This window comes from Hippopotamus amphibius, chromosome 9, assembly GCF_030028045.1.
Source record: "Hippopotamus amphibius kiboko isolate mHipAmp2 chromosome 9, mHipAmp2.hap2, whole genome shotgun sequence".
Classification (NCBI taxonomy): Eukaryota; Metazoa; Chordata; class Mammalia; order Artiodactyla; family Hippopotamidae; genus Hippopotamus; species Hippopotamus amphibius.
Window position 1 is genome coordinate 118,949,828 of NC_080194.1, and position 72,089 is coordinate 119,021,916.

The 72,089-nt window shown below is 37.9% G+C and overlaps 1 protein-coding gene, 1 non-coding gene and 1 pseudogene across 3 annotated transcripts; 2 read left to right on the forward strand and 1 right to left on the reverse strand.

Annotated features, from left to right (window-relative positions):
* The first annotated feature begins 3,226 nt into the window (after nt 1-3,226).
* Nucleotides 3,227-35,662, forward strand: RBBP6 (RB binding protein 6, ubiquitin ligase). 2 transcript variants are annotated; one of them, XM_057748383.1, is made up of 18 exons: nt 3,227-4,552; nt 8,969-9,068; nt 11,523-11,559; nt 16,090-16,134; nt 18,237-18,325; nt 18,442-18,538; nt 18,916-19,055; nt 21,746-21,918; nt 23,444-23,547; nt 23,664-24,001; nt 25,938-26,034; nt 26,150-26,228; nt 26,339-26,393; nt 28,610-28,678; nt 29,994-30,356; nt 30,645-30,746; nt 31,594-33,351; nt 33,662-35,662. In XM_057748383.1, the coding sequence occupies exons 1-18, from the start codon at nt 4,387-4,389 to the stop codon at nt 35,241-35,243; spliced, it is 5,394 nt and encodes a 1,797-aa protein (XP_057604366.1). In that variant the 5' UTR covers nt 3,227-4,386; the 3' UTR covers nt 35,244-35,662. The 2 variants fall into 2 exon arrangements, with proteins under 2 accessions (XP_057604366.1, XP_057604367.1); XM_057748384.1 differs by lacking the exon at nt 30,645-30,746.
* Nucleotides 35,663-54,462: 18,800 nt separating this feature from the next.
* TRNAW-CCA (transfer RNA tryptophan (anticodon CCA)) lies at nt 54,463-54,535 on the forward strand. The gene has a single exon. It is a non-coding gene; the product is annotated as a tRNA-Trp (tRNA).
* Nucleotides 54,536-69,804: 15,269 nt separating this feature from the next.
* Nucleotides 69,805-72,089, reverse strand: part of LOC130861018 (5'-AMP-activated protein kinase subunit gamma-1-like) — a 4,275-nt pseudogene continuing 1,990 nt past the window's right edge.

Genomic DNA, 72,089 nt, shown 5'->3' on the forward strand with positions numbered 1-72,089 from the left:
TCAAGTAAAGGTAAAAACCACAAAGGAGGGAATTCTCTGGTGGTCCACTGGTTAGGCGGTCCTTTCACTGTCAAGGGCGTGGGTTCAATCCCTGGTCAGGGAACTAAGATCCCATAAGCCATGTGGTGCAGCCAAAAAAAAAAGGAAAGAAAGAAAGAAAAAAAAAAGTGAAAGGAAAAAGATTGATGGATTTTATTAAAAATGCAAAAAATTTTGTAGGCCCCAGTATTAAATAAATAAATATAAAGGTAATACAAGGGCAATCAATCAACCACCTGGGGAAGATACACTGGTGGTACAGGGACATTATGTACCTACCTTTGATGAATTTGGCCTGAGAGTGTGCAGCCCAGACTAAGAATCTGGTGATGTCACTGTTACTGGGGCACTTGGGGGATTGGATTATACATGTATATAAATACAGTCTCTGTGGGGGCAGGCCTCACTCTGACTTCCGGAGCCTGGGTAGTAGTCCAAGTTCCCTGCAGTAGACAGGCAGAGCTTCTTCAGTCTCCCAATTCAGAAATTTTAGCAAAAGGAAATAAGGTAGGGGGTCTACTAAATGTATGCGTTTGGTGGAGGTATGAGGGTACAGTGGGTTTGAGAAGGACAACGGTATAAAATCCTAGATGTGAGAGCCCCAAAATTGCCACAGAGGAGGAGCTCGGAAAGGGATGCTTCATTCATCATAGGTATAGTACAAAAGGCTTACCAAAATATTGGGGAGGTGGGTACAGCAATGGTAGGCAATGTAGTTCCATATAACCAAAAGAAATTTACAGAGCTTCCCTGATAGCGCAGTGGTTAAGAATCCGCCTGCCAGTCAGGGGACACAGGTCCAATCCCTGGTCCGGGAAGATCTCACATGCCAAGGAGCGTGTGAGCCACAACTAATGAGCCCACATGCTGAAACTACTGCAGCCCACACACCTAGAGCCCATGCTCCACAACAAGAGAAGCCTGCTCACCACACTGAAGAGTAGTCCCCACTCACTGCAACTAGAGAAACCCCGTGTGCAGCAACAAAGACCCAACACAGCCAATAAATAAAAATAAAATAAATTTATTTTAAAAAAAGAGAAATTTACAAAATTGACATTAGTAAAGGAATATAACGAAATGGACCAAATGTAACATTTTGTCAATTAGTTGAGCAATTCGAATCTCATCCAAAGTATATTTATCGTGGGTTGTGGCTACATTTTGGCCCGTTTGATGTTACATGGTGTGAGGTCACTGTAAAAGAGTGCCCAGGGTGCACAAAACTTTGTAAAGTGCTCTTGGATGAGGAGAATGGTTGAACCAAGTCATACCACTGACTGTGTATTCTTACAAAGTACACTTACTCCTCTTCTAACAGGGTCAGAACCCTGATCCACTCTACCCTAAGGGTGTGGCCTCCTTTGAATCCCATCAGGCTGATTAATTAAATTGGGTGTGGAGGGATTAGCCAAAGACTAGTGAAAGGATACAGATTCACCACTTTGGAGGCAGGGATACCAAGATGACTTATTTTCTTGTTCAGTTTTTCTTTCATTAGATATGATTTTCCCCCTTTAATTCACACAGATTTTTTCGAGAAAAGCAGCCATTCTACAGTGGACCCAAGAGCAAAAAAATTTTAGTGAGTTACCAAAGAAGACAAAGGTGAGAGAAATTTGTTACATGTGAAAAGCACTGATGATGATGTGGTTGAATTAAATTGTATTTGTGTCTCTGGGACTGCCCTTGATTTGCCAAAATCTTATCGCCATGGTGTTCCTATAGATCACATAATAATATATTTAGTTATTCAACAGATATTTATTGAGTGCCTACTGTGTCCAAGCAGTGTTCTAAGAGCTGGGGATATACTATAAGCAAAAGAGACCAAAATCCCTTTTCTCAGCTGAAGGGAGACAGAGGATTTAAAGTAAACATAAACCCTGTAAGTAATGATAAGTGCTTGGAAGAAAATTAAGAGTAAAGGAATGGAGAACGATGACAGTCCTATTTAGATAAGGTGGCCTCAGGAGACTTTAACAATAAGATAACTGATTTAAACCGAGTTCAGTAAGAATTTGGAGTGTGTGTTTAGGAAGTCCCTGGCAAACTTTGCCATGTCGTGGCTGTGTGATCTTGCTCTCAGCGCCTAACTTCTCTGAGCCCAGTCTGTAAACAGCAGAGAGGATGCGGGAAATGTGTTTCTAAATAACAGTGGTTATTGAAGTCTATGAATACAATTTTCTTACATTATGAATTTTATGGATGTGATAATAACTTCCCCATGCGCCAAGGATAAAACATTCCAGTCTACTGAGGGGGGTTCTTGATACAGTTCCCGGCATGTAAAACTAGCGATGGAATTTCGGACCCTGCCACTGAGCAGACATTCCCCTGATTCTGCGAATTCACAAAGTGCGTGATCACTAGCTTCCGTTCCCTCATCTATAAATTAGAGATAATTGTAGTGCTGACCACCTCGGTTTTCAACACAAAACCAAACAAAAACCCACCCACCCCAACTGCACCATGTGCTAAGCACGGTCCTGAACAATGTAATGAATCATTAATTTCATCTTTAACCACCCAGTAAACCAAGTATGATTTCTCAATGGCATTTTCTACCATAACCAAGGAAACTGAAGCACAGAGGAGTAAAATCTAGAGTCCCACGGGAGTAAAATCTGAGTTCTAACCCAGACATCTGGGCTCCAGAGCCTGGAAGGGTAAAGCTCTTAGCCCCATGCTTAGCACATAGTAAGAGCTCAGTGAATCTTTACAGTAGTGATAACCAGCTTTTGCCGGGGGCTGCTCCCGAAGTTCTCCTTAGGAAGAGCTTTCGGTAACCGGTTTGTTGGAAGAGGAAGCTGGTGGGGGGGGGGGTGCTTACATAGCGACCATAGTTTACTGCATAGCAACCATAATGCTTACTTAAACTGGGGGGAATCGGTAGGGATTGTGAGGAAGGGGGAGTTAGCCTGCCGCCCCTCCGCACGCCACTTCGCAGTGGAAACCAGCAAGGCAGCAGCGGAAATCTGAGCTCCCCTCCGGAACCATCCTGTGAGCCGGTCCTCTTTGTAACCCCCCCACCCTTTGAGGCAGATGGTTTCTTCCGTTCTCCCGGCTGGTTCAGGTTCCGCGCTCGCGAGTCACAAAGCGCGGGGTCACGTGGGCGAGCCGGTGCGCTTTGTGACGCTACAGGCCCCGCCCCTCGGCCCTCCTATCCGCGCACGCCAGCCCCGCCCCGCGCGCGCCGCCCGTGCAATCCCTGCTTAAGAGACCCCGGAGTGGGGCGCTCGCCCGAAGCCAGGCCGCGTCCGCCATAGTGGTGCCTGGCTTGGAGGTGTCGCCGGCGCCGGGTGAGGGCCCGAGAGCGGCAGGGGGGCGAAACCAAAAAAAAAAAAAAAAAAAAAAAGGGAGCCGACGGAGCCCTCGCCGTTGCCCGGCGGTTTCCGGGCCTAATCTCGCGGTACTGGGCCGAAAGGCGACGGGAGCGCCAGGCGAGAGAAGCGCGGAGCACTCGGCGAAGAGGAAGCGTCAGGGAGCCTCGGCGGCGTCGCCAGGGTCCGCCGAAGCCCCCCCGGCCGCTGGCTGGGGCCCGGGGTGGTGAGGAGGCGCTGCGAGGCCTAGCCGAGGCCTAGTACCGGCTTTGTGTCTGAGGCGGCGTTGGCGGCGGCGGCGGCGGCGGCGGGGGGGAGGCGGAGCCGGAGCCGGGGGCGGCCTGCGGGAAGGCCTCTCCTCCGCCGACCGCGCGTTTCGGCCTAGGCCGCGGGGCCGCCCGTGGCCTCCGGGGAGCAGGCGCAAGGGGGTCTGTGCGTGGTGGGGGGCCTGGGCCTGGGGCAGCCGACGCCGGTCGTCCGGAAGCCAGGAGGAGGCGAGAGGCCGCTTGTGGACTCCGGGCCTAGGCCGTCTCCCCTCAACCTTCTCCCGGGGCCTGGGTCACCCCCATCCACGGAGAGAGAGAGAGAGAGAGACCAGCCGGGAGGTGCGGCCGCGCTATGGACCCCTGACCCCGCGGGGTCACTCGGACTCTAACGTGTGGACTGATCGCTACTGACTGCACCGCCTGCCCCCGTCTCCTGCCGGCCCTTAGCATGAGCGAGGGGGACCCAGCCGGGTGACATTGTGCCCGTTGGCGGATTCTCGCTTGCCCCCTGCCCGGTCCTCGTCCGCCTCCTCCCACATGAAGCGGTTCTGAATATCCGGGGGGGGCGGGGGGTTCTGGATTATTGTTTTTACGAACCCCTGCTTGTGGTTGGGGAGGGTATTTAAACTGAGGCCTTAGGGTCCTTCGGTGTCTCTGAGTGTTTTGTGTGTGTACATATCTTGCTCTTAAGTTGATAAATATACACATATTGAGCGTGTCCACGTCTCCTCGCTGAACCTTAGGAATCCTTTGGCACCATGTCCTGTGTGCATTATAAATTTTCCTCTAAACTCAACTATGATACCGTCACTTTTGATGGGCTCCACATCTCCCTCTGCGACTTAAAGAAGCAGATTATGGGGAGAGAGAAGCTGAAAGCTGCCGACTGCGACCTGCAGATCACCAACGCGCAGACGAAAGAAGGTAAGAGCCGCCTGGGCTCCAGATCCTTGCTGGTGGAAGAGAGATGCTGGTGGCGAGGTGCCTGGCAGGAGACTAACCGCCATTATGTCTCTTGTGGGACTGTGCGTTCTAACACTTTGGGGACAACTTTCATTGATAGCCGAGGGTTGCAGCAGTCTGCCGTGGAGTTGAACTGACTTGTTTGATTTCTGCGTACTTGGGTCCTCTGGAACAGGCCGATCCCCAAGTCTGATGATTCCTCCCAAATGCTTTTTTAAAACGAGGATTTTGGTGGCACAGGGTGGGGGTGTCATCCCGGTTCTTTGAGTGCTGGCCCCCGGGGCGTTTTCTAACTTGTTTTTCATCAGAAGGAGAGGAGGAGAGCATAAGTAAGGTTTCTTATTTGTTAAAGCAGCACAGGAGAGATACTTCTCTAACTTTCTAACCTAACCACATTTGGAGGTTTAAAGGCAAATTTTATGTTCTCCTCTTCTCCCTCCCCTGACTTATTTGATTGATTGATTGATTTAGTTTTAATTTTGAAGTTGCCTGTTGTGAAGAAAGATCCTCACTTTTTGAGGATTTAATCCAGCCAGTCTTGAATGTTGGAATTGCTTTTGGAACTTTGTATGTTCTGGTGTGACCACTTTTGTCTTGTGTGTGAGTTCCAGAATTAGTAATGCAGTAATTAAGTAGTTGAACTTTTAGTTCATCACATTGCTCTTAATCTTTAGCAATTTTATAAAGATCGAAAGTACAGATTTTTCTTTTTTAGAATAGTAATTGCTAAACTTTACAGGATTATGTTGATACTAGGATACTGAAAAATAGTCAGCTGCTACCATATGAGTATAAATAAGCCACTAATTGGAATCTTTAAGTTGTTTCTCCCTTTTAAAAAGCATTTTATGTAATATTGAGAATTTAACATAGTTATGAGAATGTGAGACAATGGCCTTTTCAGATTATGGCTTTGAACTTGTTTTGGTTTCTTTTTCTCATTACTGTAATGCTGATGTGTAGTTTTTAATAGGTCAGTCTTTTGAGTTTTATTGATGGGATGAGAATAAGTAAAGTGAAGTTCTAGTTAGGATATTTGGCTTAGGGTGGAACATGGGTTCTTTCAGTTGAAGAAGGGGGGGGGTCCCCCACGTCTAGCACATAGTTGGGTAGGTAGGGTAACTCTTGTCATGTACAAGAGCTGTTTTCCATTTTTCAGTACATCCATACATAAGTATAATTGTGTTATGTTAACAAACAGCACTACTGGCATATCACAACTCAAAAATAATAAGGGAGAACTTCATATGCTCAATGACAGGTGAAAGAATAGTAACATGTGAAAGAATAGTCTCCACTTCCCCCCTTTTTTCAGAGAATGTATGAGACATAAGGGACACTTCGTGTGAGGCTTTGGTAGTTGTAATTATGTGAAAAAATTGTTGGTGATCATGAATAGCCAAAAAACAGCTTTTAAAAATATTAAAGAAAATACCTTAAAATATTCTTTAAGGCCACAAAAGCATCCTTTAAGCATTATAGTCATACTTAACGAAACAGATGGATTTACATCAATCTTAGGCCATCTTGATATGTTAGTGATACGTAATGAATGAGAGGAAAGAAAATAAAAATGAAATTAGAGAATTTAAGGCAATTTTAATCATATACTGTGCAGTTTCATATATGACTGGAGTATAACACAATTTAGTCATTTAAGTCTAGACTTTGTCCATCTTTTCCACCAAATGCGTTATTTTTACAAACGCTGAAAGCAGGGAAGTGCTTTGCCCAGCAGCATATTTTTTGTATATTTGTGAACTGTCATTATTGAAGAAAGCTTTGCTATTAGATTGGTTAAGAGAAGAGAAAATTTGCATCTTATGCGATCCTCATATTAGGAGAGAAAAAAATATCTAGGCACTTAATTAGTTTTATGGGAAATAGTATCCAGTGTCACAAGGCAATGGAGTAAGAATGCCACTTGGTTTTAGCAGCATCCAATGAATTAAAGAGGACAGAATAAATATTTGTAACTTCATAGTTACGAGATTGCCTAGGAAAGAATGCCAAACTGGATCACTTTAGTTTGTTTGAATTAATATTTCCATCATGTTTCTATAAAACATCCCTTACAGTTTTGGAAATCTGTCCATGTCTTACATCTTAATTAGATTAAAATGCTTGAATCAGAATTTCATGTTTTAGATTTAAAGATTCTGCTTCTTTATTTCTAGAATATGTTTCAAAGTGAATCTCAAATTATCGTTTTTCCTGTATAAACTTGTGTCCCTAATTTTCTGCTTATTTGCATTCCCCCCCCAAAAAAAACAAACAAAACAAAACACCACAACAAAACAACCTTTATTCTGAACTTAGTGTGAAAGATTTGGAAGCTGAGGATGAAGTATTTTCAAAAGACTATTTCTCCATTTCTTAAATTCATCTTGTTTTTCATTTCATCCATAGTCTTCGTGTTTTTGGATCCAGAATGACATGTTGCATACAGAGGGTCTTTTGAAGCTAGTAGACTATTTATTGAAGAGGTATTTTAAGGGTAGGAAATCATTAATGTAATTCAGGTACCTTAAAAGGTAAATTAGAAAGTATGTGGCATCAGGGCACCAGACTGTAAGCTTGACACGGCACTGTGTTGATCAGATGAATAAGTTGTCTTGGAAAGCTTATGAACACGTTTGCTATTTGTTCCCACAGTGAACTCTTTGAGAGTTGTTATGTAGTCAGAAGCTTAACTGTCCTGACACCAAGCTCTGTTTCTAGAATTTTTTAAAGATACCCCATCTTCCCTGCTCCCAATTTTTCTTACTCAGAGTTTGATTGGAATTGGGGACTATGCTGAACTATCCAAAAGATAATGATGGTAGTCTTACATTGGTATGCTAAATCTAGGAAATCGCATCACTGTAATTGGATACTTGTGAAAATATAGCTTCCTGCTTGAAATGTACTGAAGAGTCCTTTCCTGAACAATTTAGTTTATAACAGGAAATAGTAATAGTGTGATTAAACATAATAGAGCTGATACATATGTAAAAGCTTAAAGTGCTTACCTATGTGATAAACTTAAAATCGTTAGAACAGAGGTAGGCAGCCACTTGGTGCTGAGTAACATAAGTGAATCAGGTAAACTCAGTAATCTTGAAAGAGTGAACCCTAATAGCTGATTGTGTGATTAAGGGACATGGGTACATTTTTACATCTATCTCCCTGTAGTGGATTATTTTTCTTTTTGGTAATTTTACAAATTCCTTTCCTAGCAAATCTTTTTTTTTTTTTTTTTTTTTTACCATACTTGAATTCATTGGTCCAGTTTTTTTTTTTTTTTTTTTTAACTTCATTCTTAGAGAAGTATCGCAGGTAGTAGTCGAAAGGGGAGAAAAATTCTTCCTCCCTGTTTGTATTCTCAGAAAGTAACATCCCTGTTCATCCAGTTGCTTAAGCCAGAAACCCAGGAATTCATGCCTCATTCCTCTTTCTCCTTCATCTCTGCCCCCACATCCATCTGAAAGCCTTCTTCTACCTCAAAACATTCTGACTCTGATTTCTCTGTCACATTCCAGAACAGATCATTATTCTCTCTTACCTGAACTACTCAGCTATCTCCTTATTAGTCACCCTGTTTCTGTTCTTGTTCCTGTGCAGGTTCATCCTCCACTTAGATACCAGAATTATCTTTGTTTTTAATACAAATCAGATTGTCATCATTTTTATTTAAAATCCATCAATGACTTCCTGTTGTACTTTAAATTAATATATATAATCTGTACCTTTCTACCTGTATTTCAAGTCATTCTTTCATTTTCCTTAGCTCTTCTGTCCTGTATGTGTCATTTTTTTACATTTTTTGTTTTTGCACATCTTGCTGGCTTCTTTCTTAGTCTTTAAGTCTCACATGTCAGTTCCTCTGAGGTGCCTTCCTTGAATCAACATTCTATCCAAAGTTGCATCCACTTTTAGTTCTTTATTACAAAACCCTTTTTTCTGTATTTGAAATGTGTTTTAATTTTTCAGTCTGTCTTCCCCAGTAGTACTCATGTTTAGGGCCTAGGAGAGAGAGAATATTTTCATTCTAAATAACAGCTTTTTCTCATGTAGTTCAGATGTTCAGCATTACTGTCTAAATAGAGAATGACTTAGTCTTACTGAGATTTGGGGTTCCGTAAAAGTAGAGGTGCCAGAGCCAAGAACCTGCTGATGCTGTTTGGTGTCCTTTGAAGAGAAACCCCTTACAGCTTTGGATATTTGTTCTGACAGTTTCAGTAATCTAGGTGCAAGGAGCATGTAGTTATTAATGCTCCTTTATATATAAGATCTTTCCCTTGATATTTATATCTGGTTGAAGTTTTCTAATTCTTGAGGACTATGACTTACCCAAATCCCAAGTAGAAATTCAAATCTTTATCTTTTTATTTACAGAATATACTGATGATAATGCTCTAATTCCTAAGAATTCATCTGTAATTGTTAGAAGAATTCCTATTGGAGGTGTTAAATCTACGAGCAAGACATATGTTATGTAAGTATTAAATCCCATGTCTTTAAGTTCTCAAAATATACTTCTAATTTTGTGAGAAAGAACAGTATATTTTAGAACTGAACTCATTACTTTACCCTAATGAATATGTCTTCTTAATCCTTAAAATTATGAAGATGAGTTTGTTTTTTCCTGATTTCTTCCCCCAGTTAACTTAACCTGTAGTTAGGAGTAAGAGCTGTGAGAAAGACTTTTTGTTCTACAAAGGTAATATTTACAAAGACAAGAAAATGATGTTCAAACTAGTGAATAAATAATTCTTTCCCCTTCTTTGGTTTTTATTTGCTTGCACACTGTTTCCCCCTACCATTTTTTCACTACGAAAATGTATGTAAGTGTCTTAAGAGATCTGTCCTAAATATTTTGTCAGCATCAGGAGTATTCAGTAATGCTAACATTTGCTCGTCATCAGTACGGGGTTTTTGTTGGGAAGCTGTAGCACTTACAGGATTTATGACCACAGACGAATCAGGCTTAGGTTTGACTCCATTTGCTGCTTCCCACAAGTTGTATAAAGTTGTATTTGGGTAAGTTACCTAAAGTCTGTGCCTCACATTCCTCAAAATAAAATAGGGATATGAGTATTTAACTCCAGAGAGTTGTAGGAATTAAATAGTGCCTGGCATGTGGTAAATGCCTTTTATTAGAGTAAGAACATAGTAATATCTTAGGAGTGATCTAGAGCTTAAGAAATTTACTAAAGGGACAGGATTAAAACTTTAACTTTCTCTGCTTTCTTGCAGTTTTAATAGTGATAATTATAATATGTGGAAAGGGTGGCAACTTGAGCTATTTAAAGGGTAGTGATTTTTACTTAGAAGTGAGGTAGCCTTACTTGAAATTCTGGCAAATTCTGCCTTTGGTCAATGAAACATTCTGGAATTTGCCAGTCTTAGGAAATGGAATGCGTTCGTGGAATTGAAGTAAAATAAAGTCATTTCCTGGAGCTTTACCACATGTGGGCAAGTTTTCTTTCTAAGAATATTCTCATTAGTGTAAAGTTGTATTCCGTATCTTAACTTTTGGAGTTTCTTTTGTGTAATATTTTAGGTATAATAACAACCTAAAAAGCTGAATACTTATTTTTTTTCTGTAAATACCAAGTGAACTATGTGCCTTTAACTTTATAACATTTTGAGACATTATAAAGGAAGAATTAATTCCTAGAATCTAGTGTGAAGTTATTCCTTAATTTACCAAGTGCTTTTTAAAACAATAGCAAACATTCGATTTCAGTAAATATTTTGATATTCAGAGACTTTGGGGAGAGAATTGTTTAAAGTATCAATACTTGGAAAAATAGTTGCCTCTTAAAGAATTGCATATAAGTTCACTACGTATATGATTTCCTTAGTAATATACTTGCCTCATGAAGTGCCCTTGAATTTGTTGAGCAAATACTAGTAAATGACAACTTCATTTTTATCTCAGGACTTCCAAATCATACACAAATTTAGAAACTTTTCATATGCTAACATTTCTCTATAGTCAGGATAGCATAAACTTGAAACTAAAATTAAGCATTTAAAGGTTGTGTTTTAGCAACTCGACCCTTGTCCCCTTTCCTGTGTGGACTTTTAAAGGAATTTCTTCTTGAGCTTATTGTGTATGTACTTTTAAAAGTCAATTTGTTCAATTCTCCATAACCAACTTATTTAACTTTTAACCAAAATACTCCATCAGACTGTTGATTTTTTTTGAAAGTCAGAATTCTTATTTAATCTTTGGTCATTGTCTTGAGACTTTATTGAAAAATTACACTGCCAGCCTGTCTTTCTGGATTTGAAATTTAGTTTTTGGAGCACAGCAGTTTCTCAGGGATTCAAATTATAAAATGTTAACAACAGTGGTCTTGCTTTAAGGAAATCTGATGTATGAAAATTCACATCTGTACTTATTAAGAAACTGAGGAGCAATATATTTGTTTAATCTATTAAGAAACAACCACAGAGTTTCTTAAATAACAAAATTCTCATACTGCTCAGAAAACGTTTAAGTGGCAAGATGCACATCTATTCTAGAATTCCCTGGTATGGAATTTTTTTTTTAAACCAGAAATGTATCTTAAACCAGGAGTCCCCAACTCCCGGGCTGCAGACGGGTAGCTGTCTGTGGCCTGTTAGGAACCAGGCTGTTCACAGTACCACCTGACCCCCCGCCCCCCTCCAGCCCCGCTGCCTATTCCATGGAAAAGTTGTCTTCCATGAAACAGGTCCCTGGTGCCAAAAAGTTTGGGGATTGCTCTAAACTGTTCAAAGGTAGTAAAGATTAATCAAGGTAGTATATTTATTACTTCTGAAATTGGCTGTTTTTCAGTCTTTGTACCAAGGAAAAATTGTTTCTAAAAATGTGTGATGAGAGAGATGTTTTTAGCACAAAACTTCATTAATAGCTACTCACAGAGAGCTGATGCTGTTTTTCTTTTTGTCTTTTTAGAAGTCGAACTGAACCAGTGATGGGAACTTCAAAAGCAGTATGTAAAAACACAATCTCACACTTTTTCTACACATTGCTTTTACCTTTATAATGTAGCAGTGAAGTAAATCATTTTAGAACTTAATATCCAACTGATCATAGTACATATTGTAAATAAAATGTATTTGGATGACAGCTCAGTTGAATATGGATATATATGGCATAATTTGCACACTTTATTTTGTAGAAATGGGTAATTTGTGCCCAGAAACACTGTTTCATATTAAATATGATAGCGTTCTCCCTGTATGACGCTGTGTTGCACAGTTAATGTATGATCCTCTTTAGATCATGTAGGTTTTACACTAATGAACATGGTAACATGTTCTACATCTGTCTGTCTATAGTTAGTATTTTGTATGTACAGGCTGTTGTGTGCTTTTTGTTTCTTGCAATAAAAAAATGTTTGGAGTGTATATTTTGCCATTTTCACGTTGTATCACTTAGTTTTTTTTGGTTTTTGGTTTTGGTTTTTTTTCTTTTTCTTTTTCTTTTTCCTTTTTTTTTGGTTTCTGGTTTTTTTTCTGCCTGATGGATTGCTTTGAAAAATGCATTAGCAACATCCAAAGCATATGTTTAAGGTTTGATGCTTTCTCCAATTTCAGACACATCATAGAAAAGAGCTTTCCAGAGACCATTGATGCAGCTTTTATTATTTAGTTTTGCTTTATTTGGCAATTTTGAGCTCCTGTTCTTTGTTTATATCTGTACTGTAAATTGAAATCTGGAATTGGGCCCCCTACAAGTATATCAATGTCTTGTTGATGATTTTATACAATTGAGTACCTCGTTCTCAAGTTTTAATAGTGGTCTTCTAGTCTGTGCAGTTATCCAAATTAACGTATTTCCCTCTTAAAGATATTAAAATGCTGCATTAATCGTAAGCTAACTGAAAGCTGTAGTTTATCAAAGGTAACTGCTTAACCAGGATAACATCTTAGTAACCTTAAGTATGACACCATTTTGACTTTGAGCTTTTAAGTAAAAAGTAGCAGCATTCCTAAGTTGTGGGGTGAAACATTTGTTTCAGAACAGAGATCTGTAGTAATTGGGTTCTGTAAAACGTAATGGTTCTCTAAACATTTGACTGCTCAGGCTTGATTTGTACACAGTACAAGATGTCTGAAATCTTCAAGTAGAATTTAAGGGTATTGCTTGCTGTTTCAACTTTATACTTTTAAAATACTACTGATCTTTTAATTGTGTATCAGGCATTTCACTAACCTTGGATCATTGGATCTTGAACATGATAACATAGAATATCTGAACTTTGGACTTGTTCTCTATGGCCTTTAGTTCTCATGGAACTAAATATAGTGATTCAAAAATCAAAACTCTTAGTGTTTGGGGTTTTTTTTTTTCCTTCTTTGGGGTATATGGGGGTTTTTTGGTTTTGGGGGGGTGTTTTTTTTTTTTGGTTTTTTGGGGGTGTTTTTTTTTTGGTTTTGGGGGCTTTTTTTGGTTTTTAAGCATAATGCTGTAAAGACTGTCCACAAGTTTCTGTTTTGCTGGTGATTGGTTTAAAACTGATTTTTATGTATCCAAATGCTAGCACAAATTAGATTGACTATACTGGTGACTGTAGTAGTTAATGTAACACATTTTGTATAAAGTACATTTTATATAGTATTTAAACTAATTCAGATGAAGTTTTATTTCTTGAAAACAATTATTTCCTTTTTGTTTATTAGCATGTGTATAAACACAGATCACATGTTCATAAATAAAGTTAACATTCTTTTAGCCTTGTGTGTTCCCTGGCATGTCTGTATTATACTTATAAGAAGCAGTTTATTTTATGCTTATTTAGGTTTCTCTTTTCTTTCTTCTTTTTTAAAAAAATAACTATGAAAGTGGCTTTGTTTTTAGTTTTTTTGTTTTTAGGTAGAATAATATTAAGTGGAGACATTAGGTAACTTAATATCCCCACCATTTATTTGCTTGGGGTGCCTTTGCTGACTTTGAAGATTTGAGAGGATATATTCATAAAGCGTAATTAGTGCCCACCTTAGGAGACTTATGTGTATTGTGCACATTCACAAAAGCCAGTTAAGGCCGAGTCACTAAACTAGATTTTAAAATTCTGATTAGTAAAAGTAAATGTATGTACATTTTTGGCAACTTAAGCCGCCTGTAATCAAGGATGACTGTTTCTATGTCCCACAGCTTTGTTGTTCGTAGTCATCCTCCTGTGTTGGTGCTCCAGAGCTGTGGGTTCTCCCTGCTTACATTTTGTTAGATCCCTTAATTTCAAGCTAGTATAGTTGACATAAAAGAGCTCAGATTCTTGCTCCCAGAAGCAAGACCACAAATTAGATGTAGGGATGTGGGTTAATTTTAATGATGTCTGCAGTGTGCGTTAATCAGTATTTTTGGAGACTACTTTTTTTAAGTAGGGTTTTTTTAAAATCTGAAAGTTACTATATTTATTGATGTTTAGTACCTATAAATTTCTAGTTGTCTTTAAACCATTTCTTGTCAGCATTTTACACTTATTTCTTAGTACTTTTCTATAAGTAGAAAACAATTGGATGCCTTTCTAAATTTGTGGTAAACTTGACCTGTGTATTATAAGGTATTAAAAGTGTTATAGGGATTATTTAATGGGAAAAAGTGTTTTAGGTCCTGTTGAATATCTGAAACCACTTTTAACTAGATAAACATCCGCTACTAATAACAAGTCGGCAGAAGGCTAAAAGAAAGGATAGGAAAGCCTGGCATAATAACAAAAAGAGAATTATATTTTAGGAGTGGGAAGAACAAAAAATGTGAGTTTTTTTAGTTCCAGCAGTAGAAAAGGGTAATATAACTGATTGTTTTCTTTCTAAGGAAATGATCAGTATGCATGTTCTAGATAGTAATAAGCTATTTTTAAAGGCCGTTAATTTGTTTCATTGACTGACAGCAGTTCAGTTCTTGTTTCTTAAAATTCATTTAACTCCTGGTTGATATATCAATGAAATGTTACCCTCTCCAAAATAGATTGAATAGGTCAGAATTTATTCTGGATAAATATAGGCTATTTATGTGTTCTTCCAGTTCTCTTTTTAAAATTTACTTCTTGAGATACTCATTCTTTAAGGAAAGAACACTTCAAAGCTGCACAAGAGTGAGAACCCACTGGTGGATTGTATGGCTAGGGATGTATGTGGGATTAGTGCATTATGGACTCTACAGTCCCTCAATGTGGAGCTAAGAACCTTTTATTTAAATAAACATCCCAGTGATAATATCCATCAAACTAATTTTTAAAACTCTTAAGATATTTATAAGATGTATTTTAAATTTAGCCAACATCATTTTTTTTCCCGTTTGTTGAATCACTGCTGTGGTGGGCATTGGGCTAAGAACTTCATATTAAAACTGGTTACATTTCTATTTGGGGCTCTAAGATAATGCTGCTTTTGTTTGTTCTCTGCAATACTTGAAAAATACATGATGAAGACTCACTTTTTTTTCTTTGATCCAAACATCTTGTTACATTCTCTCCATTTTAAAGAAGAGTTCTGACCAATAATGCATGAGAAGTTTATAACATGTTGAATAAGCAACCCACTTACTGCATAGGAAGCTAATAATGTTTTCACTTTGGTACACTTGTAGGGAAATCATATCTTTAGAGTTACATGCGGAAGGTGTGTGTATGCACACATACATAAACACTTTCTAAAAACTGATATTAACATATTTCAGGGTTACCATAATGAGGTTTTAAATGTCATATTTGAAAATACATTTTTATAAAGCTCTCTTATTTCCATGTTTAATACTTGCTCCATTTGATTAAATTAACTTTCTTTTCTCTGCATATTAAAGACCATCCTTGTAACTGCTCTGTTTGCCCTGCCTGGGGGTACCTTTTGTTTCCTTTATTTGGCTTAACATCTTTGCCCTGATAAAGCTGTGAGTTCTTTGGCAAGATTAGCTATTGTTACTCTTTGTATGGGAGAATAAACCAACTTATTCAGAGCTGAGCAGTACATACTCAAAAAAAAAGAGGGAAAAAAGTAGCAATTATCTGGGTACTGTTTTATTAAAGCAATTCTATCCCCCCCCCCCTCCCCCCCCCCCCCCCCCCCCGCCCCCCAGCCTTTAAAGAGCTGTTTGTTTTTACAATGTTATATAAAGGTGTTACAGGAAAGTTAGAAAGATTTCTTATTCTCTCTTCTAGTGTACATTGTCTTGAGCATTATCAAATTTAGAGACCACTGATAGACGTGGGGCTCTTATTTAGTATTAAATCACCACTTTGAACAGCTCTCCTATGTGATATGCTTTTTTTAGCCTGTTTTCTCATTGCAATTGAGTCCCCCTCAACCATTAGCCTTTACTGTATGTGAGATGTGTGGAGAAGAATAAGTGGGGTGAGCTACATTTCAGCTTTAAAACAAGAGAACATTCTTTAGAAAAGGAAACTTCTAAGAAAAATGCCCAATATTTGAACATTAAGTGACACTAGGAGCTAAATGATCACTTTCAGATGTTTTCAGTGTGGAACTTGAATGTGTGTTTAATTTTTTGTGAACAGATTGATGACTCTTCTGCGTCTATTTCTCTGGCCCAGCTTACAAAGGTATATATATATATATATATATTCTTGAAAATATAAATCTTTTTCTAACATCGTATTTTTTTTTTTTTTTTTTTTTTTAATGTGGAACAATGTTTTAAGGGGTTGGGGGAGAGAGATTTTGCAGACACGTTGTACGGATTGTTACTATCCTGTAAAGAGTAGTTGCCGTTTTGAGAAGATAGGGGGAGTATTTTGTCAGCTTCACCGTAATGTTGGAGTATTGTTCATCTTCAAGACAGAAGAAACACATGAAGCTACACTTACTCGCTTTTTTCCCTCATACATTTTGTTTAATTATACATTGGAAACTTAACAAATTTCTGGAGGAATTCCCTGGTTTTGGCTGTAAATTATGTGGACTTTAAGCAGCCAAAATAGAAGCTTTCCTTTTACGCGGACGATTGCGTGGTTATTTCTTGAATATATTTGAATTGATCCCTTGAAGGTCAACATTTTAAATGTGATACAATTGTTTCTTTATGCTATAGACTTGTGGTCTGTCTGCATTAGAAAAAGTTTTAAACAACTTAATTTGTTTGAACACAGACTACATGAATTGTGTAAATGTATAAAGTTGTTTGCAGGAATATACCAATGTATATGTTTGGCAGAGGGGCAAATTGTTACCTCCTGAAATCATTGTATATGCCATGTTTTGCGATTAAGATTGCTTGCAATTTTCTGCTCAACAATGTGTACCTTTTGTTTGGGAAAGCACTAGTGATGGATTAAGTTTTAAAACAGTAGACTTAGTTTGCAAATTGTGCTTTTAGGGGAAAAAAGGCAAATATTATAGAATAGGCAGATTTTTGAGGGCCAAGAAGGAAGTTTTCCAGTTTTCCAAAAATCCTTTTCTCCCTGCTATCAGAAATGTAAAACCAAATTTAGCAACCAAGGTTAACAAGTTAGATGAGTTTTCCATTAGTGCTGTCCCTATCTTGTCCTTGGCTTTGTTATAGGTTTTGTCCTTATCCCGTAGAATGTATCCCCACAATGTCCTGGTAACAAATACAGCTTTTTAAACTCCTGTTGTGGGAAAAGTAAACATTAAAGTTGGTGATTCTAAAACATGAAGTGGGCTAAAACCAATCTATAATTTTCAATGCAAAGTGGTTTAGCATAGAGTTAACATCTTTAGCAACTTATAGTTCACTGCTTTAATTCATGTGTACTGTAAGGACCATATTTGAGTTTTGGTCTTTTCCTACCATTGTTTCTTTGTGGGAAGCAGTTGTGAAGCTTTGGAGGTTTGGGGGCTTTTTTTTTTTTTTTTAACTATTTGTAAGTTAATGTTTGGGTTCAAACAAATTAGTTGTTCGACATCTGTAATCCAGTTTTCTGTAAATGTTGCTGTTGTTCTAAGCTCTGTTAATGTTAAGCATTCTTTGTATATAAAATTACAATAAAGTGTTAAAACTGGTTGCTTGTTTTGTGGATGAATGTAAAGCTAAAATGTAATGAATGGCTGATATGAGTGCTAGATGCTTGAAGTTCAGGTTGTTAGGACTCATTCCCTTAGACCCTGCTTATATCTAGACTATTGTATGTAATACCTTAAAGATGAAGTTCATGAATCTTTGGAAAGTTGGATTTAAAATTTGAATGCTTAGTGCATGTGCTTTGCATTTAATTTGAAATTTGACACCACTACCTAGAGAGTCTTCTGACTTCTAGTATGGGCTGCATAATATGTTCAGTTGTCCTACCCCCAACGCTACCTTCAGATTGTATGCTTCACATTTGATGTTTAATGCTGTGACACTTGAATTATTTTTAAGATTTAAAAACATCAAGTGTTTCTCTCCTATTTTAATCTCAGTTTTTAACTCTTAGAAGTGTGGTATACAAATCTTAATGTAAGATACAGACAGGGTCTAAGGTTTGAGTGCTCCCAGAAAGACTTTCTTCAGCCCCGTAGACACCCAAACATCATGTAATGACCTAAGGAACTCCCAGTGCCTCTTCTAGGTTATACTTGTAAATAGATGTTTTTTTAATGCAAGATTAGATACTGTTCTTTACAGGATGAGTGGTGTTGTCTTTGGCTGTGTGGTCTTAAATGTGTTTCTAATGTGTGTGTCAAATAATTACCTGTTAAACAGACTGCCAATCTGGCTGAAGCCAATGCTTCTGAAGAAGATAAAATTAAAGCAATGATGTCGCAATCTGGCCATGAATACGACCCAATCAAGTAAGTTCATAAATACTTTATACTAATAGGTACTTTGGGGTGGATCCCCCCACCCCCATATCAAAATCATTTTTTTCAAGTCTTTGTGTACATGTAATTTTTTTTTCCCCTTTCAGTTACATGAAGAAACCTCTAGGTCCACCACCTCCATCATATACTTGTTTCCGTTGTGGTAAACCTGGCCATTATATTAAGAATTGCCCAACAAATGGGGTAAGTTCAAAGTACAAACTATGATACACCTTATTTCTCTTAAAATTTTTTCTTAGCTGTGTTATTTTTCTTGGTAAATACTGCCTTTTCCACTACAATGGCAAATGAACACTACTTTTAGAGCCAAACTGCCTGGCTTCAAATCTTGACACTGCCACTGAGTGAGCAAGTTACTTGATTTCTCTAAGCCTGTTATTTCTCCTCTGTGAAATGGAGATAATATAGTGCTTACCTCACATGGCTGTTGTGAGGATTAAATGAGATAATACATGTAAAGCACTACAAATAATATAAGCAGTTAGCAGTGCGTGTTAGCTCATATTAAATAAAGGTAACTGCTTTTTCTCTTCCTCTTTTCTCCTTTCCCATATGTATAGGATAAGAACTTTGAATCTGGTCCTAGGATTAAAAAGAGCACTGGAATTCCCAGGAGTTTTATGATGGAAGTGAAAGATCCTAACATGAAAGGTGCAATGCTTACCAACACTGGAAAATATGCAATACCAACTATAGATGCGTAAGTATTCAAATTAGGTATGATCTGTGGAGACTGCAGTCAGTCCAGGTGATAGTGTTTTATTTAATCTTGGGCTTATAAATTGGCTACTTGGATTCCTTATGAACATTGTATACTAAGACTTAGTTTCCACATGTTGCATTTCTGTATTAGGAATGAGAGGCTGCAGTCTGCTCCATTTAAAGCAAATTTAAAATGGATTTGGGGGTTTTTGTTGCCAGTGAGTGCCACTTCCCTTGTGGTCTTCTAATTTTTCTTTTTCTGTCATTCCCTGCTTTCTTCCTCATTCACATACATACTCCCACATAATCTTATATGCTATTTGCGAGTATCTTAAACTTTTTGGGAAACAGGAGGCTTATGAATAAAAGTTCTGCAAGATATCAAGGCAAATTTAAGTGGCAAGATGAAAGGGAATACTGCGGTATCTTGAATAAGTTTGGATATACTGTGTAAGTCTTAAGATTCTGAAGTATGGTTTATTTTATAAACCATTAGTTCAGATCACCTATAGCTCTATAAGCTATACCTTAATGTTTATTTTTAATGTGTTTTCAGGTTTTATTTTATGAACCAGTTTTTATTGACAGTAAACCTAGTGGCATAATTCAACTAGATAACTTCCGATTTTATATCTGCTTTTATTAATACATTTAATTACTTTTTTGATTACCCTCAACAGTTGCAAACTCACACAGTATAAAACACAATATTAAGTGTTCTTTGGACTATGGTTCTCTAGCTTTATCATGCATAGGAATCTCTTGCAGAAGTGTGTTGAACAATCTGGGTCCCTTGTCCCCCCTTCCTCCCCGGGATTATATGACGGGACTCTGATTCTTCATTTTTAACAAGTCCTCCAGGAGATTATTAGGTTAGGGGATCCTTAGGGCATACCTTGAGAAACATCAATTTAGAGAATAGATGTCCATGTTCTCAATGACAAAATATTTTAAACACAGTTTTCCTCAGCTTCATGCTATATTGTCAGATGTGGTGAGCAGATAAGAACAATGAAAATGGCTATGCTTATGGAGTGATACTGAAAAAAGATTGTGTTTTTGAGTAGGTAAATACATTGTTTCTGAGTAAATACATTTTTTCAGATCACAGATAAGAATTAATGTTTGCCTAAACTCCCAACCCTGCTCAGTTTGTCAACTTCACGCCCATCTATTTTTTATCAGTCTACCATCCTGTGTTTTTGTGGTTCATCTTAGAGCAGTTTGTTGTTATGCTGTTTCTAATTCAGACATTTCATACATGCTTCCAGACAGCTTTAGGTTGAAATTGATGACTTTTACAGACACAATTTAAGAGCAGACCGCTTCATCTTAATATAATAATATGTAGATGTAAAAGTATTTAAATAGAAATTTGTGTTGGGAAAATTAACATCACCTGTGAACCCCTACTAATAATTAACTTCATTGCTTTTTTGAATACTGAAATACAAAAGCCCATTTGTGCCAAACACACAGCAAATACTGGGGAAAATGGGAAACCAAGTATTTTAAATGAAACTTTCACCCTCCACTAACACCACTGATAAGCAACTCAGACTCTTCTTCTGTTTCTTTTTCTATCCTCTGTTCTCCTCTCTTTTTTTTTCCCCCCTTTTCTCTCTTTTGGGCAGTGGGAGACTCCTCTTTCACAAATTGGGAACAGTGGGGCATAAGCAAATTGACACTTATTTCTGGAATCGTGGTGATGTCTATGGAGCAACTGCAACACAAATAACACACCTAAGGTACCCTGCTCTGTCCAGATGAGATTCTTTCATTTTCAGCATTGAGATGAACACACTCTGTTCCTGAATGAAATAGAAAGGATTTCTCTAGGAATTCATATGTTTTACAAATGTGCCCAATTACAGAGAAGATGGGGGTGTTAGAAGCAGTGGTGATAAGTCTGAAAATAGCATATTTTGTTTTTTTATTTTTAATATATTTAATACCCAGCGTTTCTGCAAAATACATTTCTACGGGAAATGGACTCCCGAATATCTAATGAGGTGTTACTTTAAATTTTTTACATATATTCTAATTATTTGTCATAAATATTTCCTAATTGACTAAAATGGATTAATCTCTCTTAAAATATTAAGGATAAGTAGACCACTGTTTTGAAGTCTAATTCTGGCTATTATTTACTGGTGTGATTAGTGACATATTTGCCTTGAATTATCCGCCTTAATTGTGTAATGTCAGTACCAATTTTAGTTTCCCATATTGTGGTATTCACACTAGAACCTTCACAGGTTTGGGGGACTGTTAGACTATGGAGGAGAAAAAAAATTTTTTCCCCCCCAAGAAACGTGGTAAGCTAGAGAAAACAGTGATGAGGGCACTGACATAGCTTAAGCTTAGATCCCATCTCTTGCCATATAAATATAACTTTCTGGAACTGAATGTGTGCCTTTACTTCTCAGTTCCTTGAGTTGTAGATTCTAAGATCCTTTTAGATACTTTTATAGCATCTTTTTCTTTTTTTGTTATACTTGTTTGTTTTATATCTTTTTGCTTAGGGGAGGATGTTCATAATTGCTCCCTTATTTTGGAAGGTACTACACTTGTATAAACTAATTTGACATCATACTGAATTATAAGTTCCCGTTATAGTATAGTAGAATATATAAATATTTTGGAAATTCTTTGCCAGTATTAAAATACTAAAACCTTCTTTTACAGAGAAGCATATGCGATTGGGAAAAAAGAAAAACCACCCTTTTTACCAGAGGAACCATCATCATCTTCAGAAGAAGATGATCCTATCCCAGATGAATTGTTGTGTCTCATCTGCAAAGATATTATGACTGATGCTGTTGTCATTCCCTGCTGTGGAAACAGTTATTGTGATGAATGTAAGAAATGTTGAACCTTTGATTATATGTATTTTAGAGTATGTGTGTCTCCTTGGAGAGGCTCTTAGCATTATTGTATATTTTAATAATAAAATGAATTATTGATAAATTCATCAGTGGGCATTTAGTAACTTTTTGTTGCTACTTTTTTTTTTTTAAACAACAACCTCTTTGTCCTTTTAAATATTAGAATTGACCACCTTCTTTACCTTCATCAGGGTGACTTTACTGAGGTTTTATAAAATGTAGAATCTTTATTTCTTGTGTGTTTTAAATGATATACAGAAATTTAAAAGCCTTTTAGGCCTTAGATATTCCAGAAATATTTTTAAATGATACTTAAGTCCCTTTCTAGGAATGTGAAAAATACTTATTCTAAAATTCCTAAGTATGATTGAGAACTACTCTCTGTAAACATATTACTGAACATTTGCCAGGGGATTACTTGTGATTTTTTTCTCGAGTCATTTGTATTATATTAGCACTTGAATTTTTTCTGCCACTTATGTTAAGTTTGTCCCTTCTTACCCAGATGAAAATGATGTCATCTGAAAATATCATTGCTCAATCCTATTCTGGTCTTTTTCATTTCTAAAGATAGTTTTGGGGGACTTCCCTGGCAGTCCAGTGGTTAAGACTCGGTGCTTCCACTGCAGGGGATGCAGGTTGGATTCCCTGGTCAGGGAACTAAGATCCTGCATGCTGCACAGCCAAAAAAATAAAAAAAAACCAAAATGATAGTTTTGGAATACAGATCTTTGTTATGGGGTCTCTTCATTGAAGAAGAGGTCAAGAAGAGGTCACTTAAGACTTGTTTCAGAGTGTGTCTTGAATTTAACAAACTGCTTATAATTGGGTTTCTTACTACACTTGAAGCATAATCAGTGCATCTATAATTTAGTATTCATTCTTAACCTGCTATGCTATAGGTGTCTCTTATTTCCTTGCCTGAATAATGCTTCTGAAAAGGGCACTAGAAAATGCCCTTTTCTAGTGATGCCTTTTTTTTTTTTTTTTTTTTTTTTTAATAGCACCATGGGGCTTGTGGGATCTTAGTTTCCCGACCAGGGATTGAACCCAGGCCCTCGGCAGTGAAAGTGCAGAGTCCTAACCACTGTACCACCAGGGAATTCCCAAGTGATGCTTTTTTAAAGACCCTATATTAGCCATATGATGTTTGTCTCTTTCTAGACTATCTCTATTTCTGTTTTTTTTTCCTCTATAATATTCCATTTACTAGCCAAACAAAGAGAATGGTATTTGGGAAAGAATGTCCTTTCTCTTGATTTAAGTGTTTGTTTAGCTTATTCCATTACTTCTGTTTTTAAGGTAGAGAGAAGTTAGAGCAGGAGAGTGCTATCAGGCAAGAAATTTTACTTTTAAATTTCTTAATCTAAGAAATGATTAGTGATGTGTGCTTGGAAAATAGTAATGTAACTGAACACATGTAAACTGTTTTTAATTCATTCGTTAAAAATTGGGTTCCAAACTATGCTTTTGTTAATATTTGAAATCTTGTACACAGGTATAAGGACAGCACTCTTGGAATCAGATGAACATACATGTCCAACATGTCATCAAAATGATGTCTCTCCTGATGCTTTAATTGCCAATAAGTTCTTAAGACAGGTAGCCATATTTGTAACATTTTTATGAAACTTTTAAACAAATCTTTTAATTGATTTAACTGTACTTGAGTAAATACTACATTACATTTTTTGCATTTTTATATTTGGTGTCTGTAGGCTGTCAATAACTTCAAAAATGAAACTGGTTATACAAAAAGACTAAGAAAACAGTTACCCCCACCCCCACCCCCAATACCACCTCCAAGACCACTCATTCAGCGGAACCTGCAACCTCTGATGAGATCTCCAATATCAAGACAACAGGATCCTCTGATGATTCCGGTGACATCTTCATCAGGTCACCCGGCTCCATCTATGTCTTCATTGACCTCTAATCAGCCTTCCTTGGCCCCTCCTGTGCCTGGAAATGCATCTTCTGCCCCAGCCCCTGTACCTGATATAACTGCAACAGTCTCCATATCAGTCCACTCAGAAAAATCAGATGGACCTTTTCGGTGAGTCTGTGTATTTCTCACTTAGGAAAAAACTGAGGTCAGTGATGTAGTTTTTTTATTGTGTATTGCTTTAACAGTTGACTTAGTGACCTGCAGTCTGTTGCATCCCACTGTGCTCAGTGAGGTGGGTGACTTATAAGAAATGACTTAGTCTTTGGGAATTCCCTGGTGGTCCAGTAGTTATCCCTCAGCACTTGCACAGCTGGGGCCCGGGTTGGGTTCGATCCTTGGTCAGGGAACTAAGATCCCGCAAGCTGCACAGCATGGCCAAATTTAAAAAAAAAAAAGAAATGACTTAAGTCTTACAGGAGGAACAGACAGATGAAAGAGATTGATTTGCAGATGATTAAGCATCCCAAGGTCAGAAACTATACAGATTGCCAACAACTCATATTAAATGTTGAATAATATCCCATAACAACTCTGTAGTTTACAGGAGGGAGAGTTCACTTATGGTCGTAATGGTGGTATTAGAAAACAGTAGATCTGAGCAGAACTAAGAACAGTTTGGATAAATAGAGAAGAGGGGATGAAACACTGGTAGAGATAGGTCAGAAATAATTGTTTTGAAGCATAATTATGTAGGAGAGTAGTGAAAACTCACTTAAATCCTACCACTTCTGAAATGAAAGGGACCTTTGACCGTATAGTCCAGTGGTTCATAAAGTCTTAAAAAATCAACCAGCTTTTAAAAAGCAGGTGCCAGGAGTCTGTTCCCAGAAGCAAAATCTTTAGGAGTAGGACCTTTACAAGTATATGTAAGAAACCCCTGCAAACTATTATATATAGGATGGATAAATAACAAGGTCCTGCTGTGTAAGCACAGGGAACTATATTCAGTATTGTGGGATAAACCATAATGGAAAAGAATATGGAAAAGAATATATATATATGTATAACTGAATCACTTTGCTGTATAGCAGAAATTAACATATTGTAAATCAACTATACTTGAATAAAATAAAAAAATTTTTTAAACCCCACTGATCTAGCTCAGCCTTTTATTTGATTAATAGTGGGAATAGGGCTCAGAGAGTTCATTGACTTATCTAAGATTACCCTTTTGATTTAGTGGTAGAGGTGGAAGTAGAATTTACTCTTAATCCTTTATTCTCACAAGTTTTTTTTTAAGCTTTACTGGTCTTAAAACTGAACAAATTTCTATTATATCTATCATAGATTGTACTTCTTAAGGAGGTTCCTTCATTTTACATTTCACTTACATATGAAGAATTCTTCAAAAGTGCAATCCTCTCTCATTTTCCCTAGAAGTTTTCATCTTTAAGTCATTTTAGTGCAAGTGTGATGGATAAACAGTAACAAGATGTGATTTTTACTGTTTTTTTTCCTTTGGTAATTTTTTATTCATTATATGCAAAAGTAAACCTTATAATCCCGTTATAGATTATGTATTCCTGAAGTAAGACTATTTGTGTAATGCAGACACTTTCTTCAGATATATTATTTTTCAAACTTTTCAAGTATTATATATAGAGGCCTCTTGAATATGACTCAATGTTTGTAACATGGAATTTTTTTTTTTTTTTTCAAAATTATGGAAAATATTGTTTGCCTTTTTTTCCAGTTTTATTGAGAAACAATTGACATACATCACTGTATAAGTTTAAGGCATACAGCATGGTGATTTGACTTGTACATATTGTGAAATAATTACCAAAATAGGTTCAGCTAACATCCATCTTCTCACCTAAATATAATAAAAAGGAAAAAAAGTTTTTTTCCTTGTGATGAGAACTCTTAGCATCTATGCTCTCTTAACAACCTTTCTGTATAGCATACAGCTGTATTAGCTACAGTCTTCGTGTTGTACATTACATCCCGAGTACTTATTAATCTTATATAACTGGAACTTTGTACCTTTAATCCTCCATTTCTTGTGCCTTTTTAATATATTGTAAATTATATTATTTTCTAGGGATTCTGATAATAAAATACTGCCAGCTGCAGCACTTGCATCAGAACATTCAAAGGGAGCATCTTCAATTGCAATTACTGCTCTTATGGAAGAGAAAGTAAGTTTCACTGGCTTTTAAATTTGGAGATTTTTATTATTATTACTACTATTATTACAGTAGAATTTTTTCTTTTGTTTTTTTAAACTATTCCTTTTTGTGTTTTTACCTAAAGGGTTACCAGGTGCCTGTACTCGGAACCCCATCTTTGCTGGGACAGTCATTATTGCATGGACAATTGATCCCCACAACTGGTGAGTAAAATCATTTTGGTTTGAACTTTTTTCCTTAAAACATAATTTTAACTTTATTTAACATGTAATTTTATGTTTACTTATTGTTTTTGTTTATTTTTGTTTCCAAGGTCCAGTAAGAATAAACACTGCTCGTCCAGGTGGTGGTCGACCAGGCTGGGAGCAGTAAGTATACATTTCAAATAATCTTACAGTCTAAGCAGTGTGTTGCTGTGTGTCTTTTATTGTAAACTCCTCTTTTATATGCCATTAACATAGTTTTTATGTAGAATGCCACAAATTCAAGACTATATAAAGAATTTTCTAAAAGAATGAGTAATTCTTTTCTAAAATGATATGTGAACTCATATAAATTCTTTTTACTTTATGACTTAACATACGGTGATCTTGGCAGGATCTCAGTTAATGAACAGATACGAATTACTTGAAAGAATATTTTAAATACTGAGTCAGTTATTTTGCTAGTAGATTAAGCTGCTTCCTCTATTTAACTTGGATGTTCAGAATTTGACTTGAGTAAATAAATGCATATTAAGATTGAAGTCTATCAAACACAGAATTTCTCATTTTGAGTAGCTATATTAATGAAATTTTATTGCATATTAAAATCTGTAGGGTATGGGTTACACTACTTTGCAAATGATCCCTATTGTTCTCTTTACTTGCTGCAAGTAATAAATCCTTCGTTCTCCCAGAAGAAAAAAACAGAAAATTCTGTAGGGTATGATTTTCTGCCCTGAAGTACTAAGAACTTTGATCGTCTATAGGATGTTCTGTGACATTAAAAATTAGATTTATTTATTGTTTTTATATGAGGGTGAGTCAAAAATTATCCACACTCTGGCTGTATAATTTATTTTAATTAACTTTTAGAAAAGACAAATACATAATTTTTTGAGATAATCTCCTTGCTTTTCAATACGTTTTGTCCATCTGTCAACAAGCTTTCATATTCCCTCATTGAAAAATGTTTTAGGCTGAGCTTCGAGCCACAAATGCACCGTCTTCACTTTTTCATCAGAAGTGAATCTTCATTCCTGTAGGGCTGCTTTCAGGGGACCAGACAGGTGAAAGTCTGATTGAGCAAGATCCAGGACTATAGGGAGGATGCTTTTAACACCTCAGAATGAAGTTTTTGCAGAGTGTAGACAGTGTGGGCAGAAGTGTGAGGACGTGTATTGTCATGCAAGATCACAACGCCATTGGATAGCAGTCCTCTGCGTTTAATCCGAAGTTTAGGCTTCAGCATAAACTTTTTGAAACCTAAGTCTGTCATGAATTATTATGTCCTAGGCAGAGCCATGGCTGGTTTGCAGATGATTTGCCACATAATCCACTGTCACTCATCTATTCAACAGAATCATTTACACTCAATGTTATCAGCTGTGGATGTGGATGGGTGTCTGTCTTTTTTGATGGCTAACACTTGTGTGACTTTCCTTGAATTTCCCTATCCATTCACACACACTTCTTCATGACAAAACACTTTCTGCGTACTGCGCACAAAGTCTTTGATAAATAATGGTACCAGGTGCACCTTCAGACCACAAAAAACAAATCACTGTACACTGCTCTTCTTTCATGCAAATCACAAGTGAGGCATCCATGTTTGCTTGCACTGAAGTTACAAATGAACTGATGTAACACGTTCACACCTGCACAGCAGTGACTGGGGAGACAGTAGCCTTGAATGGAAAACACTGATAAGACAGTGGGGCCAACAGAAGTTTTAATATAACCGGAGTGTGGATAATTTTTGACTCACCGTTGTATAATTATTTCTGTTTATATAACCTGTATAAACAGGCTCATATATTTATATAAACTGACATATTCTAAAACTTTAATTTGTTTGTTTGAAAAATAAACCAAACTTATAGAAAAAGTATGTTAATTGAGAGACTAGCAAAATGTATCAATAGAAAGAACACAGGATTTGGAGACATACCTGGATTTGAATCCTAGCTCCTGCATTTAGTAGCTGTATGACAGTGGGTTTGTGATTTTACTTCTGAGCCTCCATTGCCTCATTAGTAGAAGTGGTGCTCATTTGTCAAATGCCTCTGCATAGTGCCCAGCAGATAAAAAGGGCTCTTTTCCTTTTCTATAACAATAAGTTCACAGAGTAACTTATAGAATGCTAATTAAAATATATTACATAAAGTACATATTGATGCTTAACTGTTTATAATATGTTAATTAGAAAGAATATTTAATTTTAAGTAAATGTAATGCTTACTCATATCTCCCCTATCTGAAACAAGTTTAAGAATAAGGATCAGGGAGTAAGGAAAAGTTCTCAGAATAGTTAAAATAGGTATCTTTCAAGTCTACACATGGAAAGGTCATGTATTATACTAATTTTCCTTCTTTCCACACAGTTCCAACAAGCTTGGATATCTGGTTTCTCCGCCACAGCAAATTAGAAGAGGGGAGAGAAGCTGCTACAGGTAGGCTTGCTAAAAACCTTGAAAAACAGAATTTGGTGACACACTGAAAAATGCAACACAAATTAAATCACAGCCGTGGCAGGGGGTGTGGGTTCATTTGCTTTACACTCACCTCATTTAAATCTTTAGTTGCCCTTAAGAGGCCTATAAAAGAATAGATTACATTTAGTATTTTAGATGTTGTTTTTTTTTATGGCTACATCTTTACTACTCCTTCCCAAGGACTACTTTCTCCCTGTTAGCACACAGCAGAATATTGGCTTACATTTACTCTGTTGAGTGTAGAGGTAGGTCAGTAAGGCCCAGACAGTATTTAAGATGTCAATTTAACTTAAGATGAATGTTAACCAGCTTAGCTCCCAAGTGTGAAGAAGACTTGCATTTATTTCTCCCCTAGACTCAGTTGTCCCAATCTTCTACCATCTTCTTTTCCAAAAGAAGAGACAGCATGATTATTAGGGCCCCTTGGCCTGGAGATGCACAAGCAGTGTTAATCTAAGAAGTAGCCATATAGTTCTTACTGCCTAGGTCATACTCAAGGGTATCTTCTTGTGCTTCAAAGAGAAGTGCTAAGCTTATGAAAGGTAACTACTGTTTGTTGCTAGATCACATATTTAATAAGAAGATAATTTTACTAAATCAGACTCTCTGAAAAGAGGCTTAAAATCTAAACCCCTGCTGCTGCTGTTGTATACCAGATACCTATAATTTTAAGATCCTTGTAGCTTACCAAAAATAAGCCCACTTTTTAAAGAAGCCACTATTTCTGTGATGAGGCAAAATTTAGAAACTTTGGTCAGCACTGTTATTTTAACCTAACTCTTTGAGAGAAAAAGTGAGATTTTCAGTTGTTAATTACAAATGTTAAAACTAGTATTTATTCTACTTTGAAGGGTCTTATTTCCTCAAAAAGATTATAGGAAACAGTTTTTCTTCATTTAAACTTTTGGTCTTGGAAGATATTGTGGGGAGAACTAGGTCACAGAGATGTTAACCTGTCAGTTCCTTTAAGTGACAGATTAGGAAGTAACAGGAGATCATTGTGGAGTGATAATTTGGACCTCACAAAAAAGAACTTTTAAATGTAGCATATCCATATAAAGAAGGCCTTGTAAACATCATCTCAGTCTCGAACTGGCCTTAATGGTTGTTTTTAACATATAAATGATATTACTTTTACATATAAACAATATCAGTGTCCCTGTGCAGATTGGAATAGTTGATTCTTTTCCATTGTGGATTGAAAAGATTATGAGTAGAAAAAAATAAACTACTTGGCTCAGATGCTTTAACATCTTGGAATTTATTTTTCCAGAAGTATAAACCGTGGACGACACCACAGCGAAAGATCACAAAGAACTCAAGGCCCATCACTACCAGCAACTCCAGTTTTTGTACCCGTCCCACCCCCTCCCTTGTATCCTCCTCCTCCCCATACACTTCCTCTCCCTCCAGGTGTTCCTCCTCCACAGTTTTCTCCTCAGTTTCCTCCTGGCCAGCCACCACCTGCTGGGTATAGTGTTCCCCCTCCAGGGTTTCCTCCAGCTCCTGCCAATTTATCAGCACCTTGGGTATCATCAGGAGTACAGACAGCTCATTCAAATACCATCCCAACAACACAAGCACCACCTTTGTCCAGGGAAGAATTCTATAGAGAGCAACGACGACTAAAAGAAGAGTAAGTGTTTTAATTTGAAATTACTTTACACTTTCATTTTCTGATGTAACATTAAATAGGTATCTTTGGAAGCATTTTCCAGTGTTTCCAGTTAGTATAAGAAAAATCACCTAAAAATTAAACCAAGCCATACAAGCAACTTCCTCAGGGATTCCTAGTTATTTATAGTTTTAAAGTGGAAAACTAATGGCAATTTCATTCATTTCATTCATGATCTGATTACATTTGTCTTGTTAGTTTTCTTAAATGGTTTTTGTTAACTTTCACTCTTTAACTTTATTTTACTAGGGAAAAGAAAAAGTCCAAGCTAGATGAGTTTACAAATGATTTTGCTAAGGAATTGATGGAATACAAAAAGATTCAAAAGGAGCGTAGGCGCTCATTTTCCAGGTTAGTGTTTTGCAAGCCTTCACAACAGAATTACAAATGGGACTTTGAATATCCAGGGATTAGCTATGGATATAAATAACATCGCAGTTATGGAATCTTTCTGATTCGGTCTAGGTTTATAGAAATGGAAATGTAGCTTATTTCCCAATATCTGTTTATTGAAACAATCTCACTGTAAATTCTTTTGTGTAGAACTAGCAGTTATGGGGATTAAATTGCCCTGTCCCTTGAACTTATTTATAGTGTGAAATAATTGGGAAATGTTTGTGGAAGGAAAAAAATAGGGGACTAGCCAGATTACATTTCTGAGGACCCTTTTACCTAAGGCTACAGCTTTCTGCTGGAACATTAACCTGTGTAATTAAGAAGTAACAGTAGAATACAAATTGCTTTATTGATAGAAAAACTGAATTATAAAAATTCCCTGGAAGTTTGTTTAAAAGACTTTTTTTAAGCTTATGCTTGAAATGTGGTTCCTTTTTAAAGCTAGACTGTTGGCCAACATAGAACAAAAAAAGTTACTCCTACTTAATCTGATAGGAAGCAAAATTTAAATTTAATTGGCATTTTGTTTAATGTTAATTAGCTCATATAACTCACGGTACATTAATGCACTTCACTCTAATTGTTAAGATTTCACTTTTGTTTTGTAACAAGTGATTACTCTTGATCTTTGTGTACTTTATTCCATTCCAGTAGAGGTCACTGTACCTCTTTAATCATCTAAGATGAAACTTGATATAAAGAAATATGGAACTGTGAGGAGAACATACTTGAATCTGAAAACCTGTATTTTATTTTGTATGTATTTCTCAACTATCAACTATTGTTTTATTTTTGCTTTTAGGTCCAAATCTCCCTATAGTGGTTCATCCTATTCAAGAAGTTCATATACTTATTCTAAATCAAGATCTGGTTCAACACGATCACGTTCTTATTCTCGATCGTTTAGCCGCTCACATTCTCGTTCCTATTCACGATCACCTCCATACCCCAGAAGAGGCAGAGGAAAGAGTCGAAATTACCGTTCACGGTCTAGATCTCACGGGTACCATCGATCTAGGTCAAGGTCACCCCCATATAGACGGTATCATTCACGATCAAGATCTCCTCAAGCTTTTAGGGGACAGTCTCCTAATAAACGTAATGTACCTCAAGGAGAAACAGAACGTGAATATTTTAACAGATACAGAGAAGTTTTACCACCTTACGACATGAAAGCCTATTACGGGAGGAGTGTTGACTTTAGAGACCCATTTGAAAAAGAACGTTACCGAGAATGGGAGAGAAAATATAGAGAATGGTATGAAAAATATTATAAAGGCTGTGCTGCTGGAGCACAGCCGAGACCATCAGCAAATAGAGAGAACTTTTCTCCAGAGAGATTTTTACCACTTAATATCAGGAATTCTCCCTTCACAAGAGGCCGCAGAGAGGATTACTCTGGTGGACAGAGTCACAGAAGTCGAAACGTAGGTGGCAACTATCCAGAAAAGCTTTCATCAAGAGATAATCACAATCAGAAGGATAATACAAAGTCAAAAGAGAAGGAGAGTGAAAATGCTCCAGGAGATGGTAAAGGAAACAAACATAAGAAACACAGAAAAAGAAGAAAGGGGGAAGAAAGTGAAGGCTTTCTAAACCCAGAATTATTAGAAACTTCTAGGAAATCAAGAGAGCCTACAAGTGGTGAAGAAAATAAAACAGACTCATTGTTTGTTATCCCAAGTAGAGATGATGCTACACCTGTTAGAGATGAACCGATGGATGCTGAATCCATTACTTTTAAATCATTGTCTGAAAAAGACAAGAGAGAAAAAGATAAACCTAAAGCAAAAGGTGACAAGACCAAACGGAAAAATGATGGATCTGCTGTGTCCAAAAAAGAAACTGTTGCAAAACCTGCTAAAGGACCTCAAGAAAAACTAGATGGAGAGCGTGAAAAATCTCCTCGATCTGAACCTCCACTTAAAAAAGCCAAAGAGGAGACTCCAAAGACTGAAAATGTGAAATCATCATCTTCCTCTCAAAAGGATGAAAAGATCATTGGTACCCCCAGAAAAGCTCACTCTAAGTCAGTAAAGGAACATCAAGAGACAAAACCGGTCAAAGAGGAAAAAGTGAAGAAGGACTACTCCAAAGATGTCAAGTCAGAGAAGCTCACTAGTAAGGAAGAAAAGGCAAGGAAGCCTAATGAGAAAAGTAAACCACTTGATAGCAAGGGAGAAAAAAGGAAAAGAAAAACTGAAGAAAAGGGTGTAGATAAAGATTTTGAGTCATCTTCAATGAAAGTCTCTAAATTAGAAGTAACTGAGATAGTGAAACCATCACCAAAGCGCAAAATGGAACTTGATATTGAAAAGATGGATAGGACGCCTGAAAAAGACAAAATTTCATCATCAACAGCTCCAGCCAAAAAAATCAAGCTTAACAGAGAAACTGGTAAAAAAATTGGAAGCACAGAAAATGTATCTAATACAAAAGAACCCTCTGAAAAATTGGAATCAACATCTGGCAAAGTTAAACAAGAAAAAATCAAAGGAAAGGTCAGGAGAAAAGTGACTGGGACTGAAGGATCCAGCTCAACGCTTGTGGATTATACCAGGTATCTGATAATGGGCGGAAGGGAGAAGTAGAATATGTTAACTAAGAACATATTGATGTTGGGGGTTAGCTGGTTAGTCTTGTCTTTGAAGAAAGGAATTGTTAAAAGCTAAGGTTGTAAGTAGATTTTGGGGGTGAGCCACATTTGTTTTTATATAATCATACACTTAAGTCATTTATATCTCAGAGCAGACTAAGCGGCTTTTCAAAGTTAAGGGCATTTATCATGCTTAAGTTAGTCTTTTTATGCTTATCAGTGTTTAATAATTGTAAGTTCTTCATTAATTAAAAAATATTTTAATTCTTTTTAGTACCAGTTCGACTGGAGGCAGTCCCGTGCGGAAATCTGAAGAAAAAACAGACACAAAGCGAACTGTCATTAAAACAATGGAAGAATATAATAACGATAACACAGCTCCTGCTGAAGACGTTATTATTATGATTCAGGTTCCTCAGTCCAAGTGGGATAAAGATGACTTTGAATCTGAAGAAGAAGATGTTAAATCCACCACACAGCCTGTGTCAAGTGTCGGGAAACCTGCTAGCGTCATAAAAACTGTTAACACTAAACCATCAAATGCAGTCAAATATACTGAGAAAGAAAGTGAGTCATCAGAGAAAATTCAGAAACTCACCAAGGAAGTGAGCCATGAAATTACACAGCATGAAGTCAAAAGTTCAAAAAACTCTGCATCTAGCGAAAAAGGGAAAACCAAAGATCGAGATCATTCAGTTTTGGAAAAGGAAAACCCAGAGAAAAGGAAGAACAGCACTCAGCCAGAGAAAGATAGCAGTCTGGAACGTCTGAATGAACAAGGAAATGTTAAAAGTCTGTCTCAGTCTTCCAAAGAAACCAGAGCTTCCGGCAAAGAAGACAAGCATGATTCCGTTCGAGGTTCCTCAAATAAAGACTTCACTCCCAGCAGAGACAAAAAAGCTGATCATGACAGCAGAGAGCATTCAAGTTCCAAACGTAGAGATGAAAGGAATGAATTAACAAGAAGAAAAGACTCTCCTTCTCGCAGTAAAGACTCTGCATCTGGACAAAAAACTAAGCCAAGGGAGGAGAGAGATTTGCCTAAAAAAGGAACGGGAGATTCCAAGAAAAGTAATTCTAGTCCCTCAAGAGACAAAAAACCTCATGATCATAAAGCCACTTACGATACTAAACGTTCAAGTGAAGAGACAAAACCTGTAGATAAAAATCCCTGTAAGGATCGTGAGAAACATGTGTTAGAGGCAAAGAACAATAAAGAGTCAAGTGGCAGTAAATCACTTTATATACTGAACCCACCAGACCCACAGATTGAGAAGGAGCAAGTTACTGGGCAAATTGATAAGAATACCATCAAGCCCAAACCCCAGTTAAGTCACTCCTCTCGAATGTCCTCTGACCTAACTAGAGAAACTGATGAAGCGGCTTTTGAACCAGACTATAATGAAAGTGACAGTGAAAGCAATGTGTCTGTAAAAGAGGAAGAAACGTCAGGAAAAATTTCTAAGGAACTGAAAGATAAAGTAATGGAGAAGGCAAAAGAGAGCCTGGACCCAGCGGCAGTCAGCCAGGCAGGTATAACCAGGAGCCAGAGTCAAAGCAGCCCTAGTGTCAGTCCAAGTAGAAGTCACAGCCCTTCTGGAAGCCAGACCCGAAGCCACAGTAGCAGTGCCAGCTCTGCAGAAAGTCAGGACAGCAAGAAGAAGAAGAAAAAGAAGGAAAAGAAAAAGCACAAGAAACATAAAAAACATAAGAAGCATAAGAAGCATGCAGGCACTGAAGTAGAATTGGAAAAAAGCCAAAAACACAAACATAAGAAAAAGAAGTCAAAGAAGAGCAAAGATAAGGAGAAGGAGAAGGAGAAGGATGACCAAAAAGTGAAATCTGTCACTGCGTGAAAGGGCAGATTTTAAAAATTGACTTAATTACTAAGTCATCTGTATTAAATTTTGTTATAATGTAAAGAGATTCAAGCCTTGTAAATAATGATATGGAAGACCCTGTGCTGCACTTAAAATATTGCTGCTTGATTATTTGATTTTTACATCAGAGCTTTATAACACGAACTTTTGTACAGAATTGTGAGTTGTGACCATGTAACATGAGAGGTTTTGCTAGGGCCTATTATTTTTAACCACCGTTAATTAGTTGGGGTGGAGTTTACTGTACTGTGAAATTTTCACATTTGGATTTTTTTAATTGCCTGGCAAAAGCTGATACCAGTTCTAAAATATCAGCAGAATGATTTGCTGAATTCATTACAACCCCGTTATGTCACTTTTTGATTACAATAAAAGTTTTCAGTAAACTTTTCAAATGTTGAGTATTTGCCTTAATTGAGGGAAGGTCTGTCTTGTCTCTTCCCCCTTCCATTTCCGTATTTAAAATATCCTTTATGACTTTAGTATAAGCTGAATTGTATATATAAAATTCTGAAGTAAACATGGAAAATGTGCTTCATTAGTGGGCTGGTGGGTAATAGGTGGCCAGAAATAAGAAATCATGGTTAATTGGAGATCTGGTTGGGTAAATCTAGAAGGGTCTTAAATATAGTAATTAGAAGTTTGGGCTTGAATTTTAGAGATGAGGAATTTTGATTTGTTTATGGTTATGCATTTGTCTTGAAGCCCTGATAAATGTGTATTAGGTTCCTTGATAAAGTTCTAAATAGCACACACCAGTCTGTGGCCTACCCAATCTGTCCAGTTGACTGAAGCACTAGGTAAGACTACGATGGATTTCCTTAACGGCTCTGGTTCTGGAAGTTTATTGTAGGCAATAAAAAGCTATTGAAAGGATGTTGGGAGCTAGGGTAAGAATGGTACTTTAGAAACATAGCTGTATAAATAGAGATTAAGAAGACTGGCTGAAAGCAAGAAAAGAGACCAGTTGTCTTCTGAGGTATGAAGTGGTGATCCTAAAGTGCTTTGGCAGGGGGCATTGGACTGTGGTAGTAGAAGAGGAAAGGGTTTACAGCAACCTTTATTAACTTCCTGTCGTCTTGCCTTGGTTATTTCCAGAGTGTACCATATTTACAGTACTGTATACCATTGTTGGTACTCGGTTTTAGATGGTATACAAATATACTTAAATATGTGTAATGCGACGTTTAATAATTAAGGAAAAACATTAAGTGATTTAAAGAAAAACTAAGGGTGATATGATAAGAATGCTATTAACATGAAAGCCATTCAGGACTGAGTTACATTTGGGAAATGCTGCCTTTGAATGAAACTGACATGCCTTTTTTTTTTTTTAATATTTATTTATTTATTGGCTGCATTGGGTCTTCGTTGCTGTGCATGGGCTTTCTTTGGTTGTGGTGAGCGGGGGCTACTCTTCATTATGGTGAGCAGGCTTCTCATTCTGGTGGCTTTGCTTGTTGCAGGGCATGGGCTGTAGGCACTCAGGCTTCAGTAGTTGTGGCTTGCAGGCTCTAGAGCACAGGCTCAGTAGTTGTGGCACACAGGCAGTTGCTCCATGGCATGTGGGATCTTCCCAGCCTAAGGGATTGAACCTGTGTCCCCTGCATCGGCAGGCAGATTCTTAACCACTGCGCCACCAGGGAAGCCCTGACTTGACTCTAAAGGGCTCTGATTTTGTTGTGATTCTTAAGTCACATTTTTTTTTTATTTTTTTGGGGGTACACCAGGTTCAATCATCTGTTTTTATACACATATCCCCGTATTCCCTCCCTTCCTTGACTCCCCCACCCTCGAGTCCCCCCCCCCTCCCCGCCCCAGTCCTCTAAGGCATCTTCCATCCTCGAGTTGGACTCCCTTTGTTATACAACAACTTCCCACTGACTATTTTACAGTTGGTAGTATATACATGTCTGTGCTACTCTCTCGCTTCGTCTCAGTTTCCCCTTCACCCCCCGACCCCTCCCATACCTCGAGTTCTCCAGTCCATTCTCTGTATCTGCATCCTTGTTCTTGTCACTGAGTTCATCAGTACCATTTTTAGATTCCGTATATGTGAGTTAGCATACAATATTTGTCCTCTTTCTGCTTAAGTCACATTTTTTTATTCCCAGATATCTCCATCACTGGGGATGGGATGCCTTTTCTACCCACTCCTAGCCTCACCACCTCATCTTACCCACGACACATACCACTTGTACTTTCAGATACTCCAGCAAGACTACACTCTTAGTTCTTACTAATCTCAACCCAAAATCTAGACTATATCTCCCACATTCACTGAGGATTTTGACATCCAACTCACTTTTTGTAAATTCTATCATGTGAGGTCATTACCTAGGTGCATTGTTACTTCATTTCAAGCTTGACTGACCTTCACTTAATTGCAGTCCACTCCTATGACAATTTTCCAGAGTTGTTAATCACCTGTCACCATTCCCATCTTAAACTCCAGTATATCATCTGCAATCTGCTTTTTCAGCTCCATTCTCTGTTGGCCTTATTCAGACCTGAGGCTTCAACTCATCCCTTAGTCTTTTATTGTCTTCTATAGTTGCCTACATCCCATCATTTCAACCACATGCTGACACCCCCAAAACCTACTCCCTCTTGTCCATCTTGCTGTGTCTAAACAGCTTAATCTCCAAATCTAGATACAGGTGCCGAATGCTGCTTAACGAAATTAAAAGGCTTGAAAGAAAATTTAAGAAATAACTGCCAGGAACTGTGCTAGGTACAGGACTTACTTGATCCTCAAAAATTCTGATGGCTCCTGTTGTCTAATGCTACTTTGAGCAGGCAACTCCACTGCCTGTGAAGGTTCAGTCCAACCTTGCGTATGCTAGGTAGTGCCTAACTAGTCCACCTCACCCCTGCCATTTGGAGCTGGACAACATGTAGAACCTCTCCCAAAAGGCCATGCTATTTCTTACTGAATTGGCTGTTTTTCCGGCTGGAATTTCTTTCCTCTTCTGCCTGTCTCACAAGTTCCTACCCATCTTTTGAGAGTTAACTTGATTGTTTTGAGTTCTCTCAGTGTGCTGCCTGCGTACCTCAATATACATACTTAAGATGCAGTAGCATCACTGAATATGCTGTAGTAACACTCCAAAGTGCCTACTATGGGCTCCGTTTGTCTCCCTCACTGGATCATGGCAACCAGCAATAAGTCAACTTTTTAAAGACAGGAATATAACTTTTGAGCTACTATAGATTTGGGAGATAGTATCCTTCCAATGACTGACTGCTTCAGTGTGCCAAGGATACTCCAAAGCCTTACAATTAGGAATCTAAAAATAACTCCTTTGCTAGTCTCAGCATGCCAAATGAAGAAAGCTAATCCCCTCCAAAATGTTTAAGACAGGGATTCAGAGAGGTAGAAAGCTGGTTAATGGTTTATTCATCCTGATTTGTACAAGTGTTCCCATCTATGTCTTGTCCACTTTTTCCTGCCTTTAATTCCTTTAATGAGCACTGTTCTTATTGTACAGAACTATATAGAAGAGAACCTCTGATTTCGAACTTTCTTCTTGGGTCCTTTTACGCCTGCTGCCAATTAAACTAGCTTCAGTGGGTCTTTTAACAACAACACAAGCCTCATTAATACATATACATGTACATAGTGTACCCTGCTTTCTCTTTTTATATATCATAATCACATCCTTTTGACATTAACATTTTTCATATTTTTTAAGAATTGAGAATGATCATGAAAGAAGAGAACTGAATAAGCCACTTAAATCCTTGATAAAGGGTAATGTAGTAGAGCTGCTATAAGTAACAGGCATACAATATGAAAGAAATGGGGTTAACAGGAACATTCAAAGGTTTCATGTGAATTTTTGCAGTAAGCTCAAGTATAAACGATTTGTATCATCTTTCTTTGTTGCCTTTGAGATTATTTTTAAGATCATGTTAAAAGGACTTTTTAAAAGTAGCTATTAATAATTTCATTATGTGCTTAAAGCTGGAGGATGAACAGTGATCTTTAAAGCCAAAACTAAAGTGAATCTTTTCCACTTTGTGGCTATTTCATAATTTGCTGTGAGGTTGGCTTGGCCAGTATGAATCTATCTCAATTTAGTTTTCCATTTTTAAAGTCTTTAGTGGTAAAAGACACTACTATAAGAGTGGACATGCATTTAGGATTTAAAGTATTCTTTTGTAGAGACAGTGGCACCTTAAAATTTTGATAATTGCTTATAAATATGTTTTTACCTAGGCTTAATATATGAATAAAGCTGGTAGACTGATTCTTTTTCATGTCCTAAAAATTAATAACAAATTTAATGAAGAATGAACATAAGACAAACTCTATCAGTGCTAGAAACCAGGTAAAGTATAGGAGGGGGCAGACATAGTTAGAAATGTGTCATTTCTGCCATAATACGACATTTTTAAGGTTTTTTGTTTTGGTTTGGTTTTTTGGTCACTCAGTGGTGGGTGGCCATCTGGTGATTATTACTGTTGGAAAAATACTAAGAATAAAAACAAAATAGCAGTTCATCAGTTAGTAACAATCTATTAAGAGAAGGTTGAAACTGACAGTTAATTCATGCAATTTTGAATCCCCTGAATGGAACTGATATTTTGGAAAGATTTCAATTTGACTTAAGTTAATTTGGATTCAAAAAGAATCCAATCCAAGAATCCAAAGAATCTTGGTTTTACTCAAAACCCATTTCAAGTCAGAATCTCAGGCTAGCTACAACTAGAGAAGCCCACTAGCCACAAATGATCCTGCCTGCTGCAACTAAGACCTGATGCAGCCAAATAAATAAATACTTAAAAAAAAACAAAAAAAAGAACCTCAGGCTACAGAACAGACTTCCAGTCATGTAATCAATCATTACCTTTTGTAATTACTCTGGGAAATATTATTTTCTTTAGTGTGTCTTTATTTCTTAGTTTAATAATATATATTTAAATAACAATTATCTTAAGTATTAATTAGCTTGGGAAATATAAATTTAATACATATCACATTGATGGTTATTTTGTAACTTTAAATGTTTCTAATATCAAAAAACCTAATTAGTACAACTCATTTTATATGTAAATGACATAACCTGTGTAAGTTTAAGTTGTATATAATCTGTTGCGATATGATTGCCAACGTTGTGTTAGCTAACATCTCTATCACGTGTAATTATTTTTTTAAATTAATTTACTGGCTGTGTTGGGTCTTCGTTGCTGCTCACGGGCTTGCTCTAGTTGTGATGAGTGGGGACTACTCTTCATTGCATGGGCTTCTCATTGCAGTGGCTTCTCTTGTTACGGTGCATGGGCTCTAGGCACATGGGCTTCAGTAGTTGTTGCACGTGGGCTCTAAATCCCATGCCCTGCTGGTCCCACTGAGCTCCCTGAGACCCCTTGGGCATGGGGTTGGGGGCCACATCGGCCCTAGGAGAGGTGGGTGGGGGATGCTGGGGGGTCCCTAGAGGTGGGAAAGTGGGGGGCTCTGGGTCTCCTGCTGTGTCCACCCCATGGGGGCAGCAGGGAGGCTGCAGGTCAGGCCAGAATGCTCCAGCTGATCCCTCTGCGCTGCTCCAAGGGGCTGTACCTTGGCTGAAGGTGGGGAAGAGGCTGTCTCCCAGGTCAGGCCCAGGAGGGGTGGGGATGGGAGAGCCCCAGAGAAGGGCTCAACCAAGGAGCAGAGAAAGAGCTTTCCCCCTCTCGAGAGTAGTCAGGGTCAGGTTACATGGGTCCCCAAGTGGATGTCAGGACAGAGAGAGATCAGAGCCATGCCAGCATGTAGACTGTGAAGTGCTACATCTGCATAAGGCCAGGTTTTATAAACTGTGAGTGCTGTGCCCATGTGAGGCCAGGCCTCATAAACCGAAGTACCAGGCCCACCTTGGTGTCAGCCCAGGCCTAAGAAGTAAGGACCAGAGCTTCACTTTTTTAGTGAAGCGACCAGGTTGCGGGTCAGAAGGGCTGCCTGCCACCCCCACAGCGTCGGTCCTGCCCTCTGCCCTCTTTGCCCACGAGTCCCTGCACTCATTAGCACTCAAATGCGTCATCAGCCTCTCCACGGTCTTCGACCTCTACCATGGCTGGGAGATCCAGGTTAGTGCTCATTGGGGTTGGAGCAGCTCCCCTCCCTGCACCCCAGAGCCCCCCACACCAGCCACCTGGGACCCCAGCCCTCTAAGATATAAAAGGATCAATAGCCTCTTTATAGAAAAAAAAACCTCTATAGAGACACACTGTTGAGGTCACTCTAAATTTCCTTGGAATGTATATCTGCATTTTAATTTTCATTGATTATTTGGTAAAGAAGACAAACGGAGCAGAAGATGGGCTGGGGTCCTGGTGCATGTGGGTTGTTTTTGTAGCCCTGGGGTCTTCTGAGATCTTGCAGCCATGCGGTCCAGTGTTTGCAGCACCAGGCTTCTTTTCCTAGCCCATCAAACCCCGTTTTGAAAGATTTATCATGTGCTAGGGAGTTTGTTCTCCTATTTCAGGGTTGATCAAAACCTGATCAGGCCCCTGGAGAGCCCAGCTCAGGGCTTGTCAGTCAGGCGTTAACACAGTGGGCTTGTGCACCAGGGCCTGGGGACACCAAAGGGTGTCAGATGTGGTTCCTGAACCTGGCCTTTGACCCCTGACCTCAAGGAGCCACAGTCTGGCAGGAGATGGGTGTAGGAAAATCCTACCTGGGTTGCACTTTATGCAGACCTGTCAGGGGACATCCAGTGTCTGGCACACAATAGGGGTCCTTGATCTGGCTGGGGGTCGGGAGAGGGGAACAGTGACCCCTGAACTAAAGGAAGCAGTTCTGAAGGTACAGACAGGGACCACAGTCTGGCAGTTCCTAGAACAGTTAAACATGGAGTTACCATATGACCCAGAAATTCTACTCCTAGTTACACACCCAAGAGAAACAACAGCCTACATCCACACAAAAACTTGTGCACATGTGTTCATAGCAGCATTATTCACAATCACCAAAAAGTGGAAACAACCCAAAAGTCCATTGACTGACGTATGGATAAACAAAATGTGGTCCATCCATAGAATGGAATACTGTTCAGCCAAATGAAAAAAGAACGAAGCACTGTATGTTTGTAACACCACAACTGAGTAGCTTAAACAACAGAAGTGTATTCTCTCACAGTTCTGGAGGCTGGAAGTCCAAGATCAGGTGCTGGCAAGATTGGTTTCTCCTCAGGCTCTCTCCATGGCTTGCAGACAGCCGCCTTCTCACTGTGTCCTCACGTGGTCTTTGCTCTGTGCACACACATCCCTGGTAGCTCTTCCTCTTCTTTTATGTATGTATGTATGTATGTATGTATGTATGTATGTATCTGTCTATTTTTTTGGCTGTGTTGGGTCTTCGTTGCTGCACGGTCTTTCTCTAGTTGCAGCAAGCAGGGGCTACTCTTCGTTGCGGTGCACGGGCTTCTCATTGTGGTGGCTTCTCCTGTTGTGGAGCACGGGCTCTAGGCCCGTGGGTGTCAGTAATTGCAGCACGAGGGCTCAGTTAGTTGTGGCCCGTGGGCTCTAGAGCGCAGGCTCGGTAGTTGTGGCTCATGGGCTTAGTTGCTTCACAGCATGTGGGATCTTTCTGGGCCAGGGATTGAACCTGTGTCCCCTGCATTGGCAGGCAGATTCTTAAACACTGCCCCACCAAGGAAGTCTCTTATTTATTTTTGGGGTGAGAACAATTAGAATGTAGTCTATTAGCAACTCTGAAGTTTATAATATAGTATTGTTGGCTATTAAAAAAAAAAAAAGAAGAAATACCTAATTCTCTTCTTTGAGAAAGCAGATGGCCTTCTGGGAAGTAAAAATAGATCATCACAGACATTATGAACACCTCGTAAGCTGTAGGGACAGGGTAGGTTGTGGAGCACATGAGGAATATTCCCTTTGAGTCCACTTTCAATATGATGGAAATTTTGCACTTCAGGTTTCCTTAACCTGAATCTTAGGCTAGAGTGTTGATTGGTAAAGGGGAAGATTCTATCCAGAAATAGATTGCTATGCCTGGTCTCATTGCTGGGAGGAAAGCTAGGCCACACAGGCCTCATTCCCCTGGCTGTTACAGGTAAGGGGAAAAAACACTTAAAGATATATAATTTTCAAATCATTATGGTATTGGTACTAGCAAGGGCAAACAATTAAGTGGAATTGAATAAAGTTACAGAAATTGATCCAAATTCAAGAGTAGTAACAACTTCAGCATAAATAACTGTGAAAAGGATAGATTTTTTTCAGCAAGTAGTCTGAGAGAACTTGATAGCCATTTAAAGTATTTTTTTCACATCTAAAAATTCTAAATGGATTAAATATTTTTTATCCAAAATTTTATTTTATTGCATAACTCAAGTGTTGATCAACTTTCCTCCAGCCTTCTAGAATCACCTTTTCTTTAATAGTTTAGGTCTTTATTTTTCAAATCAGCCAGTCAATTGGAAACCCAGATCGTTCCTCACTATTTCTGAAGGTACTTGTGAGATCTGGTTTATCTTGGTTTACTCCTTTTTGACTTCCTGATGTCTATTCCTGGTGCTGGTTTTTCTCTTCTAATCTCACTAGAGTCTCAGTCTTCAGAAATTTTATGATATTTCTCTGAGAACAAATTTTCCTCTCATTTTTCTATGTACAGCATCAACCATTGTTTCCATCCTATACTATAGGCTCTTCATCTTTTAATGGAAATTAGTCATTAAGGTATTTTTCTGAACCAAGAAACAATTCCCCTGTGATGAATTATGCCATTAGAAGGCAGAAGAAGCTACAGTTAGTTCTTTAAAATAGCAACTTCTTTTCCCTCTACAACTTTTAAAAATTACAAACTCAACTATTACTTAGTAATACAAATGGCCAATTAACATTTGAAAAAGATGTCGCTGGTAATAAAAATGCCAATAAAACAAAGTTCCATTGCCCTCAGGTGTTTAGAATTATCTACAAGTCCAAAGCCAACACGATTCTCCATCCTACCCTCACCTTGACTTTTCCACCAGGATTTGTCTATGGAGGTTAGTTTGTTTGTGAGTTTCACCCAGATCATGATACACATTCTCAACTTGCAGGCTTTTAAATTTTGTTTTTAACAAATTCATACATAGTTTTAAAAGTCACAAATTGCTTCCAGACTTACATTCAATTTCCTGCCCTAACCCATTGCACACTGACTCCAGTTCTTCAGAGGCAATTTCAGTGCTGCTGGTTCTTTCTTTAAAAGCAAAACCCGAAAACCTCGTTTATAATAAAAATAGAGCATACTCCTCTTATTTCTTGATTTTCCAGTTTCAAGTATTAACTATTACTCTAGCTCTTCCTTGTTCCCCCCTGCCCTGCCCCACCACATGTACATTCTCCCCCATCCTCCAAATAAAAGTTTGACTATTTGGGCTAAATCAAATGGCGTGTACATTATGATATATTCAGAATCAAATTATTTGGTATACTAAGATTTCTTTCTTCTAAAATTTTGTTTTTCCTGGAATTAATAACTGGCTTATTTTAAAGAAGTGTTTTATTTCCTACAGATTACCAAAAATGTAAACAACCATTTGGCATATTCAGATAAATCTTGTTCCTTCAGTTTTAACTTTTTTCTTGTGATAATTCTAGAACCTTCTTTATATCTATTCCCATTTTTAAAAAATGGGTTCTCGGGACTTCCTAGGTGGCACAGTGGTTAAGAATCCGCCTGCCAATGCAGGGGACACGGGTTCAATCCTTGCTCCAGGAAGATCCCACATGCTGCGGGGCAACTAAGCCCATGAGCCACAACTATTGAGCCAGTGTGCTGCAGCTACTGAAGCCCACGTGCCTAGAGCTTGTGCTCTGCAACAAGAGAAGCAACGGCAATGAGGAGCCCACTTGCCAAAAGGAGTAGCCCCCGCTCTCCGCAACTAGAGGAAGCCTGTGTGCAGCAACAAAGACCCAACATAGCCAATAAATAAATTTTTTTAAAAAACGGGTTATCTTCTAGGCCTGCCGCACAGCTGTGATCCCATGAGCGCACTTTACTATCCTGGGAAATTTCCTCACCCTCTCACCTGCACTGATCTTTGTGTTTTTCATTCTGTGTCTCTCTTCTAGGTTTGTTTCCTCATTTGGGGTGGAGGGCACATGCTCTAGTAAATTCCTGAGAAACACTGCATGAGAGGTAAATTTCTTGAGCTCCTATAATATTTAAAGTGTTCTTACTTCACCCCCACACTTGATTTATGGCTTGACAAGGCAAAGAATTCTAGTTTGGAAGTTACTTTCACTCATACTTGGAAGCCTTTCTCATGATACAGCTTGGTATTGCTGGTAAGGAGTTCAAATCCATTCTGACTTCTAACCCATCTATATGTGATTTTTTTTTTTTCTCTCTCGAAACTTTTTGGAACTTTCTCTTATCCTGGGTGCATTAAAAAGCCCAGTGATGTACACTGATGTGAGTCTTTTAAAATTTATTTTGCTGAGTGCTCTATGAGCCCTTTCAATCTGGAAACTCATATCTTTCAGTTCTAAAAAACATTATTTTATTACATGTGGGATAATATCCCCCGTTCCATTTTTCTCCTGGGACTTATTATTTAGATGTTAGATTTCCTAGACTGATCATCTAATTTTCTTACCCCCTTTCTCCTATTTTCCATCTATGTATTTTTATGGTGAAGATTCCTCAACATTTCCAATTTTTATTTCTGCTAGCATATGTGTAATTTCTCAGAATTCTTTTTTGTTTTATTATTCCCTTTTTATAACATTCTGTTCCTTTTTTCATTGGATATAATAGGACTTGTGGAGAGATGCTAGGTTTTGGAGTTTTTTGTTTTTTTCTTTTGGTTCTTGCCCTTTGCATTAAAAACTGTGTGTGACATTTGTCAAATGAGTTCTGTTGTTCTTGTTGGATCGTTTCATTAGGGGAGCCCCAGCTGCTAGTAACTCCCAGGAATTTTTCTTGGGCTAGTTTCCCCAAAGAGGAACTTTCCACTCTTCATAATGGGATAGAGGAGGTGCAATATAATTAAAAAGCTGGCTACCAGGAACTTTTTGGGAGCCAGGTAGGCTTCATTTCGTGTGTAGACTTATAGCCAAGCTTCCTATTCTCATTACGGCACCCCTGCTTGCAGCGATGCCTGATGTCCTCAAATCCAGAGGCTTTCTGTTCAATGGTTCTCACAGGGTTGCATGTAGAAATTTCCTGGGGCGGGTGGTGGGGGGGCTTTCAAAATACTGAAGACTGTGTAGTTGCTACCCTCCAGAGTTCCTGATTTAATACATCTCCCCAGGTGATTCCAGTGTGCAGCCAGGGGTTGGGAACCACTGCTCTAGTTGAGCTCGTCTCCATTCTTCTGCAGGATGAACTACTATGTATTCACCCTTCTGACCCTAACTGCATTCCCACTTTCAGTAGTATCTGTCACCTATGTTTTCTGATTCTTTCTGGGCTTCTATGTTATGAATAGCCTGACTTTGGGCTACTGATTTAGACCTCTGATTTTCTGGTCAGTTTCTACTTGTCCATATGAATTTCACCTTCTAAAAATATGTTGCTATTATTTCTTCTCCTATTCTTGTTCATTTGTGCCCCTTTTCTCCCTTTATTATCATTCTAGTGCATTTTTAGGAAGACTCAGAAGGAAATATATTTGATCCACTATGTTTAGCTAGAACCCCTCAATCCTACTCTCTATCATCAATAATATTGTTATTGGCAGCTGGGAGCTTGCCAAGTCCTCCAGATTAGCAAAACTTGGGCCTGTAAAATGTCAAAGTTTTCCCCCAAGATTCTATAAATTTCTGGACTGCTCATGTTTTCAAGGTAGTTCTAGATTTGTGACTAGAATACTTGGTCAACTATATCAACCTAAGTTCTTCTTTTAGATCAGGAACTTTTTCTTCCACTGCTTCCTTATTTCTTGTCCTCTTCCTCCACCTCTTTTATTCTTTTGGTAACTCTGATTCTTTGTAGGATATAGCTAAGGTATTTGTCTTCCATATACCTTTCCATGAGCTTGTTTTTTTAATTAAAAATTTTTATTGCGTTATAATAAAAATATACTGGTTTCAGGTGTATGACATAGTGATTCAATATTTTTATACATTATAAAATGACCACTGCACTAAGACCAGTTACCATCTGTCACCATACAAAGTTGTTACAATATTATTGAGTATATTCCCTATGTGTACATTACATCCCCATGACTTATAGCTGGAAGTTTGTACCTCTTAATCCCCTTCACCTATTTCGTCCATTCCACCCCCCCATCCGCTGCCTGGCAACCATCATTTTTTTCTCTGTATCTGAGTCTGTTTTTGTTTTTTGTTTGTTTGTTTCTGTTTTGGCTTTTAGATTCCACATGTAAGGAAAATCATAAGGCATTTTTTTTCTCTGTCTGACTTATTTCACTTAGCATAATAACCCTCCATGTGCCAATCCATGTTGTCACAAATGGCAAGACTTCATTCTTTTTTAAGACTGAGTAATATTCCGTTATATATATGTACCACATCTTCTTTATCCATTCTGTTGATGGACCCTTAGGTTGCTTCCATATCTTGGCTGTTGTAAATAATGCTGCAGTGAACATAGGGGTACATATATCTTCTTGAACTAGTGTTTTTGCCTTCTTTGGATAAATACCCAGAAGTGGAATTGCCAGATCATATGGTAGTTCTGTTTTTAATTTTTTGAGGAACCTCCATATTGTTTTCCATAGTGGCTGCACCAGTTTACATTCTCTCACCAACAGTACCTGAGTGTTCTCTTTTCTCCACATCCTCACCGATACTTGTTATTCTTGGCTTTTTTGATAATAGCTGTTCTGATAGATGTGAGGGAGTATCTCACTGTGGTTTTGATTTACACTTCCCTGATAATTAGTGATGTTGAACACCTTTTCATTTGCCTGTTGGCCATTGGTAGGTGTCTTTTTTGGAAAAATATCTATTGATGTCCTCTGCCCATTTTTTATCAGGTAGTTTTTTTGATATTGAGTTGTATGAACTCTTTGTCATTTTGGACATTAGCCCCTTTTTGGTCATGTTGGCAAATATTTTCTCCCAGTCTGTAGGTTTTCTTTTGATTTTGCTAATGGTTTCATTTGCTGTGCGAAAGCTTTTAAGTTTGATTAGGTCCCATTGGCTATACCACTTTTTGTTGATCCATCAATTGATGGGCTTTTGACTTATTGCCCTTTTTTGGCTAGTGTGAACAATGCAGCTATGAACACTCATGTACAAGGTTTTTGGTGGGTGTACATTTTCAGTTCTCAATCTTACAAGTGTGTTTGCTGGGTTACATGCCCAATTGTTTTCCAAAGCAGCTGTACCATTTTACACTCTCACTAACAGTGTGTGAGAGTTCCAATTTCTCTACATTCTCCCCAACACTTGTTATTGTCTGTCTTCTTGTTCATAGCCATCCTGGTGGATGTAAAATGATATTTCATTGTGGTTTGGATTTGCATTTCCCTAATTCCTAATGAAATAAGCATCTTTTCATGTGCTTATTAACAATTTGCATATCTTTTTTTGGGAGAAATGTCTATTCAAATTCTCTGCCCAACTTTTGCTCGGACTATTTGTCTTTCCCCTGTTGAGTTGTAAGAGTTCTTATATAGTCTTGGATCCAAGTCCCTTATCGGATATACAATTTGCAAATATTTTCTCCCAATCTTTGGGTTATCTTTTTACTTTTGCTGTGGTGTCTTTTGAAGCATAAAAGTTTTAATTTTGATGATGTCCAATATGTCTTATTTTTTCTTTTGTAATTTTTGTTTCATATCAAAAAAACTTGCCTAATCGGACGTCATGAAGATCTACTCCTACATTTTCTTCTAAGAATTTTATTATTTTAGCTCTTATATTTAGGTCTGTGATGCATTTTGAGTTAATTTTGGCATATGGAGGGAGGTAGGGGTCCAACTTCATCCTCTTGCATGCAGATATTCACTTGTCCTAGCACCATTTGTTGAAAGACTACTCTTTCCCCATTGAATCTTGACACATTCTCCAAAATCAATTACCTATAAATGTAAAGGTTTATATCTGAATTCTTAACTCTATTCTATTGTTAATATATGCTTATCCTTAAGCCAGTACCACACTATAGCAAGTTTTGAAATTGGGAAGTGTAAGTCCTTCAACTTAGTTGTTTTAAAATATATTTTTTCGGCTATTCTGAGTCCCTGACATTTCCATATGAATTTTAGGATTAGCCTGTCCATTTCTGCAAAAAAAGGCAGTTGGAATTTTCATAGGGATTACGTTGAATCTGTAGATGTATCTTGATAGTATTGCCATCTTGATAATATTGTCTTCCAGTCCATGAACAGAGGATCTCTTTCCATTTATTTATATCTTCTTTAATTTCTTTCAGCAGTGTTTTGTGGTTTTCAATGTACAAGTTTTGTGCATCCTTGGTTAAATTTATTCCTAATTATTTTTTGTATGTTATTGTAAATGGAATTGCTTTCTTAATTAGATTTTTGGTTGTTCATTATTAGTGTGTAGAATTACAATAGATTTTTATATATTGATCTCATATAGTGCAGTATTCTTGAGTTAGCTTTGATCATTTTTGTCTTTCCAGGAGTTTATCTAATTTATCTAAGCTGTAAAATTTATTAACATAAAGTTATCATAATATTCTCCATTATCCTTTTTAATCTCCATAAATCTGGAGTGTCATCTCTCTCATTCCTGATATTGCTAAATTGTATCTTCTTTTTTTTTTCCTGATCAGTATGGCTAGAAATTTATTAATTTTATTGATCTTGAAAAATCAGGATTTTTTTCATTGATTTGTCTGTATTTTCAGTTTTCTATTTCATCAATTTCTGTTCTAATCTTTATTATTTCCTTTCTTTTGTTTCTTGTGTATTTCATTTGCTCTTCTTTCTCTAGTTTCTTAAGGTAATAGCTAAAGTTATTGAGATCTTTCTTTTCTAAAATATGCACTTAGATTTACAAGTTTCCATTTAAATACTCCATTACTTGCATTCAACACATTTTTATATGTTGTTTTCACTTTCATTCAGTTCAGAATTCTTTCTAGTTTCCTTTTTGATTTCTCCTTTCACCCATGGGTTATTTAGAAGTGTGTTTTTTAGTTTCCAACTGTTGGGGGATTTTTCAAATTTATTTCTCTTATTGATTTCTAATTTAATTCCATTTTGGTCAGAGAAAGTACTTTGTATGATTTTACTCCATTTTCTTGAGATCTGTTTTATGACAGAGACTATGGTTTATCCTGGTAAATGTTCTATGTACACTGGAAAAGAATGTGTACTCTGCCGCTGTTATGAGGAATGTTCTATAAATGTCAATTAGGTCAAGTTGGTTAAAATATTGTGTCTTCTATACCCTAACTTATTTCCTGTCTAGTTGTTCTATTAATTATTAAAAGATAGATGTTGAAATATCTGCCTATAATTGTAGATTTATCAGTTTCTCCTTAGTGATTTATCTATATCTATATCCAGTTGTGCTTCATGTATTTTAAAGCTCTCTTATTTGGTGAATAAATATTTAGGACTGTTGTATCCACTTAACCATTGACTCTTTTGTCATTATGAAATTATTCTCTTTATCCATTGTAGTAGACATCCATGTCTGTTGTTAATAGAGTCACTACAGCTTTCTTTTGAGTAATGTTAGCATGGAATATCTTTTTCCATCCATTTATTTTGAACCTAATGTATTTAATGTTTAAAATGAGTTTCTTTTGGGACTTCCCTGGTTGTCCAGTGGTTAAGACTCTGCACTTCCACTGCAGGGGGCATGTGTTCAATTCCTGGTTGGGGAACTAAGATCCTGCATGTCATATGGCCAAAAAAAAGGGAGGGGGGGAGCTTTTAGCCTACAATTGGTTTTTGCTTTTTTATTCAATCTGATAATCTCTGGTTTTGAATGGGATATTTAGACCATTTACATTTAATGTGACTATTGACATGGATGGGTTAAAAACATCTGTTTATTTATGTATTTATTTATGGCTACATTGGGTCTTAGTTGCAGCACACGGGATCTTTCATTGTGGCGTGCGGGCTTCTCTCTAGTTATGGCATGCAGACTTCTCTATAGTTGTGGTGTGCAGGCTCCACAGCCACGGGCTAGTAGTTGGGGCTTAATTGCCCCACAGCATATGGGATCTTAGTTCCCCAACCAGGGATCGAACCCACGTCCTGTGCATTGGAAGGCAGATTCTTAACCACTGAACCACCAGGGAAGTCCCCAAAACATCTGTTCTTTGTCCTCCCCCTTTTTCTGCTTTCTTATTCCAGTTCATCTCCCCTATTAGCCTATTAGCTATGACTCTTAATTATGTTATTTTAGTGGTTGCTTTAGGATTTACAGTATGCATCTTTAACTTATCACAGTCTACTTTCAAGTGATAGTTCACTTCACATACAGTTAGTATAAGAATCTTGCAACAGTATGTTTCCATTTCTCCCCTCCTGATATTTATACTATTTTCACCACCCATTTTATTTCTATTTATTTTGTATACCCACAATACATCCTTATTATTTTTGCTTTAAACACTGTTTTCAAAGAGATTTAACCAATAAGACGCAAAGTCTTTATATTTACCTATACAGTTACCATATCTTGCACTCTTCATTCCTTTAGGTAGATCCAGATTTCCATCTGGAATCATTTCCCTCCATCAGAAGGATTTCCTTGAACATTTCCTATACTGTGGGTCTGCTGGTGATGAATTTTGTATGAATTAAAATGTTTTTAATATGCTTTCATTTTTGACAGATTTTTGCTGAGTATAGAATTCTATGTTGACTTTTTTCCTTTTAATACTTTAAAGATGTTGTTACAATGTCTTCTCACTTGCATTTTTCCAACAAAATTGTGCTTTCATTCTTATCTTTGTTTCTCCTGTATGTAAAATGTCTTTTCCTTCCTTTGATTACTTTTTAATTTTTGTCATAATTTTATCAAAATATTGTTGATATCCCATATAATTCACACATTTAAAGTATACAATTCAATGGTTTTTAGTATATTCTCAGAGTTGTGCAGCAATTACCACAATCAGTTTTAGAACATTTTCATCACTCCAAAAAGAAACCCTATACTCTTTATTTTTTTTTCTTTAAGAACTTTTATTGAGATACAATTGACATACAATAACCTATACCCTTTAGCTGTTACTTTCCAATATCCTCACATTCTTCAACCCTAATCTCCTTTCTGTGTCTATAGATCTGTCTATACTGGATATTTCATATAAAGAGAATCATACTATGTGGTTCTTTATGGTGACTGGATTCTTTCACTTAATATGATGTTTTTAAGGTTCATCCATGTTGTAGCATGTATCAGTATTTAATTTGTTATGGCTAAATGATATTCCATTGTGCTTACCCTTTCAGCAGTTGATAGATATTAGGGTTGTTTCCACATTTTTGCTACTGTGAACACACATATACCAGTTTTTATGTGAACATATGTTTTAATTTCTCTTGGTTATGTACTTAGGATCAGAATTGTTGGATCACATGGTATACTTAAATTTTTGAGGAAATACCAGACTGTTTTCCAAAGTGGCTGTACCATTTTACATTCTCAACAGTGCAGTGTGTGAGGTTCCAATTTTTCCACATCTTACCCTACACATGATATTATCTTTTTTTTTTAATTCTTGAAGTATAGTTGGTCTACAATGTTGTATTAGTTTCAGGTGTACAGAAAAATAATTCAGCTATACATAGATAGATAGATATTTATTCTTTTTTCAGATTCTTTTCCATTATAGCTTACTACGAGATATTGAATATAGTTCCTTGTGCTATACAGTAGGCCCTTGTTATCTGTTTTATATATAGTAGTGTGTATCTATTAATCCCAGACTCCTAATTTACCCCTCCCATGCCTTCCCACTTTGGTAACCATATGTTTTTTTTCTATGTCTGTGAGTCTATTTCTGTTTTGTAAGTAAGTTCATTTGCATCATTTTTTTAGATTCCATGTATGTGATATCATATGATATTTGCCTTTGACTTACTTCACTTAGTATAATAATCTCTAGGTCCATCCATGTTGCTACAAATGGCATTATTTTATTCTTTTTATGGCTGAATAATGTTCCATTGTATATATATACTACATCTTCTTTATCCACTCATCTCTTGATGGACATTTAGGTTGCATCTGTGTCTTGGCTATTGTAAACAGCGCTGCTATAAACATTGGGGTGGATGTATCCTTTTGAATTAGAGTTTTCTCTGGATATATGCCCAGAAATGGGATTGTTGGAACATGTGTTAGCTCTATTTTTAGTCTTATAAGGAACCTCTACACTGTTCTCCATAATGACTGCACGAATTTACATTCCCACCAACTGTGTACCAGGTTCCCTTTTCTCCACACCCTCTCCAGAATTTTTTATTTGTAGACTTTTTGATGATGGCCAATTCTAATCAGTGTGACGTGTTACCTCATTGTAGTTTTGATTTGCCTTTCTCTGATATTTAGCGATGCTGAGCATCTTTTCATTTGCCTGTTGGCCATATATATGTCTTCTCTGGAGAAATGTCTACTTAGGGATTCTGCCCTTTTATTTTCACCTTTTTTTTTTTTGCCATGCCACATGGCATGTGGGATCTTAGGAACTGAACCCGTGCCCCCTGCAGTGGAAGCATGGAGTCTTAACCACTGGACTTCCAGGGAAGTACCATCTGCCCATTTTTTAAAATAAATTTATTTATTTATTTACTTTTTTTTTTTTTAATTGGCTGCCTTGGGTCTTCATTGCTGCATGCAGGCTTTCTCTAGTTGTGCATCTGCCCATTTTTTGATTGAATTTTTAAAATATTAAGATGAATCAGCTCTTTGTATATTTGGAAATTAATCCCTTGTCAGTTGCATTGTTTGTAAACATCTTCTTCCATTCCATAGGTTATCTTTTTCATTTTGTTTATGGTTTCCTTTGCTGTGCAATAGCTTTTAAGTTTAAGCCCCATTTGTTTATTTTTGCTTTTATTTCCATTACTCTAGGAGATGAAAGCAAAAAAATATTGCTGCAATTTATGTCAAAGAGTATTTTGCCTATGCTTTCCTCTAGGAGTTCCATACTATCTGGTCTAAGATTTAGGTCTCTAATCCATTTTGAGTTTTATCTTTATATATGGTGTTAGAGAATGTTCTAATTTATTCTTTTACATTAAGCTGTCCAGTTTTCCCAGCACCACTTATTGAAGAGACTGTTGGGACTTCTCTGGTGGTCCAGTGGTTAAGACTCCATGCTCCCAATGCAGGGGGCCCAGGTTCAATCCCTGGTCAGGGAACTAGATCCCACATGCCACAACTAAGAGTTCACATGCTGCAACTAAAAGATCCCACATGCCACAACTAAATATCCTGCATGCTGCAACCAAGAAAGACCCAGCATAGCCAAATAAATAAATAAATATAAAAACAAAAACAAAGTACCCTGTGTTATAAGAAAAAAAAAGAGGCTGTCTTTTCTACATTTTATATTCTTGCCTCCTTTGTTGTAGATTAATTGACCATAAGTTCGTGGGTTTATTTCTGGGCTCTCTATCCTGTTCAGTCAATCTATGTATCTGATTTTGTGCCAGTGCCATACTGTTTTGATTACTGTAGCTTTGTAATATAGTCTGAAGTCAGGGAGTGTAATTCCTCCAGCTCTTCTTTGTCAAGACTGTTTTGGCTATTTAGGGTCTTTTGTGTTTCCATACAAATTTTTTAATTATTTGTTCTAGTTCTGTGAAAAATGTCATTGGTAATTTGATATGGATTGCACTGAATCTGTAGATTGCCTTGGATATTATAGTCACTTTAACAATATTGATTCTTCCAATCCAAGAACATGGTATATCTTTCCATCTGTTTGTGTTGTTTTCAATTTCTTTCACCAGTGTCTTATAGTTTTCAGAGTATAGGTCTTTTGCCTCCTTAAGTAGGTTTATTCCTAGGTATTTTATTCCTTTTGATGTGATTGTAAATGGGATTGTTTCCTTAATTTCTCTTTCTGATATTTCATTGTTAGTGCATAGAAATCAATGATTTCTGTATATTAATTTCATATCCTGCAACTTTACTGAATTCATTGATGGGCTCTAGTAATTTTCTGGTGGTGTCTTTAGGATTTTCCATGTACAGTATCATAACATCTGCAAAATGTCTTTTTTATTATAGCAATCCTAGCAGATGTGAAGTGACCCTGACTGCTATTAATATTTTCTCTCTATTGTTGGTTTTTAAAAAATTGATTATGATATTCTTTGGTGTAGTTTTCTTTATGTGTCTTGTGTTTGGTGTTTGTTTAGCTTTTTGGATCTGTGTGTTTATATTTTTCATCCATATAGAAAAAATTCAGCCATAATTTCTTAAAATATTTTTCTGTCCCCCTCCTTTCAGGGTCTCCAAGTACATGTATATTAGGCCATTTGAAGTTTTTCCAAAGCTCACAATAGTTCACTCATTTCTTTCAATCACTTTTTCTCTATGTGGTTCACTTTGGATTATTTCTATAGTTATGTCTTTAGGTTCACTAATATTCTATTTTACAAGTATAATCTGCTTTTAGTCTTATGTATTATAATTTTCATCTCAGTCATTATAGTTTTCATATCTAGAAGCTTGATTTTGGTCATGTTGGTATCTTCCATGTTTCTACTTAACTTATTTCATCTTTCCTCTACCTTTTATACGTGCAGAACATAATTATTATAACTGCTTGAATTTTCTTACATACTAATTCCATTTTGTGTCATTTCTAGGTCAGTTTTGATTGATTTTTTTTCCACTCATATTTTTCTGTTTCTTTGCATGTTTGATAATATTCAAGATTGGATGGTAAAATTGTGAATTTTATTTTGTTGTGTGCTGAATGTCTTTGTATTTCTTTAAATATTGTTGAAATTTGACATGGGATTCAGTTAAGTTACTCAGAAATATACCGATTCTTTCAAGGCTTGCTTTTAAAGTTTGACTGGCTGAACTAGAGTTGTGTTTAGTCTGGGAATAATCTGGTCCCACCACTGGGGCAAGACACTTTTTAGTATTCTACCCAATACCCTGTAAATTACAAAATTTTCCATTCTAGGGTGGTGAGCAGGAATTATTCCTAGCCCTGTGTGTGCCCCAGGAATTTGTCCTTCTAATCCTTTTGGGTGGTTCTTTCAATTGTCTTGAGTAGTTTTATCACATGTGTGTGATGATCTGTACTCAGCTAGAGACTTGAAGGGCACCCCTGCAGATCTCTGGAGTTCATTCTCTGTGAGGCTGTCTCTTCTCCAGTACCCTGCCTTGCAAACTTTAACTGCCTTGGCCTCCCTGGCTTCCCAGCTCTGTCTCCGCAACTCAGGGAGACTGCCAGCCTCAGGCTGAGTCCCACCCCTCTCACTGCACTCTGAAAACTCTCTCTAAGAAGTAACATGGGGCAATAACAGGGCTCATCTCATTTGTTTCCTTTGTCTTTTGTTATCTAATGTTCAATGTCTTGAGAAGTGTTGTTTTATATGTTTTATATTTTATTTTAAGTTGTTTCACACAGAAGGGTACATCCAACTCTTTTTATTCCATCTTGTTTGGAATCAAGAGGCAATATCTCTTTTTAAAAAGTTAAGCATAAATTTTTTTTAAATAGTCTCTTTTATTGTGGGAAATTTATAGGGATCTAATACTGCTCTTTGTTCTGTCTACTAGTGCTTTATATGTTATAACTGGTGTTTTATAATTTTGGATTATAAACTCATCTGCAGTGGGAACTTAATCTGTGAGAATTCTGTGGAGCCTAGGTTTAGGGAAATTGCTTCTGGATTAGTTTTATGTTTGCCTCTCCAAGGCTCCTCTCTGTGTGTGTTATTTCTTATTTTGGGTATTCCTGGGTCATAAAAGTAGTGTATATTCAAACATCCAAGATACATGAGCCAGACCCTGGTTATTAATTATCAGAGGAGTCATTTTTCCCTTGACCCAGAATTCAGGTCAAATCACACAAGCTTCCATGTTTTCTTGGACTTAAATGTAGACTTTTTTTCTGTTGCACATTTTCACTGAGAATACAGCATTTTAAGGGCCTTAAGTTGTTGTGGAAATTTCAATTCCAGTTCCCCAGGCACAAGACTTTGTCTCCTGCACTGCCGGAGGTTATAGCCAAATCCCCTAAGGCTGCCAGGTCCCCATTAAGCACCAGCTCCCCAAGGTTGACCCAGTGTTAACTCATGTCCTTAGCTCTCTGCTTTTTCTTTCCTTGTAGAGTACTCAGCTATGCACTTAAAAGAAAGGTGTTATATTTTATCCAGATTTTTTTCTATGCTTATTGGTCCTCCATATTGTCAGGAACAGAATTTTCCAATTTACTTCGTGACTCACTATCATCAGACTTCTACCTCCACAGCTTCACTGATGCTATTCTTCCAAGGCCATCGATGACCAGGAGGCAACTGCCAAGTTCAATGGATGCTGTGTCAGTTAGGATATGTTCCAACCACAAGGGATAAAATGCCTGACTAAAAGCATCTTAAACCATAAAGATGCTTAATTTTTCTAAGATAGGTGGACCCAGGGTCAGTTTGGCAACTCAGTTTCATTAAAGACCTGTGTTTTTTCTGTCCTTCCTCTTTGCCATCCTAGTATCATGCCAATGATTTTTTTTAACCTCGTTGTCACATGATGTCTGCTTCCCAGGACCACATCCAAGTAACAAAAGAGAGCAAGCAAGAAAAGAACTTTTTCCTCATGAGTCTCTCTCTTATCAAGTAGGAAAATCTTCCCAGAAGCTCCAAGAAGTTGACCTTTTCACTCTTCTGGCAAGAACTGTCACATGTCCATCCTTGGAGCAATCACTGGTTAAGGAGAATGGAGTCATCCCCAGGACTGGAAACATTGCTGTTGGAACCATAATGGAGTTTTGTTGACAAAGAGTTGAATTGTAGAAATGCATAAGGCAAGATCTCTGTCCTTGAGGTGCAGAAACTCAAGATACAGCAAACCCAAATTTCATGGTCACACAACCTCAGGTGTGCAAAAATTTAAGGGCTCTAATTGTCTGCTCCAAAGCCTAATTTCAACCCTAAGCCCTCACTCTGCCCCATACAGGAAATTTAATCTATCACATGTAAACTCAGCCACCTGTGCCTACCACAGATGCCCTTTCTGCTCTTATTCTATAGCACAGAATAGAACAAAACTTCTGATTTGGAACAGGATAGTTTCTCTCATAGGCATTTCACATTGTCACCCATCTGGCCTTAAAATGTAATCATCCTTTGCTCAGACAGGCCCCCAAATTGTAAAGTGACAGTGACTCATGCTATCTCCTTCTAAGGAAAGTAGTCCATATAGTTTGTTTACCTGTTTATTTATTTGAGTGAGTGTCAGAGCTTAGTATCAACCCTAGTATGGAAAGTGACAAGAGAACAAAAATTTACTTTGACTTTAAATCCGAAGCAGAGAAAAATCACCCAGACAAGTTTATTTGGAAGTGATTAGATTAAATTTCCTACATTGGGCAGAACAGGGGAGGGGGGCTGGAGGGAGAGATGAAGTTGGGATGTAGACAAATAGAGGATTCACATTTTTGCATGTCTGAGTTTGTGAGACACTGAAATTTGCATCTGCTACATCTGTTGATGTTTATGTTGCCTCTAACAAACAATGTGCACCTCCAGGATGGGGATCTTGCTTTACGCATTTAACATCTCTTCCCTTCCTTTCTCCTTTCTCAGTGCCTAGCACAAGATCCACAACATCGTAGGTACGCGACAAAAATGAGTTTGTTTAATAAAAGATGGAGTGAAGGAACAAGTGAGAAAAGGAGATTACTGCAATGGGAGGAAACAAGCCTAACAGATTTTTAAACCAGATCTATTTAACTGAATCCTGATTAAGGAGGGAAACGAAGGAATGCGTGTGTGCACAGAGAGAGAGAGAGAGAGCGCGCGCGCGAGAGCTGCAGACAGAGCAGAGCTACGATCACTAAAAGGAGACAGCCTAATCAGAGCCAGACGGGCCCCACCTGACTCCTACTGCAGCTAGGGAAAAAAAAAAAAAAAGGACTAGAAGGTTCAGCAGAAGCGGCTCCCCTTCTCCTGCACCTCCACCGTCTCCCGCCTCCGCCCCACTCCCACTGCTCTGTGAGGAGGCATGGAAGCTGTGGGGAGGGGAGGCAGCCGAACTGGGCTTTCCAGAACGAGGCAGGATGGTGTGAGCTCAAACGCCCTGGAATTGCTGGAGCAACGGTGGCGACACTTGAGTTATTCACAAAGGCTGGAATTCAAATGAGGCTGGCACTCCTCCAAGTCGCAGTAGCTTAGGAGGAGGGAGGAAGGCGTATTAACTATTCATCAAGATCTGCGCGTTGCATGGGCTCTGAGGTTCTCCATCTGCATCCCTCCCTCTATCACTGATTTCTGTGAGGAGGGGGCCTCCTCCAGAAGCACTTTATCCGCCAGTCTGTGAGCTGGAGGTGGAGGTGGGGGTGGGGGGCTGAAGTTAGGCAGATTTATCTCATCACATGATGGGAGACCTGTATCATGTGATGACTCCGGTGATGTTGGAGGCAGCATGTGACTGCCAGGACTACGTGGGCTAGAAAACAATTTAAATACAAAAACACAAGCAGGTTCCCCTCCTCTCCTTTTGCCTTTTGGTCTGGCTCTCCCTGCCTTTGGGTTGGAGCCTGACTGAATGGAAAACCCGTCGTCTTGCAGCCACTAAACCGGTGAGCACCGGGTACCTGGAGGCCAGGCCCCTCTGCTGGGGGTCCCCCGGGAGCTGTGCCCCATCGTTCTGCAGCCCGGTAAGTTCCTGAGCACTTGGAGCTATGGTGTGTGAAGCCATCCTAGACTGCCTCATTGGCATGCACGGGTGCCCTGGCTGGGCGCATTGGAAGGAAAGTGCCCGCCGGCTCTGGGGAGCTGCGGCTCTAGCCCCGCCAGACAGACGCAGGCTTCCTGGAGCAGCGCTGCGCGGCTGTGCCAGGTGGCATGTGTGCCCCATCTCTCTTCTCCCTGCCTTCCCGGCTACCTCTCCTCTCTTCTTCCTTCTCTCTCATCCTGCTCCTCTGGGTCTCTCTCTTCTCAGCCTCTCTTACTTCTCACCTCCTCCGTCTCCACCCCCTCTTGTTTTCTCTTTTCATTCCCCCCACCCCCAACCTTCTGTTTTTCTCTCTCCCAGGCCTTTTCTTAGGAGTTCCTCTCCCCTCACCTTTAAACATTTTGGGGGGTAGCTAGATTTTATGTTCTTTCTGTCCAGAACCTGAAGGACCATCTTCTGAGGCCTTGGTGGTTGGAAATGTACCAACGGTCCCTCCTGAGATGATTTTCTTACTAAGACAATGCAGATGGCCCAGTTCCCACCATGTATGTGTGTGCATGTGCGTATGTGTTAAGGGCGATTGATGTATTTCTTGGGGCCATCAGAACTGTTTCTTGGGTGGGTATTTGCTGGCTCTGGATCCCCACTCAGGCAGGGGATCATCAAGAGATAGGAGCGGCAGTTACAGCAGTTGGGAGACCACATCCTCTGACCCTGACTGTCTCACTCTTTGTGGGAGAAATCGGGTCTCCAAGCAGGAGTCAAAATCCAGTGCTCAATGCCTAGGGGCTCGCTGAGATGTCACAAGGCACCTCACAGAGATGGCTTAGAGTTTGAGGCCGCACCTTGGCGGAATGAGGCAGAGTAGTAGCTGAGAAACTAGCCACAGGGAAAACAAATTTAAGTTTAATCATGGCAGTTGTCTGTAGCCACATAGGAAGGAGATGTTGGCTGTGTCAGAAGCTCCTGGTTCACTGTTCTGCAGGAATGCTGACATCTGTTCAGCAAGAAATAATTAACAACTACTGAGCATAATCCATCCAACAATTCAGTGAAGAGGTGCTATTTGTATACCCATTTTAGAGATGGGGAAACCGAGGCACAACAGAGTTAGGTCACTCAGTTTCGTAAGTGGTGGAGCTAGGATGTGAGCCCAGGCAGTTTTTCTCCAGAGGCTGCACTGTTAACCACTATGATCAACTGCCTCAAAAAATATCCATCCACACTGCTGTGTGACAGGTGGTGTGCAAGGTTTGGGGCTGCATTTGTAGACAGAGACATCCTGTTTTCGTGGAGTTTGCAATCCAGTAGAAAAGGCAGCTGATAAACATACCATCACACAAGACAATATACTGCTTCAAATTAGGGTATTTGCTAAGAGGGAGAATTATAGGGTAGCATGAGAATATGTAACCAGAAACATACTTCAGTTGGGGGGGCAAAGGGGAAGAGTTGGTCAATGGAGTCCCCTCTGCTGATGTAATATTTAAGTCATGACTTGAAAGAGGAGAAGGAGTCAACCACGTGAAGAGCCAGGAAGAGAATTCCGGGTAGAGGGAATGGCATGTGTAAGGGCCTTGGTGCAGGAAGGAACTGGGGCCACTTCAAGAGCAGCAAGAGTGGGACCATAGGACGTGAAGCCATCCAGATAATGTGGGTCACAGCAGCCCTTGCTAAAATGACTTGGGTTTCATCCCAGGATCAATGAACAACCATTAAAGCATTTTAAGTAGGGAAGTAGCATAATTGGATTTGCAATAGATTTTGCTGCATTACAAAGCACCCCAAAACTTAACAGCTTAAAACAACAATCATAGCTCATTAGGCTGCAAGTTGACAGTTGCAGCTGGGATCATCTGGACAGTAATTCTGTTCTTGCCTGGGTTCACTCAGATAGCTAATCAGCTGGCAGGCAGGCTGGCAGTGGTTGATCTAAGATGTTCTCACTCACATGCCTGCTAATTGACAGAGGCAATTGAAACTGACCAGGCTATGTGTCTCTGTATCTAACAAGCTAGCTCAGTCATCTTCATGTGATGGCTGGGTTCCAAATTCAGCAAGAGAAGGGAAGCCCCAGTGCACAAGCACTTTTCAAACATCTGCTTGCATGGTGTTTGCTAGTGCTCCATTGGCCTAGACAAGTTACATGGTCAAGTCCAAATTCAAGCGATGAAGCAATATACCTCTTGACAGGAGGAGTTATAACATACTCTGTCTTTTTGTTTCCAGCCTACTACATGAATTCAAAATAGTAAGCTGGATACTGTCTTCCTCTGCTGTGGAAAGAACTGAAAGCCAAGAGGAAATTTGGAGCCAGTTTTTCTATGATTAGAGATGAACTTAGACCTGGCCACATAGCAGACTATTTTTTGCCTAGAACAGGCAGGGGTCTGAGCATCTCTTTTGGATATGAATCAGGAGAGTGTCTAGAAAGTGGTGTAGAAGTGTCTCCTCTTCTCACAGGTTATCTGGGAATGACTTGGAGTCCAAGAAGTCTTTGAGATTGTTACCCTAGAATGAAATTTGGGTCATATGGAACTCAGAGTATGTTTCAGTGTTTTAGGTAAGACAACAGTGTGTGCAAAGGCCCTGAGGCAAGGAAGTAGGTAGTTTGTTTTGGGAAATAGGAGGCATTAGTTTAATGTAATTGCAGTGGAGATGGCATGGGAGTAGACAGATTAGAAAAATATTTAGGAGGTAGAAAGAACCAGCCTTGCTGATGGATTGGATAGGAGTTTAAGAAAAGGGACATATTCATGAGGACCTGCAGGTTGGTAATACCATTTCCTAAGGTGGAAAGACTAGGAGAGGATTAGAATATTTTGGTGGGAGAAAGGGAGCAGGCAGGAAAAACATCAAGCATTGTATCAACTGGGTCAAATGTTGCCAAGACATTGAGTAAATTGAGGACAGAAAATTGTCTTTTCAAGTTGGTAACATGGAGGTAGCTGAAGATTTTGACAAGAGCAATTTTGGTGGAGTGGTGATGATGGAAACCAGATTGGAGTGTGTTAAGGAGTGAATAAAAGTAAATAAACTGTGAAAGGGACACAGAAATCAGGCACCATTTACATATGGGTCAAGGTCAGGGATCTATCTTAATTTTATGTTTGCTTTAAAAAAACAAAAACAGGAGCCTGTAGATTATGTCAACTTCTGGAGTGATCCAGTTGAAAGGGAGAAAGAGGACCGGGATCCAACCTGTGTGTGAATGAATAGATGATGATAGGTTTTCATTTTTTTAAAAGAGGGAATAATAAGAAAAAGAAAGATGGAGCAGATACATGAAGGCTTATACATTTGGTGTTGAGAGGATGAAGAATTTCCTATCCGCCAACTTTTATTATTCCAGTGAAATATAAGGCAAGGCCATTAGTAGAAAGGAGATGAAAAGAGGGAGGAAGTGAAGATATAAAATGGTCATCTGGGAGAGGGTGAAATAAGCATCCTGAAGGGAGAAGAAGGGCTGCTGGTCAAAGCAGAGTGCCTACTGAGAACAGAGAGCATGTATTTAAAATTGTGTCATTTTCAAGAGTAACATTTAAGTGCTTGGGTTCTAGAACCTGAGATGGGAGAGTGCAAGTCTGGGTGAGGTTTTGTTAAACAAATTCCACAGGAGAGAAAAGGGCCAATATATTGAAGGGGTTTTCAAGGGAATGACTATCCAGGTGAGCTACGGAATCCAAGCTGGACCAGGATGGGAATGGAACCAGGAAGGAATGATGGAGGATGAGTAAGTGGTAGGCTAAACGGAATAGGGGTTAGGATGTGAAAGACTGGGTTCTCGGAGGTAGTCCAGCATCAGCATCACCCGGGAGCTTGCTAGAAATGTGGAATATCAGCCCCCAATATAGATCTTCTGAGTTCAAATCTCCATGTTAACAATCCTCAGATGACTTGCATGTACACTGAAGATTTAGAAGCAATGATCTAGATTGTCTTGTGAAAAATAAATGGTGCTGGGAATTCCCTGGTGGTCCAGTGGTTAGGACTCCACGCTGTCACTGCCGAGGGCCCGGGTTCGATCCCTGGTCGAGGAACTAAACTCCCACAGGCTGCTTGGCATGGCCAAAATAAAATAAAATAAAACAAAATAAATGGTGCTATTCTGGGCAGAGTGAGAAGGTAATGAACCCCAAAATATCACACTCACTTCTTTATATTTTTTTCCCTTTCAAAACAGATCTTGATTTAGCAGAAGTTCTTTTTAAAAATTTTGCCCTGGTTTTTATTTTGTTTTAATTTTTATTATGCAACATCTCAAATATATATAAAAATATAGTGAAAACCAGTATAGCAACTTAGTTTCAATAATTTTTAACTCATGGCCAATCTTGTTTCCTCTATACCATCCCTCCAACCCACCCACCACTGCCACCAAACAGGATTATTTTGAATCAAATCTTAGACATAATTTCATATGTAAATATTTCATTAACTGCCTCTAAAAGACAAGGGCCCCCTTTTAAAATATAACCACTGTATCATCACTGCTTCCCAATAAAATCAAGAATAAATTCTTATTGTCATCAGATATCCAGTTAGTGTTCACATATCTGTAGTTGTCATATTAGTAGTAATTTTTTTGTTTGAATGAACATCCAAACAAGGTCTGTACCTGCCAATCGGTTTATACATCTCTTACATCTTTTATTATTTATAGGTTCCTTCATCTTTTTTTTTTCCTTGAAATTTTGTATTGAGGAAACAAGATGATTTGTCCTCTAGATTTTCCCAGAGTCTAAACTTTACTGATTGTTTGCTCTAGGTATCACTGAATATGTTCCTCTAAATACTTCTAAGTATTTAGACCTAAAAAGAATTGCTTTTGAAAAAACTTTTATGGTGAAATGTATCACACATGAAACATGTATGTATAAATACATACATATATACATATAGCCTGAAGACTAAAAATGTCCTTGTAACACCTACCTAGTGCCTTAGACACCCTCCAATAACATCTCTCTTCATCTTCCCTAGAGTAACCTCTATCTTGACTTTTGTAATAATTTTTCTGCTAATTACATATGCATGCATCCCTAACCAATATATTCATTTTTCCAACTTTTTTAGTTGTGTATAAATGTAATCAGATCATAGATATTCTTCTGTGACATTTATTTTGCTCAGTATTTTATTTTTGAGATTCTTTCGTGTCTATGTATGTAACTATAGTTCATTCATTTTCACAGATGTATAGTAATCCACCATGTGAATGTGCTACAGTTTATTTATCCACTCTGCTCTTGATGGGCATTCAGTCTTGTACATGTCTTGTGGACTTGTGCAGGAATTTCTCTAAGCTATATACCTAGGAGTGAAAGTGCTGGATCATAGACTATGCATAAGTTCAACTTTATAAGAAAATGCCAAACAATTTTCTGCAAGTTGACTTTGTTCCTTTCCAATCCTTACACCTTTTAATTTTGTTGTATTGCCTCATTATACCAGCTAAGGCTTCTAATACAATATAATAGAAATACTGAAAGCAATTATCCTTGTCTCATTGTGATCTCAAAGGGAAAGCATTCGACATTATACAATTAAGTAACTAATTTTTTTTTTCGTTGAATGGGATTTTCTAGAATTTTCTCTTATCAGATTAAGAAAATTCCTATTCCTTCTTTGCTTGGAGTTTTTTTTTTTTTTCACTATGAATTGCTTTTGAATTTTATTGAATACTTTTTCTGTGGCTTTTGAGATGATAAAATGATTTTCCTACTTTAGTCTTTTAATGTAGTGAATTATATTGATTAATTCTTCCTTTTTTCCAGCTTTACTGACATATTATTGACATATAACATATATGTTTGCTTAAGGTATACAATGTGATGATTTGATACATATATATTGTGAAATGATTACTACAATAAGGTTAGCTAACACCTTCATTCTCTCACATAATTACCTTTTTGTGTGTATGGTGATAACATTTAAGAGCTACTCTATTAACAACTTTCAAGAATGTAACATAGTATTGTTAAGTCTAGTTACCAAAACCTGGTCATCTTATAGCTGGAAGTTTGCACCCTTTGACCAACATCTCCCCTATTTCCCCCATGCCCCAGCCCCTGGCAACCATCATTCTACTATTTTTATGAGTTTAAATTTTTTAGATTCCACATATAAGTGGGAACATATAGTATTTGTCTTTCTCTGCCTGACTTATTTCACTTAGTATAATGCCTTTAGGGTCCATCCATGTGTCACAAAAGGCAGGGTTTCCTTCTTTTTTATGGCCGAATAATATTCCAGTGTGTGTGTGTGTGTGTGTGTGTGTGTGTACACACAGGAATATTGTGCCTGTGATATATATATGAGCATTTTCTTTTTCCATTCATCCATCAATGGACACCTGGGTTATTTCTATGTCTTGGCTATTGTGAATAATGCTGCAATGGACATGAGGGTGCAGATATCTCTTTGGGACAGTGATTTCATTTCTATTGGATGTATATCTAGAAGTGGGATTGCTGGATGATATGATAGTTCTATTTTTAATTTTTTGAGGCGTCTCCATACTGTTTTCCACAGTGGTTCCACCAGTTTACATCCCCACCAACAATGCCCCATGTTTCCCTTTTCTCCACAGCCTCAGCAACGCTTGTTTTCTCTTGTCTTTTTGCTAATAGCCATTTTAACAGGTGTGAGGCGATATCTCATTGTAGTTTTTATTTGCATACCCCTGATGATTAGCGATGTTGAGCATCTTTTGATGTACCTGTTGGTCATTTGTGTACCTTCTTTGGAAAAATGTCTATTTAAGTCCTTAGCCGATTTTTAAATTAGGTTATTAGTTATTTTGATATTGAGTTACACAAGTTCCTTATATATTTTGGATATTAACCTTTGATCAGATAGATGGTTAGCATAAATGGGAAAAGAATTTGAAAAAGTATAGGTACATGTATATGTATAACAGAATCAATCTGCTATATACCTGAAATTAACACATTGTTAATCAACTATATGCCAATATAAAATAAAAAAAATTTTTAAATATAGATGGTTAGCAAATATTTCCCCCCACTCTGTAGGCTGCCTTTTCATTTTGCTGATTGTTGCTTTGCTGTGCAAAAATTTTCAGTTTGATATAGTCCCACTTGTTGATTTTTGCTTTGGTTGCCTGTGCTTTTGTTGTCACATACTAAAAATTGTTGTTAAGATCAATGTCAAAGAGATTTTCCCCTGTGCTTTCTTCCTGTAGTTTTAAAGTTTCAGATCTTCTATTTAAATCTTTAATCCATTTCCAGGTAATTTTTGTGGGTGGTGTAAGATAGGAGTCTAATTTTATTATTTTGCATGTGAATATCCAGTTTTTCCAGCACCATTTGTTGAAGAGACTGTCCTTTCCCTATTGAGTATTCTTGGCTTCCTTCGTAAAATATTAGTTGACTGTATATGCATGGGTTTATTTCTAGGCTCTCAGTTCTTTTCCATTGATTTATGTGTCTGTTATTAGGCCAGTACTAAACTGTTTTATTACTATAGCTTTGTAATAAATCAGTAAGTATGATGCCTCCAGCTTTGTTCTTCCTTCTCAGAATTGCTTTGGCTCTTCAGGGTCTTTGTGGTTCCATACAAATTTTAGGATTGCTTTTTCTATTTTTGTGGAAAACGCATTGGGATTTTGATAGGGATTGCACTGAGTCTACAAATGCCTTTGGGTAGAATGAACAGTTTAACAATATTAATTCTTTTGCTCCATAAGCACAGGATATCTTTCCATTATTTATGTTTTCTTCAATTTCTTTCATCAATACTTTATAATTTTCAGTGTACAGACCTTTCACCTCCTTGGTTAAATTTATCCCTAAGTATTTTATTATTTTTAATGCTGTTGTAAATGGGATTGTTTTCTTTACTTCTTTTTCGGATAGTTAATTATTGGTGTATAAAAATGCAACTGATTTTTGTAGGTTGATTTTGTATCTGCAACTTTACTGAATTCATTTATTAGTTCTAACTTTTTTTGTTGTTGGAGTCTTTAGGATTTTCTATATATAAGGTTATATCATCTGCAAACAAAGACACTTTTACTTCTTCCTTTCTGATTTGGATGCTTTTTATTTTTTATTTTTTTTTGCCTAACTGTTCTGGCTAGGACTTCTAGGACTATGTTGAATAGAAATGTTGAGAGGGGGTAGGTACTCTTGTTTTGTTCTTAATCTTAGTAGGAAAACTTTCAACCTTTCACTTTTGAGTATGATGTTAGCTGTGAGTTTGTCATGTATGGCCTTTTGTTGAGATTTTTTATCATGAAAGGATGTTGAATTTTGTCAAGTACTTTTTCTGCATCTATTGAGATGAACACAGGATTTTTATCTTTCGTTCTATTAACATGGTGTATCACATTTATAGATTTGCATATGTTGAACCATCCTTGCATCCCAGACATAAATCCCACTTGATCATGTTGTATGATCCTTTTAATGTGCTGTTGAATTCAGTTTGTGAATATTTTGTTGAGAATATTTGTAGCTATATTCATCAGTGAAATTGCCTGTGGTTTTCTTTTCTTGTAGTGTCCTTATCTGGCTTTAGCATCATGGTCATGCTAGCTTGTGAAATGAGTTTAAGAGTGTTCTGTCTACTTCAATTTTTTGGAAGCATTTGAGAAAGATTGGTGTTAATTCTTTAAATGTTTGTTAGAATTCATCAGAGAAACCATCTAGTCCTGGAGTTTTCTGTGTTGGGAGGTTTTTGATTACGGATACAATCTCCTTACTTGTTATTGGTCTGTTCATATTTTCTCTTTCTTCATGATTCGGTCTTGGTAGGTTAAATGTTTCTAGGAATTTTTCCATATTTTCTAGATTATCCTACTTGTTGACATATAATTGCTCATCGTAGTCTCTTATGATCCTTTGTGCTACTGTGGTATCAGTTGTAATGTTTCTTCTTTCATCTTCGATTTAAGTTATTTGGGTCCTCTCTTTTTTTCTTAATTAGTCTAGCTAAAATTAGGTCAATTTTGTTTATCTTTAAAAAACAGCTCTTAATCTTGTTGATCTTTTCTATTGGTTTTCTGGTGTTTATTTCACATATTTCTGCTCCAATTTTTGTTATTTCCTTCCTTCTGTGAATTTTGGGCTTAGTTTCTTCTTCTTTTTCTAATTCCTTAAGGTATAAAGTTTTGAAATCATTCTCTCTTTTCGCAGAGGTTCTTGTCATTTTAATTAGGTTCATCATGAAAAGCAGTAATATCAGCTAACCACTCTGCCCTCTTCCTCCACCTAACCGCCATCTCCCTTCATATGCATACAGCATAGACACCCCAAAACCCTCCTCCCAGTGATCTTCCCACTCCCATTATGGGAAGAAATGTAACAAAATGAATTTAGCCTCTTTCCTCCAACATGAAACAGGATGAATGAAAATATTTTTATGAAGAGTTTTGTGGTGCTGTCATGGTGGAGTCAAAGGCAGAGATAGAGGCTAAGGCTAAGTGAAGCCCAGGGATCTTTAGAGATGAGAATTTTCTGGAGGGGCACAGAACCCATAGTTTGCCCAGAAAGGAGGATATGAATAAGAGGACAAGGACTAGGATGGGCTAGACTGAAAGTTTTTCTGAGTATTATGAGGATAAGGACATCTAAAAATTCATTCTCCTTCCTTTCCACCTGCCTTATTCAGCTCCCAGGTAGAAGGGTACAGGGGCCCCTGAGCAAGGAACAGTCACCAGGTTTCATCTGTAATTCAGAGAGCTTTGGGCAGGCAGTGAGTGAGGCACATCCTCTGGTGCTGCCTGACCTCTTCCGTCAGCTCAGGGCTGTTTCTCTCTGCCTGTGAGCACTAGGGCTACAGGTTGTCACATAGTGATACAGTTCCCTTGACCACATCATTCTCATCTACCACAACAAGTCAGTGAACCTCTGCTTCCACTAGCCTATTTTTATTTATTTATTTATTTGGCTGCATTTGGTCTTTGTTGCTGTGCGCAGGCTTTCCCTAGTTGCAGAGAGTGGGGGCCACTCTTCATTGTGGTGTGCTGGCTTCTCATTGTGGTAGAATGCAGGCTCAGTAGTTGTGGCACACTGGCTTGGTTGCTCCGGAGCATGTGGGATCTTCCTGGACCAGGGATCAAACCTGTGTTCCCTGCATTGGCAGGTGGACTCTTAACCACTGTGCCACCAGGGAAGTCCCCCAGCCTATTGATGATGGTCTCCAGACTCTTGTGCAGGTAGCACTTGAGGATACATTTAAAGTAATGTGATTAATGTTGCAGGGCTTTGGTCACAGACACATCTAGGTTATTGTAGGTTTTTTCTGCTGCTGATAGATATCATCAAACTTGTCATAGATGTTCACCACATGACCTTTCTCATTCACTACTGGCAGGGCTGAGAATTGGTACTGTACAAAGATGCCCAGAGCCACATAGCGCAGATCATAGTAATGTTGGCATAGAAGCTAATCTGCAGCTCTTCCGGAGACTTAGACGTGAACTCTATTTGGGAACTTAGTGATAAACAATTCAAGGAACTTGAGAATGCATTTGTGGGTGAGGATGTACAAGATGTTGCCTGATTCTGGGTCAGTAACTGGCAGCCTGTGGATCTTATTTTGAATTAATGAAAAGACAGCATCAAACAAGCTGGCAATAGGAGAAATGCAGGCAAGTGGTTTAAAGAAGTTCTGTGTGTACACCTCCTTCCAAGTTTCTATCTTGTGTTCTTCCAGCTCATAGATCTCTACCAAGGCTGATTTATAGTAATGGTGCAGGATATTGATGAAATTGGTCATAGTCCACATGCCCACAAGTCCTTGCTTTTTGCTAACCCAGAAAGGGGCAGCGTGTATACCGTTAGTCACCAAAGCAAAGAAAACTTTCTTCACCTGCAGGGAAGTAGTAAATGCAACCAAATTGGAGCTTGTAAGAATCAGGTCATAGCAGCAAGAAACTTTATAAAGGAAGTGTATATTGCTGTTGTTGGATTCTGGGGTCTCTTGAGGATGCTCATTTTTCCAGAGTTGAAAACTCTCAAGAAGTGACCACCTCCATTGCAAGAGGCACTGGCTGAGTTCATTCAGTTTAGGAACCTCGCTTTAAAAAATAATAATAATAAAGGTATTTATTGCTTTAAACTTCCCTCTTAGAACTACTCTTGCTGCATCCCATAAGTTTTGATATGTTGTAATTTCATTTTTGCTTGTGTCAGGATATTGTCTGATTTCCCTTTTGGTTTCTTCTTTGATCCATTGGTTGCTCAAGAGTGTGTTGTTTAATTTCCACACATTGTGAATTTCCCAGTTTTCCTCTTGTAACTGATTTCTAGTTTCATATCAGTCTATTAACTAGAGTTAATTGATCAACACACCACTATATTACAGTATTAGAGTATTCTGAATTTGACTATATACTTACTGTTACCAGTATCTTTTATATTTTCACATATTTTCATGTTATTAGTGTCCTTTCATTTCTGCTTGAAGAACTCATTTCAGCATTCCTTGTAAGACAGGTTTAGTCATGATGAATTCCCTCAGCTTATGTTTGTTTGGGAAAATCTTCATCTCTCTATTTCTCAAAGACAACTTTGCTAGGTAAAGTATTCTTGACAGTTTTTTTTTTCTTTTAGTAATTTGAATATATTATCCCACTCTATTCTGTCCTCTCATATGGATGAGATTTTTTTTTCTCTTTCTGCTTTTAAAATTATCTCTTTTTCTTTGATTTTAGACAATTTTATTCTAAGTTGTCTTAGAGAAGGTGATTTTGGGGTTGAAACTGTAGGGTCACCTGTTAGCTTCATGAACTTAGATGTCCAAATCTCTCCCCAGGTTTGGGAAGTTCTCAGCCATTGTTTCTTTACATAAGCTTTCTTTTCCCCCTTTCCCCCTCTTTTCTTTCTGGGACTACAGTAATGCCGAGACCAGCTCGGCGACTCGAGGTGAGTGACGGGTGCCGCAAGCTTGAAGAAGACACAGACACAAACTGAAGAGAAAAGTGGGACCGGGGGGCTCAAGACCTCTTGGATCAAGAGCCCTGCTGGCTCATCCCAGGTTGCTTTTATTGAGTTCTTCGGCTTACATTCTCAGGTTACACCC

Coding starts and splice junctions, on each gene's coding strand:
- RBBP6 (XM_057748383.1), top strand. CDS start 4,387: ATGTCCTGTGTGCATTATAAATTTTCCTCTAAACTCAACTATGATACC. Junction 16,135..18,236: donor CTCTGGCCCAGCTTACAAAG/GTATATATATAT, acceptor CCTGTTAAACAG/ACTGCCAATCTGGCTGAAGC. Junction 26,035..26,149: donor CTGCTCTTATGGAAGAGAAA/GTAAGTTTCACT, acceptor TTTTACCTAAAG/GGTTACCAGGTGCCTGTACT.